Below are 72,089 nucleotides of genomic sequence, written 5' to 3'. Positions count from 1 at the left end.
AGGACACACTTAGGGGCTTCCTGTGTACAGGAGGCAGTTCGTGCCTAGTAGACTGCAGGATTATTGAGGGTAATGCTCTCTTATTCTTCTCTGAGTCCCCAGGGCCCACTAGTATAATGCCTATTACATACTGAAATTAAACACACACACACACACACACACACACACAAATTTAAATTCTGAATTCCAATGGACTGCTACTCTGCTGTGACCCACTGACCTAACAAGCCTGCACAAGTCTACACACCATAGAGACCCACCACTTGTACCTAAGCTCATGAAATTACTTATTTGTCAATGCAAGGCCCCAAACATGGTGCTTTATCCCACTTAGACATCTTTATGCTTCTTTTACTACAGAAGTAAGTCATCTTCTTCCTTCAAGACTCAGACCAAATGCACTTTCCTGTAAAGCTTCTCTGACCCCCACCATAGGCCAGATCACAGGAGTAAATCTCTCCTTGCTGTAGGCTGCCCTTCACTGCCTTCAATTATTGTAAAGTGAGACAGTACTTGTACGGTAAGTAGCTAGTCATAGGAGGGATTTTAACACTGAAGTGCTTAAGAAAAAAGAACAAAACTATTCTGGTTTGGCATTATTTGACTAAGCTATTTCAGTGAAGTGCCACTTCCATGTTCAAACAGGAAATCTTAGTGCCCAGGGATCCCTTTGTTTAAGAGGTAAAATTAAGAGGTTAACTCTAGCATGAGAGGCAAGAAGAGTGTTAGAATGTTATAGAACCACTTTTTAATATCTTGCATCTTCCATGTGTAATGTAACTATAAGCCAAACATGGAAAAACTATAGCAGGGAAGACCAATTAGCAAATATGGTCTTCCCAAAGACCAAAATTAGCAATAACTAAAATTAGCAATAACTTCTAATTCTATTTAAAATGTATATGGGATGCCTGGAAGACTCAGTTGGTTAAGCTTCTGAATTTGGCTCAGGTCATGATTTCATGCATGAAATCATTTCAGCATCAGGTTCTGTGCTGTCCTAATAGCTTGGAGCCTGGCATCTGCTTCAGATTCTGTGTCTTCCTCTCTCTCTGCCCTGCCTTGGCTCATGCTCTGTGTGTGTCTCTCTCTCTCAAAAAATACATAAATATTAAAAAGTAAATTTTAAATGTATATTATTCTGCTTAAACAATTATTTGGGTGAATTAATGTCTCACCTTCAATATTATCAATAGCGCAGTAATAGTGTGTTTTTATTTATCAAGTACAATTTCACATGGACTAGATTAGTTATTTTGGATTGAGTTTTGGTTTTAGTTTTCATGCATACAAACCATGATGTAACCAAAACCAATTTTAACAGAAGTAATTTTATATTTTGAAGATACTGAATTGTTTTTATTAATCATTATGTATAATTAGTGCTCTGGCTCTGATCAGATTTTAGCACATATAAATATTGGAGAACTCTGACTTATAGTGTGAACTCAAGATTTATAAGTTTAAAATAGTATTTCTTGGTCTCCACTTTCAAATGGCTAAAAAAAATCACTTACTGAATTAGCTTTGGGAATACAAGCATTAAAATAAATACAATTACTAATATTCTTCCTTGGAATTTTTTCTGATTTTTTAAACACAGAAATCTCTGCATAATATATTCATGTAGATACAAAGCAGTCTATATATTTCTTATCCATGGACTGGACCTCCCTCCCAAACCATGACTGAGCTCTCCAAATGATAAATCAAAACTGATCAAATAAAAAACATTCATGAAAATCACTTGAAAATTAAAAAGTGCTATAAGCATGTAAGGTATTGTTATTATTCAACTGCACGAGACCAAACTATCTGGGGGAAGATTAACCATCTGAAGATCTGTCATCCAGGTTTGTTTGTTTGTTTTTCATAGTTCCAAGCCCACCAGTGGCTTATTACATTGCTTTTGTTAGTATCGATATATAGTCAACTATAGGAAGAAAAGCAAACAAATCTAAAATATTTTTCTAAGTATTAGAGGCAAATCCTTATGGATACTTCCAAAGAAGTAATCAAATTACCTTAAAATATTATTATAGCAGGTAATGTGTGCTCTATTTCATTTTCAGTCCTGGTCTGCTCTTTGCTTTTTATTTTGCTTTTTCATCTGATATACTGTATACTGGAAACAAGTTTCCCACTGTTCTCATTTTCTAGAAACCATATATATTAACTGGATCTCTGGTTTTGCTTATTAAATTTTCTTATGTGACATGGAAACTTAGCTTCACCTTTTCTAACAATGAAAAAGAACAGCCAAGTATCCAAGAAGAAAGCTTGGTCTCTCTCATTATACATGTTAAACACAAACTTCAACAGTCCAGGCCAGATGAAGGCAGGCCAACACATGTCCTTTCTGTGTGAAGGCACGACAGGACGCTGAGCTAGCCCAGAGCGACGAGATCCACCAACAACACTCAGGACCAAAGGATGGTGATCTGGCTCTCCTGTGGCCCATGAGATGGGAGTTACTACAATATTTGTCTAGTAAGGAACTGCATTTTCATTTTCACTTTCTACTTTATTTAACCATGTCTATTCCTGCCAAGAACCAAATGTTTGGGTCCTGCAGATATAATAAAAAACACAAAGGTCTGAAATTCCTATTGATGAACTATTTTCTGTCAGAGGAGAAAGAAGGAAGACTGGGTTTATATTTGGCATGTTGAAAGCTGCTCTAATTCATCTTCCAAACTGAACAAGACAGTGACCTTTTACATGATCTCACACACTGGAGTGTCAAAATGCTTTCACCGACAAGGCTTCACTCACCTTTCTTGGGAGGCTGCCCACAATTGCATTGTTCTCATTTGGAAGAAGTATCTCTTTTTCCACTTTCCTGATGTGTAGTCAAAATGTTTTTCTTTCTATACTTAGACTTATTCATTATAGTTTTATTCCTTTGTACGATGTTAAATAATTCTCTTTGCTATTTGAATCTTTCAAAGATGAGTAGGTGGTTATTATGTTCCCTCCCCTCTTTGTCCTTTTACCAAGGGATGCATATTTTATACCCTTTATTTTCCCTCATAAGATTCTTTTATTTTGTAAATTATTTCAATTGCTCTTCTCTGAATCCTTCTCCTCCAAGATTGTTTTCTAATCTGAAGTGATTAGATGTCCTAATATTAGTTAACTGTTCTGAAATCTTAACGTTTATTAACCCCTTTAATCCTCACAACAGCTCAATGAGGCCAAGTCTGGCATTTTAGCAATTTTACTGATGAGCATGGAAAGGTTAAGTAATTTGCCTAAGATTATTTATCTAGTAAGTAGCAGAACTAGGCTTGGAATTCAGGCCTTCTCGTTCTAGATAACCACTTTACCACATTGTCTCTCAGTAACAGCTAGTCTTTATTTAACCACTTTACCACATTGTCTCTCAGTAACAGCTAGTCTTTTAGATTAAACTTGGACTTTTATTTCCTTTATTCGCAATATGAGCATATTTATGGAAAACAAAAGTTATATCAGTTGGGAGGCAGTATATTTAAATGCTGCAACAATACAATTCAGTATATATTCCATTTTCTCATAACTATTTAATCCTACGTCAAAATATAAATCCGAATATAAGCCTGTCTTTGTCCAACTATCATTTCATGGGCTCTTGGAGCTATTTTGACCCCAAAAATTGCCTTTTACAAGTATTCCCAGGGAGGGTTATGTCTTAGCTATTATCAGCTAATATTGTATATGTATCTTATCACGATTAAAAGACTAAGTGAAAATGTGAATAAGTATCTTGGTGACAACACAAATTGGACATATATATATTTTGCTTGTCTGAAAGTGGACACTTGTACTTTCTAATTGTCTATAATTAACATTTATATGTCATCAAAACCTATTTATTTTTTAAAAAGATTACTCTGGGGGCACCTGGGTGGCTCAGTCGGTTAAGCATCTGACTGCAGCTCAGGTCATGATCTCGCGGTCTGTGGGTTTGAGCCCAGCATCGGGCTCTGTGCTGACAGCCAGCTAAGAGCCTGTAGCCTGTTTCAGATTCTGTGTCTCTCTCTCTGCCCCTCCCCAGCTCATGCTCTGTCTCTCTCTGTCTCAAAAATAAATAAACATTAAAAAAAATTTTTTTAAAGATTACTCTCAATTGTAGAGTATGTTCTGGGTTATACAGTATCTGCAACCTTTCCTCACATAAAAAATTATATATTCAATCATTCACTCACCACATATCTATGGGGTACCTATGATAGTGCTGGGATTAAAACAGGTGCAATATATTAAAGGGGAGAGGGATGTCAAATAGATATTCTGCCATGGACCATATAGTAATGGAGATAAAACAAGAACTGAAAACAAATTACACTGATTAAACCACTCAAGATAGAACATATTCCCTAACAGAGATGGCAAATTATACTTTTCATCTTAAATTAAACCTGAGTAAACATACATACTTATAATAGAGCAGTAAAAAGAGCAACCTACATCTAATGGTGTACTGAAAAAGTTAACAATAAAAATCTCTTAGTTAACATGACTAATGAATAATACGACTAGCCTAGTATCTTATTATAGCAAATATTAACACACATTTGTAGAAGGAGCAATAATGTACACAATACAGCTCTACTTGTGCAAAAGTCTGTTGCTTCTTTGATTTACAAAACGGGTCTGAACGTATCATCCATGAGCTGACCTTCCCTTGGTATCATGGGAAATTATATAACAATAAGAGTAACAATAATAGTGCAAATAATTATCATATTCTTCCATTATGAAACATTCTCTTTCAAATAAACCCACACTCTAAATTCTAGACCTACAGTAATACTTCCCCAACCTTACTCTAGAAACATCAAACAAAAACAAAACAAAGAAACAGTATGTCCAGATGGAGGAAAGGAAAAGTCCACTCATTGCTTCCCCTCCCCTCCCTCACCCCCCAACCCCCTCCCTCCCCTCCCTCCCCACCCCCACCCCCCCACCCCTCCATCCCCCCCACCCCCCCACCCCCGTCCTGGCTTCAGGTCTTCATCTTCGCTCTTGTCTGGCACTGGGTGCTGCTCTGGTCAGGGCCCTAGACAGCTGGCTACCTCCCTATCTGAAGTAGCAGCTGGTAGAACCCCTGCTCTCCTCTCTCCTGAATCTACCACAGGTGTCCATATCTAATGTTGCCTCTTGACGAATTCAGCTGATGGCTTCATCCAAGTAACACATTCAGTGGCATCTGGATGTCTAGATGGGTACCCTCTGTAACCTCTTAGCAGAGGTCACCCTAAAACCACTTTCCCCTTCTGCCTTCCTGTTTCTCTTACCTGAGTCCTAGTCATACAAATCAACAGAATTGAATTTGAAGTTTTACCAACACAAACACTGAAAACAAAGCAGAAGTAATGGCCTCATGCCTTCTTTGGAAGACTTAAAAACCACTCAGTTGGCCCCCATTGCCTTCTCAATTTATGAGCTCTATTCCAGTGTGCTAGGAGTTTGAACATTTGGGAATCAGTTTACTTTAACTTTGGGTCTTTGTTATATTTCTTAGTATTTATTCCTTTATGTAAGGCCCATTCAGCTACTTAACCAAACTTTTTAAATAAAGAAATAAACATTCTGTCTTTTCTTTATGAAGTACAGAATGACTGGCTGCACTGAAATATTAGCTTTATTTTCTCCCTGGTCAGATTTATGTTACAGTGTATAAATTAAAAAGGAGAGAGGAGAAACATACTGAGACAGAGCTAACTTTATAACCACTGCAGGCTTGCCCTTTTCCTCATCCCCAATTTCAAAAAAGGTAATATAAAGCATCATGCTGACATGTTAGCCACAGTCAGGAAGAGCATGAGCTCAACTGTGTATGCAAAAACTTCGTTGTTTTTCTTTGATTCATCCGATAGCATCACACTGGGTCAGTTTCTTGTTTATGCTATCTTTATTGTTTCTGGTCTTAGAACAATAAACAGCCCTAAGTGGTTTCAATTACAGCAGCAAAACTGTGCAAAGGAACTTTGTCTTTGTTTCATGTTGAATAGGGGGCTTTTATGATTTTATAAATGGTGATGTTCAGGAATCTTGCCAACACTGTTCTATAAACAGTGAAGAATCACATTTGCCAGCTTTAGGCCTTTAATCTCTCAAATATTCTTCCCCTGATATGGATAAAGTATTTTTAACCTTGTTCCATGGAGATGAATAGGAATGATCAAATTATCTGTGGATTCAATAATTTGCATAAACAAAGTATCAGAATGTTTTTGCTGGTCATGTATTCACAAGCTGATACTTGATTTTTTTTTTTTTTGGATGTCTTCTTTAATTGCAGGAAAATATTAGCTATCACTCATTTGTGTAACGAATATAACACAGAACTGTATCAGAATGGATAAAGTAAAGGATAAATATGTAGTAACAAACAGTGATCCCATCCTTCCTGATCTCAGTGACTTCACCGAATCAAACTTTATATAAACTAACGTGAGTCAGGGAGCAATCCCACCTCATGTTTCCACAATCCTGGAACAGGACTCCCGTGGGCAGAGGGAATTCTGGAGACTCTTGTGCCAACAATTAAATCCTCCAGAACTATTAACATAGGCCCTCCATCCACAAAGGGCCCACGAAATTCAACTTTCCATTTGCTTCAGAGAAGTGACACAGTACAACACTGATTTCATTTACAGAACCTGAAGTTTCAATCTTATAGAATGATCTGGCAGAAGAAGTCACCTGTTAGTGCATACATTAGTCAGCTAGGACTGCTGTAACAAAATTACACAGATCAGGTGGCTTAAACAACCATAAATTTATTTCTCATTGTTTTGATACTAGACTCATGGAAGTTTGAAATTAAGGCGTCAGCAGGTTTGGTTTCTCCTGAAGCCTCTCTCCTTTTCCTGATGCCTCCATGTGGTCTTTTCTCTGTGTGTAGGCATAACTACTGTCTCTTTCTCTTCTAATTAGGAAACCAGTCATATTGGATAATAGCTCCAGCTACTGGCCTCATTTTAACTTAATCACCTCTTTTTAAAGGCCCAATCTCCAAATACAGTCAAATAGATTACGGCCTACCCATCTGACCTCACTTCACTTAAAGTACCTCTTGAAAGGTCCTATATCCAAATGCAGTTATATTCAAAGGTACTGGGAGCTGAGACTTCAACATTTGAATTTGTGGAGGACAAAATTCAGCCCAAAACAGTGACTATCACTACAGTCCTCTTACAGTGTCTTAGCAGTTCAGATTTACAACTTGAAAATAATTTGCAAGCAAAAGTAAGAAGGAACAACACTGTGAAACCTACATGAAGTATAGGGGCCAAGGGCAGGCTTCCCTAGATGGACCACTTTGGCATGAAGATTATTTTGTCTTAAAAGCAATCAAGGGGCAGCTGGGTGGCTCATTCAGTTGAGCATCTAACTCTTGATTTCAGCTCAGGTCATGATCTCAAGGTCATGGGATCAAGCCCCTTGACAGGCTCTGTGCTGGGCCTAGAGCCTGCTTGAGATTCTCTCTCCCTCTTCCTTTGGCACTCCCACATTCACGGTTAAATAAATAAATAAATAAATAAATAGCGATCAAAACCCAGAAGATTCCCGGAAAGCTCTTTATCTCCCTGACAACTGCCTAAAAAAGTTTTAATGTTTATTTATTTTCAGAGATTAGGAGAGAGCACAAACCCATGGTGGAGGAACAGAGCAAGAAGGGGAATGAATCCCAAGCAGGCTCTGCGCTGTCAGCACAGAGACCAACGCAGGGCTAGATATCGCAGATCATGAGGGCATGACCTGAGCTGATACCAAGAGGTAGACACTTAACCAACTGAGCTACCCTGGTGCTCCCCCCAAAAAATTAGATAGAAGACCTGTTCCAGGGAGGGAGCTATAACCATAGATAATTACATTATACTATAGTATAGTAGAAAAGGAAGTATAGTAGAAAGTATAGTAGGTATAGTAGAAAGGGAGGAGCCTATGTAGGGTCTGTCTGATCAAAATCCTCTCTTTGCCCCATTATTTCTGAGTGGCCCAGTAAACATTTGTTTACCAAACATTTACTGTTTCTCATCTTCCTATAAACTGCATTTCTTTCCTTTGAAGTCCTAGATCTTTGCCCCACTCCTTGTTAGTTCAGAATGACATACATACCTCATTTTGTCCTACTGTCTTTGGAATTTCCATATCTGTGTAGATTCTCCATGTGTATGAAATTAAATTTGATTTTCTTCATGTCAATTTTATTCTTAGTCTGGCTAGAAGGACCTTGAAGGAGACAGGTATATTTGTTCCCCAACAGTGGCATTTAAAGAGTCTTAAGTATGAAAACATTTTGTAACTATAGAAAGGAAATCTTCTTTAATTCATGCTTATTTTAAAATTTTAATAGATAGCTTTGAATAGAAAATTTAGAACATTGCCTATATTGCTTCAATTAAGCGTTTCAAGTTTTTTCAGAATATGCTGTCTGATTATCATTAAATTTAAAAGACAGGGAAATTCCAAGTAAAAACTATCTGATATTAAAAATTAGCATGTACTTCTCATCAAACTAAAGAAATTATGTCAGTAAAATTATTTGTCTTTAGAGATTTGTAGCTTATTCTTCATTCGACCTTTCATTAAGCATCCTGACTCAACAGAATTAGGAAAAACTATATTTACATTCATATGTGAAGCATTTTCAAAATGTGTTTCTGTGCAATGAACCTATGTTACACTTTTAACTCTAGGCACATAACTATTTACCATTTTTTGTACCCTTGCTCTAATCAGTGAACTTCACTGAGCTTCAATTTCATTATGTGCATAAAAGAAGATAATAAGACAGACTTTACACCTTTAACAGAGAATAATATTTGAAAGTGGGTAGTAAAGAGGCAATAATATAAAATGTGATGAAAGCCAACCTCAGAAGATAAAGATCCCTAAAATATAAGAGTTGAGTTTTATGAGAGGTTGGCAGGAATGGTGAACCATCAACAGAAACGTTATTTTTTGCAGTATACATTTACATTTTTCTCTACTGTAGATGTATAAACAAATTCAATCATTCAATTCAGATTCCTTTCAGTGGATCCTTTATTAAATCATACAACTATATTTCAATGAATATGAATCATAGAGGTCACCTAATACAGGGATAGTGCTGATCATATTAAAATTAATCAATTTAAAATACATAGGACACATGTGAAGATTGCATAACTTAATTTATTTTTATAAACTGAACAGATGTTTCTGCAAATAAAGCAATATTGCCAAAAGAGTCTAAAAGGAATGTTAAATGCAGTTTAAGAAATAGGAAATGTGGGAAGATACTATAGTACAATGCAAGATTAAAGGATTTTTAAAAATGACCATTTACAAACTGCATAAATTATGTACATACAGAGTTTGTGCAATGGTTTACATTGTATTAATGCAATTGCCTTTTTAAAATAATTATATCATTGATATTAACAAATGAGCTATAAAACATGGTGCTCCAATTCTTCACACTTTTAGCAGCAAACTTAGTATTTTCTTCAGCAAATCCTTCCTTTCTATGAAAATATTGAGTGACAATTGCTTACCTTATGCAACTCAAATGACATTCATTTCCAACCTATGTCAACTAATTACAAGAAACATTTCTTCCTGAGGCACCTGGGTGGCTGAGTTGATTAAGGGTCAGACTTTGGCTCAGGTCATGATCTTCTGGTTAGTATCTTCGAGCCCCATGTCGGACTCTGTGCTGACCGCTTAGAGCCTGGACACTGCTTCTGATTCTGTGTCTCCCTCTCTCTCTGCCCCTCACCAACCTCCCTCAAAATTAAACGTTAAAAAAAAATTTTTAAGAAACATTTATTCCTTGTACCTGACCATCACTCTGATTCTTTTTTCATTTCTGAAATCTACAACTTAGAATCTCCCTATCCTGCCATCATGTCCATCCCAATGAATCTCCTGTCCTTTGTCCTCACAGGTTCTATTGACCCCTCCACCCTTGGGGCTCCTAGTCACTCTGTCTGCACTGCTTTCTCTCCTACTCTGCCCCTATAACAAGTTTCTCACCAGCATCTTAAAAGCCCATATATCACCTACCAACTTTACTCAGCCCCTAATATTTAGAATATTTCACATCTTACTTTCCCACTTCAACAGATAGGCTACTAAAGCAGTACCAAATAATGACTCATTTTGCCTCAAGTTCTTGCATTCTGAACACCTCCAAATACTGAACGCCTTTTAATTTATCTTTTATCAAGATTAAATATTAGTTTACTAATAAGAATTCCTTTTCTGGAGAAAATACAGAAAAATAAACAAACGTGAGTAAAAATGATCCCAATCCCACTATCCAGAGTGAATTATTATTAACATTTAATTAAAGTCCTTCCATCTCTCACCCTCTACTTTTTTCCTTGTTTTACTGAAGTATAGTGGACATACTGTGATATACTAGTTTCAGGGTTATAGTGATTTCAATAATTCTATACATAAAGTTGTGCTCACCATGGTTAAGTGTTGTTGCCACCTTTCACCATACAATGTTATTACAATATTATTGACTATATTCTCCATGCTGTACTTTTAATCCCTGTGACTTATTTATTATTGGAAGATTCTACCTCTTAATATCCATACCCATTCTGTCAATACCCCCACAGCTCTCTCTTCTGGCAACCAGGAGGTTTTTTTTTTTCCCCTGTATGTATGATTCTCACTCTCCACCTTTTAAAAAATATTTCGGAAAGAATAAATCTATCAATCTTTCCATTAAATTTGAATTTGTTTTCATGCATATAAAAAACCACCTACCCTCAAGAGCTATTAAAATATCCATTTTTTATTTCCTTCATTTTTATAATTTTGTTTTTACACTTTAATCCTGGGTCATTTATAGTTTGAGGGATGTAGAGGAAGGAAAAAATAGACTTCATTATTTTTACAAGGTTAGCCTGGTTTTTAAGAATTGTAAAATGTTAACTATTTGATAGGATTGGTTCAACATTATACATTGAAAAATCCATCGTTCCTCCTGCCAATTCTTAATATCTTCCTTATCATAAGCTAACTTGTTATATCTACTCAACTCTATTTCTAGACTATATATTTTAATCCATGTATCAGTCAGCCTGGTTGTGTTGCAAATCTATGTTTTAATCACTGTGACCTTAGAATGTGTCTTCATATTTAATCAAACACATTTTCCCTCATTATTCTTCTTTGCAAACCACTTTTAAAATTGCCATTATTTGTTATTTAACTATACTGCTTTAGTTTTAATTAATTAAAATTAGTTTTAATTTTATTAATGCCTTGGACTTACAGCATTGATGGTTGTTTCCCTCTTCCTTCAAACCCTCTACCATTTAACGACTCTTCTCACTCTCAGCATATTCAATCACCTCAGCATCATTGAAGATATGGAAGCTGTTCACCCTGAAATTCTTCACTTTCCCAGGCTCCCCCTGAGAAAATCCTTACCTTGTCTCTTTCTCCTCTTCTGTAAGAAGGAAGAGTACTTCCTTCTTTCTAAACCTAACTTCACCACAGCATCCTTGGTTTGATTTCTTCCATCTCTGGAAAATCCGGCCCCATCTGAAATCTTTCCTCAGTCCTTTTTATTATTATTATTATTATTATTATTATTATTATTTTAAATTTTACCTTTCTTTCAACTCCTAAATTTAGCTAAAACTTTAGTACCTTTGCCCTTTTTGGTATCCTTCTCTCTAATGGCTTCGTTGACCCAAAACTCTTCTCTTGCTTCCCTTATATTTCATTTGTAACCTTCTCCCATTTCATTTCTAATACTTCTCATATATCTATATATTCCAGGATGTTCTATCCTTTGAGCTTTTCCGTTTCATTTCTACATCAACTCCTTTACAGTCTCAATTATCCCCACCACTGAAACCATGGCATTTCTTCATGACCAGTATCAAATTAATCCCAGTATCAAAGAGCCACAGATTATAAAACCTATAAGTAATCTCTTCCACAATCCATTTCATAATAGCTTCACAAATGAACAAACCAAGAAAAGATGTATCCAAGTTTGATTATTCCATAATCAGAAATAAAGTTGAGTTTTTGACTCTAAGTCTCTCTTGTATCCTACTCTTCAGGTACACAAGTTTAATCCCTTACAGAAGAATCTCTACCTGTGATTCCCTTTGGTCTGCAAACTCATCAAACTGCTTTGCCTGTAGAACTCAAGTCCAAAACTTCTAAACACAGTGTTCAGTGTTTTCTGAACTCACTACTCTTCACCTTTGCACACTTGCTCCTGTTAGGCCCTTTTATACATGATGCATTCCAAAAAAAACCATCTACTCCGGAATAGTCTATTCGTACTCTGTTCCTAAATTAAGACTTGTTTTATTTTACTTCCACCTTTCAGTTCACATCACTCATCTCACTTGAAACACACTTTTCTCTCACTATTCCCTCCAACTCCACTTAACAAATCCCTACTCATTACCTAAAATGCCAATGCAAGTAATAACTATATCATGATATCCAATCTGGTAACATTCCCATTCTGTCATCCAGAATACATCATTTTCCTGCATTAAGATCCAATATTCTATTATATCTCTCTCATGGCATTTGACTTGTATTGCAGTTATTCGTGTACTGCTCTATTTCACTAGTAGATTATAAACTCCATGAGGACAAGTATTTCTCTTTGTATCATGCACATCTACTTGGTCATAGTTTATAATCAAATATGTTAACATTAAGTAACAGACTAAAATGAATTCCATACTTTCATCAACTGTGTTCTGTAATTTTTTGAAGGATTTAGTGAAGTTGATCTTATTTCATATAATTCCATTAGACGAGAATAGTAACAAAGAATCTTCAGACCCTTCTGTAGATATTCAGCCTATATACTAAGATCAAAATTCTCCTGTTAGGGGCGTCTGGGTGGCTCAGTCAGTTAAGCATCTGACTTTGGCTCAAGTCGTGATCTCATGGTTCGTGGGTTCGAGTCCTGCGTCAGGCTCTGTGCTGACAGCCAGCTCAGAGCCTGGAGCCTGTCTTCAGATTCTGTGTCTCCCTCTCTCTCTGACCCTCCCCTGCTCACGTTGTCTCTCTCAGAAATAAATAAGAAACATTAAAAAGAAAAGTCTCCTGTTAGTATTATAACACTAGGATTTATTAAGGATAATCCATCCACTGAGGGGAAATCTTTTAATTACAAAATTATCAAGAAAAGAGGTGTTTTAGCTTCCTATTACTGCTCCAACATATTACCACAAATTCATTGGCTTAAAAAAAACACACACACATAAATATATTATCTTACAGTTCTAGAGGTCAGAAGTCGAACATCAGTTTCATTATCTAAAATCAAGGTATCATCAGGGCTGTTTCCTTCTAGAGACTCTAGGAGAGAATTAACTTCATCCTTTCCAGCTTCTAGAGGCAACCACACTCTTTGGAGCATGTCTCCGTCCTTCATTTTCAAAGTCAGCAGTGGAGTGTTTTCCCTCTTCTCTGACCTATTTCCATCTTTTCTTCTCTTGCTCTCTCTCTCTGATCCTGCTACCTCCCTTTTATAAGGGTCCTATGGTTGCAATGATCCTACTCAGATAATCCCAGGATAATCTCTCCTATGACAAGACTCTTTGAGTATTACAAAGTCCTAAAATAACATATTCATAGGTTCTAGAGATCAGAACATGGGCATCTGTGAGAGAACTATTATTCAGCCTACTGTAAGAGGTTAATCCAAAGAATATTAAAATCTAAAATCTGAGAATACAAAAAGCTTAATCACAACTAATAGTTCTCTAGGTGATGGAAAAACTCTAAACAGGAAGTAAAAACCTAAATATGCTAATTATTAAAACAAAAACAAATCTAAGAAGAGGGGGAGGTGCTGGTGGAGAAATATTTCTAGACAAGCTCCATCTAGCATTTCCCATTGATTCTGCTTTCTTCTTTGACCAATAAATCAACCAAGATGAGAACCACTGGACATGGTAACAAAATAGACAGCGCTGAGCAGAAAAGAAACAGAAGGCATGGACACATACATCATGAAAAATGTTTGAAGACACAGCCAATCCAAAGTGGGGAAATTCTATCACTGCTATCATCTGAATATCCATGGCCCCCAAAAACTCACTTTGGGAGTTGAAATCCTAACATCTAAGGTGATAGTATTGGGAGGTGAGGCCTTATCAGGTCATGAGGGTAGACCCCTCAAGGACAGAATGGGTGCCCTTATTATAAGAGGCCAGAGAAAGCTCCTTTGCCCCCTCCACCACATGAGTACACAGCCCTAAAAAAAAAAAAGGCCATCTATGAGCCAGGAAGTAAACTATCACCAAACACTGAATCTGCCAGCACCATGATCTTGGACTTCCAAGCCTTCAAAATTACAAGAAATAAATGTTTGCTGTTTTGAGGCTCCTGGCTGGCTCAGTTTGTAGATCATGCAACTCGTGATCTTGAGGTCATGAGTTTGAGCCCCATGTTGGGCATAGAGATTACTCAATTCAAAAAAACATTTTTTTAATGTTTGCTGTTTATAACCTACCCAGTCTATGGCATTTTGTTATAGCAGCCCAAACAGACTAAGCCAATCACCAAACAATAACAATAATAATTAGTAATAGTAATAACAGCTACCTAGGTAATTATTACTTAAGTCCCTTTGTCATTTGTAAATAGTGTTCATGATACCCCTGAGTAGAGAATTCTGGTGGATCCAAGGTGTGTGGGAGATCAATTAGGGTTTAATGAGAATCCAAAGTAGTGTGTTACCTTTATGACGAAGTGGAAATGTCAACAATTACAGGAGGCCATGGTATCCCTTCAAAGTAGAACTTATTTCAAATAAAGAAGACAATAGTGTTCTCAGACACAGAAATAGCAAAGGAACCTCATAATATCCTTTCTTCCTATTACTTCCCTGTGTTAACCAACCACTTAAGCTGACGGTGATTACATAGAAGGAGAAGACAGTCAATCCACAGGACCTTTTCCTTTCAATCCTTTCTTATCAGTAAGTGAAGGTAGAGAGTATTGGTAGAATGTGTGCATATCAAAAAGTGATAAAGAGGGTGCCTAGGTGGCTCAGTCAGTTAATCATCTGACTTCAGCTCAGGTCATGATTTCACAGTTCACAAGTTCGAGCCCCACATCAGGCTCTAGGCTGACAGCTCAGAGCCTGGAGACTGCTTCAGATTCTGTGTCTGTGTCTCTCTCTGCCCCTCCCCATTCATGCTCACTCTCTCTTGCTCTCTCTCTCAAAAATAAATAAAAATATTTTAAAAAGTGATAAAGAAACAGCTAAGTTAGTTTGGGTAGAGTTTCCACTGTTGTGGTAGGAATAAAACATGCATGCACGTATGAGCTACAAAATATGAACTGTATAATTCTGATGATCCTCCTTAAGAGTTAAATGCTCTTAAATTTGCAACAAAAGTGGTATTGCATGAGATAAAGATGAATAGTAAAATTCATACTAATGATTTAAAATTTTAGTTTTTCTTTACTTAGAATGACATTAAATAGCAGATAAAACTCATCATGGTAAGTCAGAGAGAAACCATGAAAGAAAGGAAAAAACTTTATATGTTAGTACCATTAGCAGGGCTTTTTTTTTCAGCTTTTTGAACACAGGGCCTCACATTTTCATTTTGCACTGGACCCCACAAATTATGTACGGCCCTGAACACCTATGAGCCGCTGGTTTGAGCACAAAATAATTGATCCAGAATTGGGCTACATGAAGATAAAAACCTTGAAGGAATTCAATCACATTTCTGCTGTCTTCTGAACATGGCTTAATTCTAATCATTCACTGTTTCCTGTAATAAGTGAATTATGCAAGTCTCAAAGCTTTCTTTGTTCTACCATAAAACTCTAGGTAATCTGCCTCTTTCCATACATAAAAAAATATGTCTTCTATTCCTCATGTTACCTGGACTCTGTAACCTCTGGCTCCATGTTACCAAGCTACAGATTATCCTCCCACATTAAAATAAGAGGCTGGCGCATGTGGCATGCTGAACCCTGTGCGCAAGTGTCTGAATAAATCTTTTGTGGCCTTAATTACAGGTAAGACCATGTTAAATTTAACTCCAACAGATGTTCCCTAGGAAAATGTGATAGCTCAATCATTTTAATGGAAATGTGGAAATTCAAACGTTTCCTTGGTGGAAACTGTAAACTCCTGAAAGCTGACCACAGTTGTAAGGTTGCAGTGTTTTCGTGGAGCTATTTTTTAAAGTATGGATGGTGGGAGGGACAATATGTGGACTTACTTCTGAGAGCAAAGCTGTGTTGCTTTAGACTTGAATTTAATGGTTAAAACTGTCTTTTCCTAGAGCCCAGGAGATCTCTGGAGCTGCATCAGGGCCTGCAGAAAGCACAGGGTCAAGAAAGTCAGCTGAATAGGACTCCAAACCTCCTTCCTATACCACTGCTTTCCTACACCACTTCAGCTCCATGTAATAAACTAGACTTTCATGTAAGCTTTTGTTTGAAGAAATCATTCTGAGGCTTAAAGGGAAAAACAGCAAATAACAAAACTCTCCCCCCATCACTTCACAAAATAATCTGAACTTTTTAAAACAAAAGGAACCAAAGATTAAAAAAAAAAATATGAAGCATTCTGTAAGTAAAAAATATCTTATATTAGCTATTACTTTTTATGAGATCACCACTTATAGACCATTTTAAATTATACATTTTATACTCCTTTATTCTTAAATGGAGACTCTTATCATAATATTAGAATCCTGGGAATGAAATGTAACATCCTGATGCACCAGGAAACACTGTACATTGTAGGCCATCTGCTTCTTACCCTAAAAGGACCCCGCCAAAAGCGTTAACGGTAATATTAAGTTAGTGTCTCTATTCTACTTTTTCCGTCTGTCTAGTGGAATAGCATCATACCTACCTTTAATTTATTAGAAATTTACTACATATTTAGATTACTAATTGAAAACTACATTGCTTTAGCATTTGAGAGAGAGAAATAATTTGCAAAGCCCTGCAATTCCAATCCAAACATCCCACTTAATTACCCTGTGCCCCAGGTATTAGATGCAGTCAAATCATGTAGGTTCTATGGAATACATGTAGGAATTAACTTTAAGGAGTCCCTAACTACTGACAAAGCAGTTTGGAAATTAAATTTATGTTCTGTTTAACATACGCACTTCTTAAGGCAGTTGCTGGTCTCTTTTACTACAGCCTTGCAGAGCTCTTGGCCATCAGCCAGTCACAGGCACCCATCCTTCAGGGATGCAGACCGTTCAAGATTAAAGCTCCTGCTTTCCAACTGCTGACACACCACAGCGGAGCTTTCTAACCAGCCAGATATTATAAATCCAACTGATGTCAATAAACCAAAAGTGTTTCACACCCCTTTTTTCTTCTACTTCTTGGGGAAATAGTCCATATTTTTAAAGTCTAAACCCTAGAATGACCATACATTCCGTCCCGCATCACAGGACACTGACAGTCTAAACTCTGATTTGGAGGCATTCCCACTGTGTGCTTTGGGACATTTTGATCAGTGTTACCCAAATCACTGTCAACTAAGAAAAAAAAAATCACTAATCCATTAAACAACATTTTTAAAAGATCATAATCTGGGGGTCAAATTCAACCTGCATAAGCACTGGATACTTCATACCTTATTACCTATCATCCTCTGGTATTCTTGAATAAAAATCTGAATTTCCATATTTCTTTACATCAAAGATATTCAAATTTTCACTTCTCGCTTTTTTTATACTTTTATATTGCAAAAGTCATATGTTCTTTTAAGATTTTAGTTAAAAAAGTGAATTAGAAGTAGAAAATGGAATCTACCTAACACACAGAGATATTTCTGTAAATGTTTAAGTGTCTTTCCCTCTGGTAAATTTTCCCAATACATAGTTATATAAATAATTGTTTTCTTAAAAATAAATAAGTTGAAACACTTAAAAATGCTTAAGATGGTAAATTGTATGGTTTTGTTTGGCAGGTTTTTTGGTACCACAATTAAAACTTTCTAAAAATGTACTAGCCTCCTAGTATATACTCTCTATATAAACTGTTACCACAACAACATTGTGAAGATTTTTCTACATTGTTAAGTATTCTTTCACAGAATCATTTTAATGAATAAATAATATCATATCACAATATAAAACAAACTCACGACTGATTAAACTGTCTCTTGTACAAGACTACCATGATTCACCTCTTAGCTCCATACTTTCAAACATCTTGTCTGCTTGGGTTGAATTTCTAAACAATTTGTGGATCAAAAACTAAGGAAAAAATTAAAGCTTTTGACTTTTTCGTAGAAGTTCCTTGGTAAATTATATTATTGTTCCAAATTACACTCCTCCCTTCCATGAACAGGATTATTCATCAATTGCCATGTGATTTCTAACATCTTTTGCGGAAACAGTTTTTATTTTTGTTCCATTGCCACTGAGCATAGATATATGCCTTGCTTTGGCCAAGTGCATCTAATAAAGTGTGACCTACACTACATTCAAGTAGAAACCTTGAAAGCCATTATGTTTTTGTCACGCTCTTTTGCCCTTTTCCTCTGACGTGAGAACTGCATGTCCCAGATGAGGGCTGTTCCATCAGCTTGGATTCCAGAATGCAAAGGAGCCATGTGGATAGCAGCTAGCAGCCTACTGCAGTGACATCGGTAGCCATAGCCACAATCACAGCCAACAGGAATAGAATAAAGCCTACCACAAAGTAAGACATATAACATTGGTAAGAAATGTATCTTTCTAAGCTACTGAGATTTGATGGGGGCAGGGCAGGATGGGAGAGTGTTGCTTGTGACTAATACACAGTAGCAAATGCTGACTGTGATAGATTACACAAATCGCTACATTTATTCACATTTACCCTGTATCCACACTGTTGTGTCACTCAAAATAGACCTCAAAATTTGATTTTGGTACCAAGACTAATGATTCCACACAAACACCAACAGGGTAGGTAAAAATGCATCACTTAGATAATGAGACTTTTATGGAAGAGCAGAGCACGTCTCTCATGCTGGTTCAAACATGGCTTGAAAGAACAGGGGAGGACTCAAGCTTGGAATGTGTTATGATGGCTGAGAGGTGGTACTAGGAAGAAAAAACAGACAAATACCACTGCCCTATGGGAAGCATGCACTCTTAGGAAAACAAAAATAACCAATAGAAATAAGTATATCCTATGTTAGATTGTAATAAAAGTCAAGAATAAATATAAAGTAGAAAACAGGAGTATGAAATACGGAAAGGGGACTTAAAATGTTAGAAAGATAAGGAAAGGCCTTTCTAAAAGGTGACATTAGAGCAGAAACCCAAAGGAAGAATTTGCTTTATATAAGAAAAGACAATTGCAGGCAGGAGTGGGGAACAGCAACTGTTAACAGGCTCTGAGGCATAAGTGTGACAGGCATGTTTAAGCAAAAGCAAGAACGTCAATGTGGGAAGAGTGAGCAAAATGGAGAGAGGATGTAAGAGGTGACATCAGTGAGGAAACAACGGTCAGATCATAGGAAATACGTCTTGGCTTTTATTCTAAGTGAGGTGAGAGGCTACTGGAAGAGTTTAAGCAATGGACAGATTGGATCTGATCTGTATTTAACAGAATCACACCAGCTACTTTGTTGCAAATAAGCTGTAGAGGAGTGAATGCAAACTAAGGGAAGCCTGAGGATACAATTACAAGCCAACCAAGAAAGAGATGGGATGGGGGCGGGGGCCGTGGTGAGTTGAGTGTCCGACTTCAGCTCATGTCTTGATCTCCCAGTTCGTGAGTGTAAGCCCTGCATCAGGCATGGAAAGCATGGCGATGTGAAAGTAGTAAAAAGCAGTTGGGTTCTAGACATATTTTTAAATGTAAAAAAAACAAAAAAACAAAAAAACTGATGTCAAAGAAATGAGGGTGGGAGGAAGTAGAACTAAAGAAATATCCTTGATTAGGGAAGAGGAGGTGAGAGTCAGAGGATGGGCTAGCCACAGCTAGCTGCACTCACATCCACATAACAGGAGAGAAGGTAGGGGTGTGCATTGTGACAGGGGGTAGATGCACCTGTGAAAATCTTTTTTGAATTGCTTGATTTTCTCAGTGAAACTGACAGCAAATTCATCAACTGGGATTAAAGGTGAAGAAAGACATGCTGGAAGTTCGAGGAGAGAAAAAATGAAACAGGTGCTCAGCAGTGGTAGAAAGTGACCTGAAAAGAAAATGTACAATGACGGGGAAAGTCTGCCAGGCGAGGCAGCAAGACCACTTCAGGTTAGTGATCATGACGTAGAGGGATCCCAGTACATCTGAGAGATGTTCTAGGTGCCCTGCACCATATCACCTTGGCTTACTTATAATTCAGCTGCAGTTGTGGTGAACAATTCTCCACACTCTCAAAGAACTCCACCTCAAGCCCCTACTGAGCCACTCAGTCTCCTACAACTGTTTCACTAATTCATGGAATTTGCTCAACTGTAGCATGAGGTATCCCAGAAGGATGGGAAAGTTAACACCACTGGTTATGGGCTGAATTGTGTTCACCGTAAATTCATATATGAAGTCCTAACCCCCAGAACCTCAAAATGTGACTATATTTGGAAACAGGATCTTTACAGACATCATTAAGGTAAAATAAGTTCAGGGGCACCTGGTGGCTCAGTCGGTTAAACATCTGACTTTGGCTCAGGTGACGATCTCACGGTTTGTGAGATCAGGCCCCATATCGGTTTCTTCACTGACAGCACAGACCCTGCTTTGGATCCTCTGTCTCCCTCTCTCTCTGCCCCTCCTCCTCCCCTCAAAAATAAGCATTTAAAAAAATAAAATAAGTTCATTAGAATGGGCCCAAATCCAGTGTAACTGGTCTCTTTATAAGAAGAGGTGATTTGGATACAAACATGTGCAAATGGAAGATGATGTGAGGACACAGAGAGAAGACAGCTTTCCACAATCCAAGGAGAGAGACCTGAAATAGATCCTTCCCTCACAGTCCTCAGAAGAAATGAATGCTGCCAACACCTCTTGATCTCACCTTTCTAGCCTCCAAAACTGTGAAAAAATACATTTTTCTTGGTTAAGCCATTCAGTCCGGGTTACACTGTTATAATCAGACATAGCAAAGTAATACACCATCTGGTGACAATTCTTCCCTAACCAGAAAAATATTCCATATAATCTACATTTCTTTGGTGGAAAGATTCTAAAGAATCTTCTATTATGTGGAGTCCTGGAGTGATAACCTGTTCAATAATGCACATTTTATTGATTTTTACCCTTTCCCTGGCTTTCTCCTCACTCTATTGATCCAGCTTCTTGGGATTACCTCCTAAAAATAAACCTGCACCCAAGTTTTCATCTTGAGCTCTTTTTTCAGGGGAAACAAAGCTAGCACACCATATTGTATGCTTTTCTTCACTCCCATTTCTTCTTCAATCACTTTCTTCTCTTGACTTTTCTGACACTACACATCTGGTTTTCCTCTTACCTCACATGCCACACCTTCCCAGTCCTCCTTCTCTTCTACTCAACCTCTTAATATGGAAGTGACCACTTGGATCCCCTTGACCAGTCTTGGATCTCTCTTCATACTCTCCTTAGGTCATCAAAAAGTCAATGCCAGTCTCCATCATATTCGTTCTTCTAGCAGAATTTGATGCAATTAGTCTCTCTCTCCTCCTTGACATATTTCTTCACAAAGCTTCCAAAAGACCTACTCTTCTGATTTTCCTACTAGACCACTCCTACTTATCATATTTCTCAGTGCTTATTCTCTCACTTTCTCTTTCCCTCAATCTCCTAAAATTGGAGAGCACAAGACCTAGGTTCCTGGACCTATTCCCTTTTCTTTCTACTCTCATGCCCTCAGTGACTGCATTCAGTCTCATATCTTTAAAAACCATCTACGTACTAGCAACTTACATATTTATTCTTCCCAAACTCTAAACTCATATATTCAACTACCTACTGGACATTTCTATTTGGATGTTGTGGCGGTGTTACCATGTACCAATTTGGCTAGACTACACTATATTTCCCAGGATTCCTTTTCTAGATATTTTTCATTATGCTGGATCTCAAGACAGTTTCTTATGAAATCTTGGGAGCGCCAAAGTAAAGCAGCAGCCATTTTCTAATTCCCACCTGTTTTTATGTATCTGCTGGTTCTCCATGTGGGCATGAGGCAGAGGTCAGACTTTTAATGACTCCACTTGCTCCTGAAGTATCTTTTAGCTTTTTAGATCCCAGGGCCACGTGTCTATGTTTACCTCTCTGACAAAGGGCTTTGGCTTCTTCAGGAGGCCATGCCATCAAGGCCAAAGGCACCATAAACTGACTTTGCTTATATATTCCAGTATATGCTATTCTTTGTACTCTTCAACTTTTCATCCTTCTGCCTGCCCTGTGGACTTCAAGCTTCAGTGTAGGACACAAAAACAAGAGCCATACAGAGGCTATTTAAACAGCACCTACAATTGTGTAATGTCAAGATAACAAGTCCCCTCATATATTTCTATCTCTATATATACTAGATCTATATCCAGTATAAAGAGATAAATGAAGGAATCTGTATACCTTTATCTTATATATCTCTAGCTTATGTATCTACCTTTGATACATATCCAGAAATAAAGTAGAATATATCTCACTTACTGAATATATATTCACTGTATATATACAGAGAGAAATGAAAATCCCTTCGTGTATCTCATTACTGGACATCTATCTAGTACATACAGAGACAGTGATATATAAAGGGATTTGTCAGATAAATTTGAATATATATTAATATATATAAATATGTGAATATACACACACACACGGTTTCTCCTTCTCTGCTTGAACCCTAATGATACAGGTGTCTAACAGTCATCTCCAAGTCAACAAGTCCAAAACTAAACTCCAGACTCCACTCTCACTCTCCACAAAACTTGCTCAACCTGCAACCTTTCCCATCTTGGTTGACAGCAACCCTATTCTTCTTCAACCCTATTCAGGACTAATCCTTGAAGGCATCATTAATTCCTACCTTTTCTCAGACCTCACACAGCCAAACAATTGGAAATGTTCCCACATCAATCTTCATATACATCTAGAAACTTAGAGGAATTGATAAAATTAGATGACCCATCTATAATGAGTCTAAGAAATGAATATCAATGGCTTCTAGTAATGCAAAGACAAATCATCAGAATTATGTGCCTCCTATATATCACTATACCACCTCTGAAGGAGTCTTGACAGGAAATCAAACCTGAATCAAAATAAGGCTGTAGACATAACTAAAAGTTTTCAGAAATTGTAGGAGACACAGGAACAGATTATGTGACCCAAAAGGAATACAATTAACATTATCTAGAATATGATAAACTCCAAAGGACAAGTGATTCAGTATCTTCAAAAAATAAACTCTAAGGGAAAAATAAAGTGACAGAGCAAGGAACCCTAGAGATTAACAGAAGATTTAAGGGGCACAGTAATGTATATATCCAGAAATACAATGTGTAGATCTCATCTGAATACGGATTCAAACACCAATTTAAAAATTATAAGTGGAGAAATGTGCACACTGAGTGGATATTTCATATTTATAATATTTAAAGTGTGATAATTATATTGTGATTGGATTTTTAAATAGTCTGTATCTTCTATGGATACATACACTGAAATAAATACAGAGTAAGTAACATTATACCTGGTGATTATTTCAAAATAATCCAATAATCCAATAGAGGTAGAAGGCTGATTTCAGATGAGATTAGGCTGACCATGAGTGGAGTACTCTGAAGGTGGGTGATGCAGATTCATTCTACTGCCCTCTTTACTTTTGTGTTTAACATTTCCCATAATAAAAAGCTTTTTAACACTATTAAAATTTACTACCATGATAACTAAAAAAGGCAGTGAAAAGAAACTGTTACAGAGATGGTAGGAAAGAACTGATGTAAAGTACTAAAAAGTACTTTTGTTGACATTATTCTAATAGAAAAACAATACATTCTGAGAAATAGAACAATAAAGTAGAGCAACTGCTTCTTGCTAAAACTTTGTTTGAATTTCTTTTAGGGATAGTTTTTTTATTTAAAAAGAAAATGTTAGGACAAGCAATTATAATGCCTTTTCATTAGTTTAGGAAGAAAACTATTTTCAGATTCAGAATCCAGGCAAAATTCAATTCATAAATTTCTGAAAGCATGCTAGACTTTCCTCTTTCTTTTCTAATTTCATACCACATGAGTCCATGCTATTTTTAAAGAAACACAATTTGCCAAGTGGAAAATGTTTTTATGTGCTATAAAAGATAAAGAGATGTTTATTGTTTTTTCCAGGAGTGTTTTACACATTAACCTGTTTTGCTTTCTGAATAGTACTCACATGTGCCTTGCTCATATCTTTTGACTTGTTTTGCTCTGTTGAAGGAAAAAGCATGCTTGTGGAGAACTTCAAAGCCACTGAAATCCTCCAAAGATGTGATTTTTATAATCAGCCCATGGCCAATGCTAGCTATTTCCAGACATCAGAGTTCTGGACAAGCTTCTGCAAAGCAGACAACTGGCTTGTCGCTGTAGCCGCTGCCAACTGTCATCCTGCTGGTTTGAAACTCAAGATCCTGCACTGGGATGAAGGCAGAGCTTTTCTTGGCAGGTGAAAAATTGTTAAGTACAGGACATAGTGTCAAATGTAATATGTCAGAGGCCATCTTAGAACAAGGTCACCCTGACCCTAAATGAATACCACAAAAACCCACTGGAGATCTGGACTTCGAGCCAAAAGGAAAGCGGACCACAATTTCCAAAATTTTGCTCATCCTACAGGTTTGGGCCCAAAAAGTAGAATCAAAATTCTCCTCATTCCTCACCATCCTCCTTGCCCAGGCATCAGTTTTCAATGTAGTCATAAAGCAACAATCAAATAGATAAATGAGTATGCTTTCCATTCATGGAAGACCAATGCAGTTTACCAAAGATTACAAATGTTTTTCTGTTCAACTCGTATCACAATCATGTAAATTAGTGATACTAACAAACCACATTTCCCATGTCATCTCAGGGACCTATGAGGAGGATACACATTGAAGAAAGAGGAAAATTCTTCCTCAGCCTGAGCCCTTTCAAGCCTTTATGCCTAGGACACGTAAGGCAGCTTTCAAATACAGTGAAGACCTATCCATCTGTCTTTCTGAAATTCTCTATCTCCACTAATGTTACCTAAACCAGAAAAGTGTAGAACTTCAAACTCTTCTCTAATCACTAATTCTCCTGATTGAGCCTCAGCGAGGAAGCTGCCCACCTGTCAAGGGCACCCCATGCCCACACAGTATTTCGGCAGTATCTGGAGGATCCCTATTTTGTGGTCACGCAGTAATTATTCTCAGGAAAGTACCAGCTACCCCATGAACCAGCACACCAGAAAACTGCTGTTTACCTATTTCCCCGATAAAATCCAGACAATAAATCTGGTTCCTTTTATATTTTTAATAGAGGAAATGTGTTAGTGATAAGAAATAATAATATTTTTTGTCAAAAGGAGTCTAATACATAGTATTCAACAGTTTCAGGATGGCTTGTCAAAGCAAATAATTGCAGGGGCACCTGGGTGGCTCAATCAGGTAAGCATCTGACTTCGGCTCAGGTCATGATCTCTCAGTTCGTGAGTTCACACCCTGTGTTGGGCTCTGTGCTGACAGCTCAGAGCCTGGAGCCTGCTTCAGATTCTGTGTATCCCTCTGTTTCTCCCTTGATAATGCACCCTTTCTCTCTCTCTCTCTCTCTCTCTCTCTCTCTCTCTAAAAAAAAAATAATAAACATTAAGAAAAAGAAAAAAGAAATAATTGCAAACCTTTAACTTAATAATATGATACTATATAGGAAAAATAGCTCATAAAATGTAATATGGTTCCTAGCTTATGAGAATGATATCTGGGGGGTACCAGGAGGGCTCGGTCCATTGAGCAACCAACTCTTCATTTTGGCTCAGGTCATGATCCTAGGGATCAAACCCTACAATGGACTCTGCACTGAAGGTGGAGCCTGCTTGGGATTCCCTCTCCCCTCTCTTTCTCTGTCTCTGTCTCTCTGTCTCTCTCTTCCACTGCCCGCTCCCCTACTTGTGTTCACTTTCTTCTCTCTGTGTGTCTCTATCTCAAAAAAAAAAAAAAAAAAAAAAAAAGTGCTACCTGAAAACATTTAAGCCAGTATTTGTAACCAAATAAACAGGCAGTTCAGTCATGGCATCAATGCTGCTGGAAAGGGATTAAAAACGGACACTTTCTTTCAGGGTGCCTGTGTGGCTCAGCGTCCAACTCTTGGCTTCAGCTCAGGTCATGAACTCATAGTTCATGGGGTCAAGCCCCATGTCAGTGCAGAGCTGGCTTCAGATTCTCTCTCTCCCTCTCTCTCAATAAATAAATAATATGAGCCCCTCCCCTGTTCATGCGCATGCTTGCTCTCTCTCTCTCACTCTCTCAATAAATAAATAAACATTTCTTTTAAAAACCTGACTTTTTTTCAGTTCCCAGGTCCACATGTAACACAGATTTGTGGGGCTTTGTAGTAGCCCCACAACTGTCCCTAATCACAGGGACAATTCATATTTTCCTCCCTTCACGATTAAGAGTAATCGTTTACATAATGAACAGTTAGTAAAGATAACACAAAGAAACTCTGTGAAAGTATGGTTAAAAAATTAAATTGGATAGGCCTATTTTAAGAGGTTTAAAATATTATTTAGAAGAGAAAAAGACACTACTCATTATCCCTAATCCATCTGCTCTTTCTCATTTTCATGCTTTCTCCTGAAGCTGGTACTCATCAAATTTTGACTTAAAATGCTGACAACATTTCATGGTTCTACTGAAATTTAGCTTCCTCCCAGATCACTCTACCAGAACACTCTCCCTTTAACATTATTCTCATACTTATGAACTGAACCAGCAGTTACTGTATATTCTAATCACCCTCACTGGAAAAAAAAACGCATTAAAAGAATTGACAGACATGTCCTATGCATCCTTGAAAAAAAAAAAAAGATTCAATGTTATTGCAATTCTCATAATAAGTACTAAAGCAACTATTTAAATTATCTGATCTACCTAATAAAGGAAAATACATATAAGTGAATACATATTCTGGATGATGACATAGATTATAATAAAGATTAAAAGACTTCCTTAACGGGGTGCCTGGATGGCTCAGTTGGTTGGGCATCCGACTTCAGCTCAGGTCACTATCTCCCAGTTCATGGGTTCAAGCCCGGCATCAGGCTCTGTGCAGACAGCTAAGAGCCTGGAGCCTGCTTCTGATTCTGTGTCTCCCTCTCTCTCTGCCCCTCGCCCACTGACACTCTGTCTCACACTCTCTCTCTCTGTGTTTTAAAAATAAACATTTAAAAAATTTTTTAAAAGACTTCCTTAAGGATTTAAGCAATTCTAAATGCATGGTAGCAAATAATTTTTCTAGTGCTCAAATGAACTTACAACTGTGTTTGAGGTAGGTCATGAATTAGGAATTTTATTATGGAGAAGCTGCTACCTTTGCAAAGGCAGCCAAGTTAGAATACCAGCCAAAATACTATCTTGAGTTTTTGGTGATATGAAACTTTCCCATTCAATTTCACACTCTGATATTATTTGTTGCATATTATAACATCACCATTCCACTGAAGAAATTTTGACAAATTGCTACATATAAATTTACATTCTGTTGTTATTAAAATACAGAAGGAATATTGGGCAAAGCTTCATGTGGCTTTCATCCCAAGTGGGTTTTAAGAGGTGGACAGACAAAAAAGGTATAACTAAGTCAGAACTCAGAGAAACTATAGTATGAGTTCCCTTTTAACTCTTTGGTCCTTAGACTGGAGAATGAGCTGAGCCCCAGACTTACCAATAATATTTATTCCACCTATACACAGCGTAGTTTGTATGCTCAGAATTTTTTCATGACTATAATTACCATTATGAAAATCGTATTATTATTTATATAAATAGGCAAAGAAATCACACTCAGAGCACTAGAGTGTATGTTCCACCTAGATCTGCTGGATGAACCTTAAGTCATATATCTCCTCTTCATCAATTCTTTCAAGTGAAAAACTGATATAATGATTCCTGGCTACTTCACAGGATTGGTGTAAACATCAAATGAAACAATGAATATTCATGTTCTTCATAAAGTATAAAATGCTTACCCAATATGAAGCATTATTTTAGAATTGTGTGTGCTGAATGAGAAAGTAAAGCCTGAGGTCTCCAGCTAATTGTCTTTAAAATCTGAAACACATGTTATAATAATTATCCTTTTGTATCTCTCTCTCTCTCTCTCTTTTTTAATTCTTGAGTGATAGATGCTACAGATCTGAAAATCATTATGCTGGAATATTTCCAGCCCTCCCAGCCACAAAAAAGTGTCTACCAAGCAAGGTGGTACATTGCCTCAGCTCCTTAATGGTATTAATAGAAGCAGAGTTTTAAAATATTGTATGAATATTTAAAAAGTTCTGCCATTTCTAATTGGTTCATGGATATTTAAGAAAAATCTTGAGTTTATTTTTTTTTATATTTTATCTTATTTTTGAGAGAGAGATAGAGACAGCATGAGCAGGGGAGGATCAGAGAGAGAGGGAGGCACAGAATCCGAAGCAGCCTCCAGGCTCTGAGCTAGCTGTCAGCACAGAGCCCGATGCAGGGCTCAAACCCACGAACCATGAAATCATGACCTGAGCCGAAGTCGGACGCTCAGTCAACTGAGCCACCCAGGCACCCCTCTTGAGTTTATTTTGAAGCAACTCAGAATGGTGTGATTTTACTCAAACCCTCTATGTAATTTCACCTCAATGCTAGAATCAACTGATGTACCAAGTTATAGCAAGTATGTTAATTGGCAATAAAGAAGTGCAAGCATTATATAGGAATTCTCTTCATCATTCTACACACAGTATTCTCAGAAGGAAAAATCAACAACTGAACTATTTGTTAGTGAAATTACACCAGCTTCTAAATCCAATGTGAGGCACACACACCCCAGAAGATATGCAAGAGAAGCCATGAGTTATGTGAAGAATATATTAGAACTTCTAATATTTATCCAAAGGTCAGTAATCAAGCTTTATTAATATTTAATATTTAGATTTACAAGGTACATGTTATTAATTTCTAAATGTATTTCTATTGCAGGATGAATATTTGCTCAAATACTTCTTTTTGAGAGAGATACAAACCAAAAATTTTGGAAAACAGATTTAAACAATATGGGAAATTTTACATTAGGTTACATTCCCCTTAGAAGACACACTACTAGCAGCTTCTCAGGATAACAAGAAGATAACAAGAGTCCAAAGAACAAAGTTTTTTTAACAAAAACCACAGTTGCTTCCACAACTCTTTGACAGTTTTATGGAAAAAAATATGACTTCTTAGTTTAGTCAATGTTGTCCAGGACAACAGAGTAATGGTCTCTCTTGGTCTACTGCAAGCTAACTGATTTTGGAACTCTACTTCTATTTTTTTCTGTTTGGGACGGTTCTTTACACTGCATTCTTCCCTTACTAAAGCTCCAAACAATGCCAGATTATTACATTTTTGATTACTGACAAACATTTCATATTACACTATAAATTTACATAGATTCACAAATCCATTACTGTGGACAAATGATGAAGTTAATATTTTTTTCTTTAGGGATCCATCAATAAGTTGCACTAAAGTAAGTGCTTTCCAAGTATGAATGACAACGGTCAATCTGTTTACTTCCTTGATGTTATGAAGATCACGATCATGGCTAAAGCTTATGTCATGGATACCGAAGAACCCCATCTTACATTCTCACAACTCACCCTTTCACTCCAGCCATTCCTATACAATCAGCTGCAAGCATTTATAACCTGACAGCCAATGATTCAGCTACCTCTTCTTGTCTCTTTCATTTCTGTCCCTGGGGCATTACTGATGCCACCTCATGGGATTCCTTTAGGAACTCACTAAGCCATCTGACACATACACAAAGCTGAGGTGTGAAGGAGCTAACACTCAAGGGCAATCCTTGACCAATGGGGAAAGAAGGAAACCACTAGATAAATACTCCCTGACACTCCCTCTGTCATGTCTCAGCTGAATAGGTTTAAGGTTCATCTGACACAGCTCCTCAAAGGTCTCCAGGAGGACTGAGCTCCAGCTGCCCACAGAGGTGATTAGATCTGTGAAGCATACTTGGATAGACTTTCTCTCTTCCCTGGTTTTACTATTTCCAGTCCTTAGGATTGTTTCCTGGGATCACATTCCAAAATAAACTGACTATATGCAAGCTTTCACATTGCGCTCTGCTTTAGGAGGCACTACAGCTAAAACAGCCTGGAAGGGTTGACTAAAAATTATAGGATAAGCAGATGGAAGAAAATTGAGATGGGAGGCCCATTATGATTTCAGAGATGTAAAAAGATCAGACCCATCACCACTGTGTCACACAATAGTGCCAGGCAATAAATTTTACAGAGAAATACCTCTAACATTTAATGCATCCATTTCCAATAATGCACATCTCATACTAATAGTATATAAGTGAATAATTTTTAAATACCAAACATTTTTAGGAAAGGTGGGGCATCCTTTTAAATACTCCCATTAAAGATAAAGATGTGGGGTGTACACACACACACACACACACACACAATGGAGTATTGCCCATGAAAACAGATGAGATCTTGCCATTAGCAACAACATGGATGGATCTAAATGATATTATGCTAAGTGAAATAAGTCATAAGAGACGTATAAATACCATATGGTTTCACTTATATGTGGAATCTAAAAGACAAAATAAGTGAATAAACAAACAAAAAGCAGAAACCCACAAATACAGAGAACAAACTGATAGTTGCCAGAAGGAAAGGAGATAGAGGGACAGACAAAGCGGGTGAAGAGGAGTGGGAGATATAGGTTTCCAGTTATGGAATAATCCTAAGTCATGGGGATAAAAGGTACAGCACAGAGATACAGTCAATGGTATTATAATAGTGTTGCATGATGACAGATGGTAGATGCACTTGTGGTGAGTACAGCATAATGCATAGAGTTGTCAAATCCTTATGTTGTGCCTCTGAAACTAATGTAACATTGTATGTCAACTATGTTTCAATTAAGTAAATAAATATTTCCATTAAAAAATCAACACTTAAAACACTTACAAAAAGCTCAACTGCATAAAATAGTGCTATTCAAAATATATTATAAAACTCATAAAAATTCACAGAGCACCACAGGTCATTGCATCTCATAATAAGACTAGTGTGATGACTCTCTACTTTCACATTTGTGTGTGTGTGTTTGTATGTGTATCTCTCCCAGACAAAATGGCCTTATTACTCCAATCTCCTCTAAACCCTCCAAGGGCCAAAACTGAGAAATGAGGAGTGAATGATGAGATGGATGTGGACATTCAAATGGCAGTTGGAAGGCAAGTTATCCATTCTGACATCAAGGAGAAGCTGATTTCCATCAATTCTTCATTCCCACTATTCACCTTAAATAAAGCTACCTCAAGTACTATCTAGTTACTATCTAGATTTTACAACTATTATCTGTTATTACTATTATTACAAATACTAATAATAATCTTTTACATAGACTATTGATATTCTTACAGTAACTTTTACTAAAAACCTCTTTGGAAAACATCTCTATATTTATGTCTCTAATTTAAAATATAAATAAAAATTTAAGAAAGTGCATCTTTAAGACAAGCCCCCAGATACCTCTTCTTCCTGATGGATAATACCTGATTACTGTTGCCATACAGAAGTACCAGAGCCAAAAAGTAGGGCAACAACCTACAACCTCAATGAGACATGATGGTAGATTGAAATACAGCAATTTGATAACAATGAAGTTAAAAGATTTGAAAGAGATTCAGGAAATTCCAGAAATAAAACTGCTAGAACTTGGTGACTGGTTAGATGTGAGGTATGACAAATAATCTAACACATACTATTAGACATTGGTTTTATGTTCCCTTCAAATCCATTTCCAACAATAGCTGCTAGGGAACAGCTTGGTGTAGGTGATGGGCAATTTTAATTAACATTAAACAGCTTGAGATGAAGACAACTAAGGTGATTCAGAGAGAAGAAGAGAACCTGGGAAAGAACAGAAATGACAATCATTCAATCTTGGGTAGAAGATTAAAGACAGAAAAGGCACTAGCACCCTGATAAAATATTACTAAGAAAAGTACAGTCAACTTATGTCTAAATGGAATAAATATTGCTTCTCTTGGACCAAACCCACATTACACTAGTTTCACTGTTTTTTCATGTAACCCACTGGTTTTTAATGAGGAGTGAATCCCCCCCAAGGGCATTTGGCAATGTATGGAAACATTTTGATTGTCATAAACTGGAGGCATGTCCCCAGATCTTGGACCCAGAGGCCAGGGGTGTTGGTAAACGCCCTCTATACCAAGGAATTATCCAGCACAAAACATCAATAGTGTCAAGGCTGAGAAATTCTGAAACCCACTGACATCAGAAATACCAAATTTTACACAGAGGCACTGTTTTATGTTGTGGGAGTCACTAAGAAAATTCAGTCACGGGCCCTGTCCATGAAAACTAAATTCATTACCTTTCAATATAAGAGAAGCTATTAAATTAACAGCTCAAATAATAACAGAAGATATACCATAAATCAGTATGTCTATGATTGTGAAATAAATGATACCAATGGTAAGTGCTCTGAGCAGTTTATAGATTTTTATAGACTGGAGAGCAAAAATTGGCCTAAGAAAAACCATAGATATTTTGTGAACGAGGCAAGATCCAAGGTGTTCTCAGAGGAAATAAGTTAGGATTTACCTCCTCACAGAACCGTTAAGTCATGTGACAGGTGGAACAGCATACACCAATGCTTTATTTTGGGAAATTCAAAAGTGTTCCAGAGAACAAAAGGTATATACTCCATTGCTTAACCAGAAAAACTAATATGGCTGGTAAGCAGTTTAAGGCCAGGTTGTGAATAGTCTCAGTTGACCCTTGAACAACATGGGTCTAAACTGCATAGGTCCACTTACAAGTGGATTTTTAGTTTACAGTACCACAAATGTATTTTCTTTTCCTTGTGATTTTCTTAATAACACTTCCTCTTCTCTAGCTTACTTTCTTGTGTGAGAATAAAGTATAAAATACATATAACACACAAAACATGTCCATCAGTTGCTATCAGTAAGCCTTCTAGTCAACAGTAGCTAAGTTTTGGGGGAGTCAAAATTTTTATGTGGATTTTCAACTGCAGGGGGGTTGCTGCTCCTAACCTCCATGTTGTTAAGGGTCAAGTGCATTTTGTTTAATTGACTAAATCTGTATCTTAGGAAATGCAATTGAGTGACCGTATAAAGAATTAACTACCAGAGGCACCATGGGCAGAGAGAACTCAGGAAGGATAAACATGTTTGAGATATGACACAATAGATTTTGGCACCTGAATGGTGGCTCTGAGAAAGAAGACAGATAATAAAGGCAACCTGAGAAGTGAGAATGGACAGGACCATCCGGATGTTTTAAGAGCAAAGAAGGGTATGTCATCGAAAGCAATTTGTTTTGTTAAAAGGAGAATTAAAAGCTGACTTAAGCCAATTTGGTCTTTCATCCATTGTGATTCTTTTTTAAATAATGCTAAATTCTGGTAATTAGAAGTAGGTGATGGCTGTATATGATGATCACGACAATGACGATGACAATGACGACGATGATGATGATTTTATCAGCTACTTCCTAAGGATCATAGAGAATTCTCTTGGCCTCATTTGGCTTTTATACCCTGGGCAGCAACAGCCTGTATAAACTCTGTCCAGTTTCCTGTAGGTGCCTTCTGACAGCACCTTGTCTCAGGTCTGTAGTGTAGGTCTCCTCCCTCCTTGTCCAAGGGCTTCAGTTGGTGGGATCCCACTGAAATCTGCTGTTGCCCTCATTCATACCATGTGGCAGTATATGGTGGTTAACAACTCTATCAGGGCACACATTAACCAATCAAGAATGGAAGACCGTAATATATGCTCTCTATCTCCTCCCCTGCCTATAGAGAATCCCAAGACATAGCTTATACTGCTTCCCAGGTAGTCTTGCAGGATCAAGAAACCAATCTCCTGGAGCCGTAGTCACCTTGATAAGATATCCTCGACTGCCTTTCTTCTTTCTGCTTCTTTTCCTTGTCACTCTTGCCTGTATCTCAGGGGTCACACACCCTAATTGAGTGCTTGCTCTTAACCTTTAGTTTCAGGTCTGCTTTATGAAGAACCAAAATAAAAGCGATGATGATGATGATGATGATGATGATGATGATGATGCCAATGACAACACTGACAACGGTGATAAAGAAAATAATAACTAGTATACTTGATATTTGCTAAATGTCCATCAACATTACAAGCACTTTCATCCTTACTACAGTCCTGTAAGGTTGGTATTATTATTCTCATTTTTACAGATGAAGAAACTAAGGCAAAGAGAGGTTCCTGCATTTCCTCTTCAGTAAGTTCTGGTGACAGTGACTCGTTAATGAGGCTACAGATGCTTATGCATTGACATTTTCCCTCTCCAAATAAGATAAGATAAAAACACGGGGGAAATAGGTGGCTACATTAAGTAGACACTTCTAGCCTATTTTGGTAACAGATGTAACACTGATTCAGTGAATACATTACAAAGTAGACTTTGAAATTACCCAATTAATTATCATCCAATGAATTCTAGCAGTGGAATAATTTATTTATGACTATCTACTTTTTTTGAGACATAATCACCAATACCAGATTGATTTCTAAAATCTTAGAAATAATGGCAAAGCTGGGGACATAACAGCAAGCACTTTGTTGGGTGACAAAGTCACATATTCAGGGTGTACATTAGCTATCCTTACAGTCTTCAGTATTATGAGTATCTGAAAGATGCATCTCCAAATCATAAAATGGAAAATAAAAAAGTGAATAAATATGCATTAAATATTGTTTGCATCTCTTCTTCGGGTACTTAACTTTGTGCGTATGCCACATACAGCTCTCCCTTCTATTTCTAGAAGTCTAGAAACAGACTTCTGTAATTGGTGCTTTTTACTGATTTAACGAATTCTGGGCACCAAAATATAGGTTCCAATAACAAGTAGGGTCCTCCTAGATATTTACAGTGTAATAATACTCAGAGGCATTCTTTAAGACAGAGTTAATCAAGATAAAATAATCTGTGGGGCACCTGAGTGACTTAGTCAGTTAAGCATCCAACTCGGCTCAGGTAATGATCTCATGGTTCGTGGGTTCAAGCACAGTGTCAGGCTCTGTGCTGACAGCTCGGAGCCTGAAGTCTGCTTTAGATTCTGTGTCTCATCTCTCTCTCTGCCCCTCCCCCGCTCATGCTCTGTCTCTCAAAAATAAATAAATGTTTAAAAAAATGTTTTTAAAGATAAAATAATTTGTTAAGAATCATTGGATATTTGGAATAAAATACTGGATACTGGATATCTTGGACTAAAAATGTTATCATTTATGAAGTAGGAAATAAAAACATTATTGTAATTTAACATACTATATTCTGTATGTGTGTTGTTTTTCACAGCTAAACTCAGGTTCCATTCAGGAAACAGGTGAAACACTTGCCAAGAATAGTTAAGTATGATGCTTCTATCCTGCTCTTGTTCAGATCTGTCTTCTTCATCTACTAGTCTTCCTTGGTGTGCCACACTGCTTGCCATTTCCACTGTAATGATCACTTTCTGGGATCAGCTTCCAATTCAAATGACATAACATTTTGAATTTCTCTAATTATGAATGCCTAGAGCTTACATTTTTTATAGTTTTCATCAATATTAAACTCTTAAAATTTCCTATCCCTGAAGTGTGTTTGTGCAATTACAAAGAAATGACACCTTTCCCTTGCAACACTTTCCCATTTATAACACTCCTTTGGGCCTCTGAAGGGCACCATCATTCTGATCGCCTACATTTGCCAAGTTGCATACTCTGTACCATGGTTCAGACTGAGTTTTAGAAGTAGATAAAACTGAATTTGAAAGTACAGTTGGGAATAACAGAATTTGAAGATAACTAGAAATAGCTGGTAGACTTGAGTACGTGAGCATTTTAAATACTGATGGCAGAGGAGTGCCTGGGTGGCTCAGTTGGTTAAATGTCTGACTCTTGATTTCAGCTCAAGTCACAATCTCACAATTTATGAGAATGAGCCCCATGTCAGGCTATGTGCTGGCAGCTCGGCACCTGCTTGGAATCCTCTCTCTTTCTGCCCCTGCCCTGCTCATGCACGCATGTGTCTCTCTCTTTCTCTCTCAAAATAAATAAAAATAAAAGCTTTAAAAAAATAAAATACTGATGGCAGAAAACAACAGAAACAAAAATTTTAAATAAACTGAAAAAGTGTTTACAATATTACAAAAGACAAGGGGAAAGTAAAGGTCTCTTGCAAACTAATCAGGGAATAATAAACCTATAATCAGCTAAATAATAATTAAACCAACAATGAGATGTCAAACCTAAAAAACTGTCAAATGCTTGAAATAATCTCCATTATTAATAAGGCTAGTAAGAAATGGAGACTTGGGGCAGCTGGGTGACTCAGTTAAGTGCCACACTCTTAATATCAGCTCAAGCTATAACCTTACAGTTGTGGGATCAAGCCCTACATCAGGCTCTATGCTGAGCATAGAGCATATGCTTGAGATTCTCTCTCCCTCTCTCTCTGTCCCTCCACCACTCACATTTTCTCTCCCTCTCAAAATAAATAAGTAAACTTTAAAAGAAAAAAAAAGAAATGGAGACTTGCACTTGAGCATGGAGCCTGGTTAAGATTCCCTCTCTCCCTCTGCCCTTGCTCATTCTCTCTCTCTAAAATACGAAAAAAGAAAAGAAAAGAAAAATGGATACTCATATACTATTCTTGGCAGTACCCACTGGGACATCCTTTTTCAGAAGCATTTTTCCATTACAAGTATTTGTAAAGCACATCTTGTGACTCAGAAATTCAATTTTTAAAACATATTCTAAGGAAATAATTAATTGCATGACAGTTTATACACTGATGTCCCTTACAATTCTACTTATAATCACAAAAACAATAGAATCAAGATAAATAATGGTTCTTTTATGCAAGAAAATACTATACAGTCATTAAAATAAATATATAGCTATATTTTAATTGCTATGAAAAATTCCAACATATATCACAACATTTTTAAATGTAGTCTACAGGTGAGCCTGTGTGGCACAGTTGGTTAAGGGTTCAACTCTTGATATTGGCTCAGATCATGATCTCACAATTCTAGTTCAAGCCCCACAGGCTATGTGCTGACGGGGTGGAGCCTGCTTCGGATTCTCTCTCTCCTCCCCCACTTGTACTCACTCTCTCTCTCCAAGTAAATAAACTTAAAAAACAGAACAAATGTAGTCTACAAAGCAATATTTATTATAATACAATCTTATTTTAGAATAAATGATGTATGCATACTGTTTTAAAATACAAAAGTATATGTGACAAAGTACCAAAATATTAAAGGTGCTTATACCTAGATAATGAAATTTTGATTGGCTTTTCTTTTCGTTTATCTGTGTTTTTAAATTTTCTACTGTAATCCTTGGTAACTCATGAAATGTATTAGTACAAAAATATAATTAAACTATTGCAAGAAATTCCTATAGAAGAAAAATATTCTGTATGCCAACTGAATTATTTGGAGAAGTAAATATTAATTCTTTTGACTAACTCCTACTCTCACTACTACAGCTAATAAATTACAATGCCCTCTTGCTGCTTTTTTCTTTTAAGTTTATTTATTATGGGAGTGAGAGAGGGACAGCAAGACTGGGGGAGTAATCAGGAAGAGATGGGGAGAGAGAGAGAGAATCCCAATCAGTCTCCATACTGTCAGCACAGAGCCCAATGCAGGGCTCAAACTCAGGAACCATGAGATCATGACCCGAGCCAAAATCAAGAGTTGGATGCTCAACTGACTGAGTCACCCAGGTGCCCCACGCTCTTGCTGCTTTTAAAATATGGATGTAATTTCAATAGAAGTAGACCCTCTCATAAATACTATACTTGGAAAGCTTCCAGCTTAAAACAACATCCAGTTTACAAACCTTGGTGCAACATGTCTAAATTTCCCAGATTTATATTTGCAAATACCCTGAAAAATGCAAAAACATAATGCTACAAAAATTTGGTCCGTAAAAATTTACTTGTTTAGGGAGCTAGAATGAAAAACTGAAATAGTAGCTCTCCCTGCCGTATATCCCTGGAAATATGTCTTTTGTTCCACCAAGGTTCAACCAAGTATCATGGAAAGCAGCACAGTGCAATGGCAAAAAGTAAGTACTCTCAAGTGAGGCAGTGCTTGTAAGGTTAGACCAAGTACATTTGAAGTTGACATCCTGGTTTATGGCAACTTGCTGAAAACACCAGTTATACAATTTTCTAGAGAAGGATGAAAAGGAGAGAAAAAAAATTCATAAGATCTTGAATATTTTCTACAGAAACAAAGGGCAATTGTTGTCTTGCTAATCAAAAAGTTAAAAGTCAAATATACATCTTTAAGGATTAAAGGAAAAGAGCACAGATATGAGTGGCCTTAGGAATTTAAAACTGAAGGAACAATATAGATAATTATGAGGTGGCTTCCTTTTTGGCAGTTAATTTGGATACATTAATCATAATCAACTCTCTTTAATCAGAAATTGGGATTTCCTGAGGACTTTTCATTAATTGCGAACCAGAGTGGTTGGCAAATTATTCCTCACTGTAGATCAGAGTACTCCTTTGTGGGTTATGTTCATATCCCACAGAATTAAGTTCAAATAGAATTTTTACTGAATTTTGCTATCATATTACCACACATTCCCCATTATTTCATTATGGCTAATAGGAGACATATGTATCCTTAAAATGGTATACCGTGAAATGACTGAGCTAATGAGTAAAAGTGAGTCTCGACAGGTACAGCTGGGAGAGGGTAGGTGAATGGTTTAAGGGCTGATGTTTTATTCCGCATGGAAGCAGTTAAGCCAACTCCATGTTCTGCTCTATTTTATACTGGCTTCTAATGACACTGAATCAAATTACAGTTCTTTATAAGATTTAATGTTTAGCTTTTCTAATTTTACTTTTATAACGAAATTGAAGTAGGGCCGCATGCAGTTGTTTGGATAAAATTGAAAGTACCAAACAGCTATGTTCTTTAAACTAAACAGCAGCTTTTTTTTTTTTGTTTAACTTTAATAAGGGGTCCGATAGTCTGATGTGAAAATTTTCTACCTCTTTTGTTGGAATCTGACCAAAACCTTTGAAACTGCAAGTGAAATTATTTATCGTAAATGGAGGATTCCCAGCAAGAAAAGTTTAATCATAATGCAATTATTTGAATGAGTGTTTTTGTGCTTGATTACATATATACATTTGGGGGCAATTACCAATCCTTTTGATATTGACATTTAGTAATTCATGTCCTTTCAGTTGAAAGGCAGTTTCACCGGTGTGGTGGTTTCCCAAATCACTCTTCACCTTCACCATGAACTTCTTGAGAACCTTGTATGAGGGGCAGCCTCCTTCAGGGAAAAGCATTACATGGGAGTCAGTGACCAAGTCTCTTTCAGGCTCTAAAGCTGCTAAGCATACACCGTTGTCCAAGTTCTTGAAGCTCTCCAGGCCACTCCTTTCTTCAACCATAAGATTAACTAACAACAATAATTATTAATTATGTTATTATTATGATTATGAAAATAACAGTACCTAACATTTACAGAGTGCTTGTCATTTGTTAGAGAATGTTGTATGATCTCATTTAGTCATCAGAAGAACTCTATATACAGTAAGAATTGTTTTCCCATTTTACTGATGAGGGTACAAAGAGAGCTTGAAACTTGTTCAAATTCTCATAGCTAATAAATGGCTAAGTTCTAAAGTTAAAATGGGAATTGGAGTGCTTTGGTGGCTCAGTTGATTAAGCTTCTGACTTTAGCTCAAGTCATGCTCTTACAGGCTGTGAGCTCAAGCCCCGTATTGGGCTCTGGGCTCACAGCTCAGAACCTGGAGCCACCTTTGGATTCTGTCTCCCTCTCTTTTTCTCTCTGCCCATCCCTTTCTCTCTCTCAATCTCAATCTCTCTCTCTCTCTCTCAAAAATAAACATTTAAAATTTTTTTAAAATAGGAATCATCTGCTGAATTATAGTTCTAGATAAAAGACGCTTTTAGGGGCACCTGGGTGACTCAGTCGGTTAAGCATCCTACTTCAGCTCAGGTCATGATCTCATGGTTCGTGGGTTCGAGCCCCACGTCGGGCTCTGTGCTGACAGCTAGCTCAGAGCCTGGAGGCTGTTTCGGATTCTGTGTCTCCCCCTCTCTCTGACCCTCCCCTGCTCACGTTCTCTCTCTCTCTCTCTCTGTCTCTCTCTCAGAAATAAAACGTTAAAAAAATTTAAAAAAAAAAAAAGCATCATATAGGGACACTCTCTACCTCTCTCTCTACCTCTCTCCCATTCACACTCTGTCTCTCTCTCTCTCAAAAATAAACATTAAAAATTTTTTTAATTAAAAAAAGTATATGACAACTTTACCTATGAAACAAACATTACCCATAGATCTAAAAAATGTTCTCTGCTGGTATAACTTTATAATGATATCTAACATAGTTACTTATAAACTATTTTTAAAGCTACTATTTGGAAGGAGGACTACCTATAGTTTATATATAAAATACCAGCAGTAATGTTACTTTTTAATATTCAATTGATCATTTTCCTCCCTTAAGTCATGTCTACAATTACCATCTATCTCTGCCTCATTTGACTATGCATTTTAAATGTTTGGCTGAAATGTAATTTCATTATTTTTAAAGTCAAAAACAATGAGACTTTACTCATATTAATTTTAGTGGAGCATGTATTCTATAATGCTTAGCCAGAATAACAAAGTTCACGTCACTCCTAGTTATTAGCAGTCTATAAATCCCTCAAAATGAAAATCCATTGCAAAGCCAATTTTAGGGTTTGGGTCTCTTGGCAAATAGCATTGTCTCACTTACTAAACTTATGGTTAAAATGAACTGCTTTTATAGTTGTCTTCACACCATGTTGGAGGTTTACCCCTATCCCTTTGCTCACATTCAGTTTGGGCCTGCAATATTTTTTCCTCCTTGGTAAACTCTTACATATCCCTTCTTTTATTCTTTAAAACTCATCTTTGTGTCACCTCCTTCCAGGACATCTTCCTCATGCCCCACTAACACCCACACACTCCCAGAAAAAAAATGGAGTAGGTACTCTTTCATTGAGATCTCCATTACTACAGGTACTGCACTGTAGTACAATTCTCTGTTTATGTGTTTTCCCTATAAAATGGCATATTATTTGTTTCAAGCAGCTTTTGTATATAGAAAAACCACCACAAATACTCAAAAGTATACAACAGTAACCATGTTTCTCATAGATCTATGGGTCACCTGGTAGTTGGCTGATGGAGCCTCACTCTACTGGCCAGTTCTGCTTCGAGCCATGGATTCAGCTGAGCTTGAATCCTTCCTTAGGTCTGTGTGTGTATTACTTCCGAGGCCCAGTTTCTACTCATAATCATGGAAGAGAAATAAGTCAAGCCCCACTACATGAGCATATTCTGTGCAATACTTTCTTCCTTTTACCAAAAGCAAGTTATATAGACAAAGTCAAATTCAGAGGACCAGGGAAATACATCCTACCCCTATAAGCCCCAAACAAGGCTTTGAATGCATAGAATCAATTTAAGGGAGTGAAAAGCTATGGTCAGTAAGTCAAATACCATGCAATAAAAACCATCTCATATCCATATGTATATACAATGTCGGGAATTGTAACTTAACCACAGAGGGTATTCAAGATGTATCTGGTGAATGAATGTCTCTGACACTACTAATCATGTCCCTACACTCATCCACTTTATAAAGCATACTCCAAATCACTGCCAAAGATTTCAAAGAGCTTATGATGAAGTGTTCACTTCAATTTACTGAGGCATGAGACATTCAACAGCTACCAAACAGAAATACAAATATATAGACATTCATACAGTGAACACCCAGGTTATAATTTGGGCAAAGGAGTATATCGTAGTAGCCTTACAAATGGAACTCATTAATTTGTGTTTGTGGTATATTGTATCCCAAAATGGCTACAACTGCTCCTTTCCCATGTGCTCTCATCAAGGAGTGGAGTCTATTTCTACTCTCTTTCAATCTAGGATACCTCCATGATTTGCTTGACCAGGAGAATACGGTGCAAGTGACTCTGTGCAACGAGGAGCGTTAAGTCTTAAGAGGTCTTGCAACTTTTGCTTTCGTTCCTTCAGAATTCACCTTTCAAGTAAAGAAACTCACACAAAACAACTAAAGAGGAGAGATGAGAGACGTAAAGAGGCAAGACACCTGGAAGAGAATCGAGATGCCCTATCAACATTCAGCACCAAGGTCCGAGATATGTAAGTGAGGCCCCAGATGAACTACCCTAGCCAACACCAAGTGATCCAGAGACAAGCCATCCCCACTGGGTTCTGCCTGAATTTCTGATCCACACAATCATAAATAATAAAACATGTGTTGTTTTAAGCCACTAAGTTTTAAGATGGTTTATTGCTCGGCAACGTATAACGAAAAGAGTACTCCAAACTGGTCTTGAAAGAAAAAGAAAACTGGTGATGTATCCTCTGAAACAGACCGACTGGAATCATTTTACAAATGACTATTACAAAACTGCTTCATCTAAATTAATGTACATTTTATATTAACATATAGAAAAAGCACAGTTTTCAGACAAAAAGAAAGCAGACCTCCTACTATTCCTTGTCTAAACTTGAATGTACGGATATAAATATTATTCAATTTAACTTTGTTAGAAAAATCAGCAAGATGTCAGAGCATTTTAAACATGAATAAGTGTGATACAAATGATATGCTTGAGTATATTACAATTTTAAATGTTTCAGCTTTTATCTAAATAATCTTTGTACCATGAAAAAAAAATCTCCAGTTTCTGTAAACATTTAAAAACTAAACACTTAAGCTCATGTAAAAATAGTAATGAGTAAGTAAATTTGAAAGACTTAATTCCTAGCCAACTCAACTGGCTATTTTTTTTTTAATGATCCATTGATAAATATGAACTTAAACTGAACTTCTGAAAGGTATGATTTCAAATCAAGCAGAGGAGGTGACATTTTTTAGGAATACTTTTTCTTCATCTAATGAGATGAAAATGCACTCTTGTGGATGCCAAACTTCTTTAAGGCTTATGTAATGAATATAAAAGTAAACACATTTCAAATTTGAATTCAATTCCACCTGAATATATTACAGGGCAAGTATGTCACATCCAATATTGAGGGAAATATACGGCTTCTTAGGAAATGTAAACATTTCTACTTTAGCAAGTCTAATCTGATTTATCATCATCAGTGAGAGAGAGAGAGAGAAAGAGAAAGAAAGAGACAGAGAGAGAGGGACAGAGGGAGGGAGGGAGGATGGAAGGAAGGAAGGAAGGAAGGAAGGGCTTGTCAAGATTCCAAAACCATTAAAAGTGACAGAAAAAAATGCTATTAATTTTGCATTTTGACTACAGAATTAACAACAGGAAAAATTGTAATTAAGGTTATACTCATTGTTACATGATATTTTCTAATGCTTTATTGCCATGAGGAATGTGTGCTCCTGGCAATATGTTACAGTCTCTCTAGACTGTGATGCTTCTTCCTCAGGAAAAATGCCACTGTTCCTGATTACTATGGAGGGACTGAGTGGGGCCATGGAAAAAAAGAGGCATAACATAGAGTCACTCTGTATTTAGTATTCATTTAAAAATGATTCTGTGATTGGGGTGCCTGGGTGGCTCAGTCAATTAAGCATCCGATCTCACGGTTTGTGGGTTTGAGCCCCAAGTCGGGCTCTGTACTGACAGCTAGCTCAGAGCCTGGACCCTGCTTCAGATTCTGTGTCTCCCTCTCTCTCTGACGCTTCTCTGCTCCTGCTCTCTCTCTCTATTTCTCAGAAGTAAATAAAACATTAAAAAACTTTTTTTAAAAAAATGATTCTGTGATAGCCCACTAAGCCTGCTTTTTGTATTACATGTCGTCTTTTGCTTTCTCCCTGTGGGTACTATGCACAGTTCAAAGTTTTGCTCAGAAATCTCTATTCTTCTTTGGATATTGTGTGCAAACTAGCTCATGTGTAACTTGTTTTCCCACAAGCCACAGTTATAGCATATTATTTGACCACATTATTGAATATCACTGCATCCTTGAACTATTGTTTTGGGTTGTGATTGTTCTCCTTCAGCTCACCATTTAAGAACCATGAGACTTTATCAGATCAGGCCCATTTCAGTCAAGAAGTACATAAGTTGTGTGCCATGATAAATTTTCATTCAAGATCCTGTCCCGTCATTGCTGCTGAGATAATTAATACAGTTGATGATCTTGAATATGTTGCTTACCCTCCCTAGGCTTTAGATCTCTCATCTGCTATTAAAGTTTTAATTTTTACTATCTGGTTCGCCCCACTTCTGCACACCTGGTGGATCCTACATTCATTGCCCCTTGATATGAAGTGTGGCCAGATGACTGGCTTTGGCCAGCAAAATATAAATTAAAGTGGCATGCAATGCTTTGAAGCACAAATTTTAAGTGTCAGCATGCAATATGCCACATTTCCTTCCTTACTTGGCAATCATGAAAGCATATATTGAAATCGTGCCTCTGTCAGACTGTAACTCTAAGTAACTAGAAAGAGCAGAGCCTTTGGTCAATAAGAATGAATGTACAGCATTTATTTTAAGCCACTGAAATTTGTTTGCAATGCAATATAATCTAGCCTATGGTGGTTTTACTCACAGTGAGTACAACTTTCACAATACTATTTAGAAAAAGTTTTCACAGAAGGATCCTCTGATCTTCTGTATTTTGGATATGCGTAATGACATTAACAAAAAGAAGTAATTCTGAGAAAAAGAAAAGAGTGCTTTTGCAACTTGGACCCCAATCAGGAAGATATTTTCCCAATCAAATGTTCAAAACACCTCTCCCAAGTGTAGTGCAGCAAAGAATGCAACACATAAAAAGACCATACTGGCCAGAACAAAGAAAAAGAGTGCCATGTGAGCAGAAAGAATTTAAAAATATATACACTAGAAGCAAGAATCGTAGCAAACTAAGAAGGCAATCATCTCTAACAATTCAAAAAAGTGATAAAGGGTGCACTTTGAGTATGTCCATGAGTACAGACTGAAAATTAGAGCCTAGGTAAAAAAAAACTGTAACATCACAATATAGAAGGGAGTATAACAAAACCAGTTCAGAAGGCTGAAGTACACCAAGAGAAGAAAAAGATACTCAAACAAGACCAGAATCAAATTTAGAAAACATCTCTTAAATTACCAATTTTATCAGAACCCTAAGATATATTAATTATAGTTGCTGTTTATAATTAGGCTTCATTCCATCATATAATACAGGATTTCTTTTGCCATCTGCAAAAAGTGTTAAATTAAAATGAGCCTGGATGGCTCAGTCAGCTAAGCATCCAGCTCTTGATTATGGTTTAGGTCATTATCTCATAGGATCAAGACCCACATTGTGACTCTCCCCTCCCCCCCCCACCTCCCTTCCCCTCTCTCTCTCTCTCTCTCTCAAAAATAAATATATAAACTTTTTTTAAGTCACAAAGAAACCTGTAGCTACTATAAGTACTATCAGATACCTACTTTGAATAGGATCTATATACCTTCTAATGGTTAAGTCAAGGTTTTAGTGTCCAGAGTAAGCAAACCATAAAAACACTACCAGGTACATAGTACTGCTCTATCCAGTCTTATTTCTGTCTGTACAGTACATGTCATGAAATCAAAGGCCTCTAAAACATTTGTCGATAAAGAGTGAGATAAATATAGATCTCACTATGACCTATTCCTGAAACAAACTATATTAAGAGTCTTACCTCACACATCTATATTTACAATTGTTGTAGCTTGGTCTAGTGTCTAATGCCATGTTGGTTACTACTTTCTGTCTGCTAGCCATAAAGCTCTGTATTCACCTGACATATCAGCCTTGTAATTATAAAACCAGTAACATATTATGACACAGAACTCCCATGATCTCCACCGAAGAAATAAATGTTGAACCCTGTTACGTAGAGCGTTAAAAATCAAGGTCTCCCAGTACTTGTCTAGAAAAGTGTCATTATTCCTTTTTATTCATGATAATTGCTACTCCTTACTAAGTGTGTTACTGTGTCCATGTTCAAATGGCTAGAAAATGACAAGACTGAAATTTAAGGACTTTTAAACAAAAAAGACTGTTCTTTTCTTTATTCTACACTGTGTCTATTTAATTAAACAAGGGCCATAAAAAAACTGTCTTCCAATATTAACAAAAGATTTGTCTCTTATATCCCCTCCCTTATACTTACCCAATTCTAACTGTTGCAGTAGATTTTCTTTTTGTTTCCTTGGTTTTAGGCCTCTTTTCAGCCAGTGACTTGTCTAACCTCTGGAGTCTCAAAGATGGGTCTCTGGTTTTAATGATTTTAGAAATCTAATGAACATTTTCACTAACTGATAAAGCTAAAATGCAGCCTTCCTTCACTCTTTTCCGAGTGTGTGTAATTGTTAGAAGCATCCACTTTCATTTTCATAAAACCATGAAATAACTGGAGTCTTTGAGAGTTGGGGGACCAGGTGGGGAAATTCATCAATATTGGTTGAATTTTTAGGATTCCAGGGCTCCTGTAAACCATTAAGAATGTGTGGTAGAGAAAATATAAGTAGAGGGTATGATGTGAAGTTCCACTTATGGGTAAAGTTCTATGAATTCTGACTTCTAATATATAACTGAGTATAAATACCCATAAAGGGGAGAAATTGGGTGCTTTTCAGTGTAGTTTTCCAAGGCTAAGAAGAAAATTATATAGATATACTGTATGTATAAAAAAATCATGAGAGAGAAAAGTAATAACTTTCAAATAGGATTAATATGAATTATATCTGTGAGGGGAAATGACTAATAAATTTTATGCCTCACTGAAACGTGCACTCCCTTATTTTACTATGGATGTCTAGTCTATGAGTTTCTCTCAAGATTCTCAGAACACATTTTCAACAATCTCTCAAGTCTCTTGGGTATTCTTTAACTGAAAGCATACAGTGGGGACAGAGAAAGAACAAGTACATGGAGTTTCAAGGGTTACAGAATGATGCATGCTCTCTCAAGTGTCTACTTTTATAGTTGTCAATGGGATTTGGAGGTATGAAATCTCATAAACACCTTTTGAGTGTCCCAGTTTAAGCCATTTTATAAAGGAACTGGTTTCAAGCTTCATAGTTATAGGATACATTGAAAAGCTTGCTCAAGATAGAAGAAAATAATCAGAAGAGGGAGAATTCTAAGGACTATGCCCATTGTGGAAGAGCTGATAAACTGAATATTTTTAGTTTAGAGAAGATACATGAAGCACTGCCAGGCAGCAGGGGCAGCAAAACTTCATTTGTATTATTCCAGGAGATTAGACCAGAATCAACATGTAGAAAATATAAGGATCTGAATGAGAATGTGAAAACAGGGCTGTTGAACAATGGGAAAAAAACTCTCTCTTAGGTGGGGAATCACCCTTCACTTAGAGTATTTTAAAAAGTATATAACCAAGTGGCCCTTCACTTAGAGAATTTTTAAAAGTGGTGCATATCTCTCAAAATTTATAAAAACATTTTTGTTGAATCTGGACCAGGAACTGTGCTATGTTAGCATCATATGGATTGTGTCATTTAGTAGTAACAGTAACACCTTGAGATCAGAATTATGGTTAGGTCTATATTTTCCAGGTGAGGGAACCAAAGTTTAAAAATACTTCTATAATATTTATGACAATATTAACACAAAGAAGGCAGGAGTGGAACTACAATGGTTCAAAGGATCTGTATAATACTGAAATCAAGTTGGTATTAATATTAAACTAGAATATTTGAAATTAAGATATTAAGAATAATGTGTGGGGCAACTAATAACAAAATAATTCAAAAATACAATAAAAGAAGCAATAAGGAAATTAAAATACCAGAAAATGTCGATTTTTTAAAAATTAGGTAGTAATAGAGAAATGGAGGAACAAATAACAACCTAATATATAAAGAAAACAAATATCAACATGGTAGACATAAATCCAACTTTATCAGTAATGACACCAAATGCAAATGCAATACACATCCCAATCAAAAGACAGAGACTGGCAAATAAATAAAAAGAAAAATTATTCAACTATATATTTCTACAAGAAACACATTTTAAATTCAAAGACACAAATAAATCAAAAGTAAAGGATGAAAAAAGTTATAACATGCAAATAGTAAACAAAAATAGAGTTGGAGTGACTATATTATGAGACAAAATGCAGGGTGCCAGGGTGGCTCAGTTGGTTAAGCCTCTGACTCTTGGTTTTGGCTCAGGTCATGATCTCACAGTTTCATGAGTTTGAGCCCCACATTGGGCTCTGCACTGACAATGAGAAACCTGTTTGGGATTCTCTGTCTCCCTCCTTCTCTCTGTCCCTGCTTCACTCGTGTTTTCTCTGTATCTCTCAAAATAAATAAATTTGAAAAAAATATATAAGACAAATGTTTAAGAGAAAAAGTGAAACCAGAGACCAGAAAGGACATATTATAATGATAAAGAAAGCAATTCTTTGGAAAGACATACAATTATAAACATATATGCACTTAACAAAAAAGCTCCAAAATGCATGAAGCAAAAAAATGACAATATTGAATGGAGAAATGAACACTTCAACAAAACAGTATCCAGTATCCCACTTTCAATAATGAATAGAACAACCAGGCAGAGTATTAGGAAGAAAACAGAAATCTGAACAACACTATAAAACAATTAGATATAGGGACGCCTGGGTGGCTTAGTCGGTTAAGCGTCCGACTTTCGCTTAGTTCACGATCTCGCGGTTCATGGGTTCGAGCCCCGCATCGGGCTCTGTGCTGACTGCCAGCTCAGAGCCTGGAGCCTATTTCAGAGTCTGTGTCTCCCTCTCTCTGACCCTCCCCTGCTCACGCTGTCTCTCTCTCCTAGAAATAAATTTAAAAATAAATAAAATAAAACAATTAGATATAAGAAATCTATAGAATACTACCCAACGATAGCAGAATACTCAATTTACTCAAGTATACCTGGAACATTTCCACAACAGACCACATGTTAGATCATAATCAAGCCTTAATAAATTTAAAATAATTTAAATCATACAAAGTATACTCCTCAACTATGATGGAATACAGTTAGAAATCAGTAACAGGAGAAAATTTGGGAAATTTGCAAATATGTAAAATTAAACAACTTCCTAAAAAATAGGACAAAAAAGAAATCATAGAACTTAGAAAATCCTTTGAAGTGAATGAAAATAATAAACAAAATATCATTAATATTTGCGGATGTGGCTAACAAAGTGCTTAAAGGAAAAGTTGTGGATGTAGATGTCTATATTTAAAAAATGAAGTTCTCAAATCAATAATACAAGACTTTGACCTTAAGGTCAAAGCTTGAAGCTAGAAAAAGAAGAGCAAACTAAAACCAAAGCAAGTGGAAGGAAGGAAATAATAAAGGTTAGAACAGAAATAAATGAAATAGAAAATAGGAAAAATAGAAAAAAATCAACAAAAACAAATTTATTTGAAAATATCAAGCCTTTAGCTAAACTGAACTAGGAAAGCGAGAGATGAAAATTACTAAAATAAGGAATAAAAGAAGGGACATCTATTTTCAAACTTACAGAATTCTCTTAAAAAGAGATTAAAAAGGAATGCTACAAACAACATACACTAACAAACTGGATAAACTAAAGGAAATGAACAAATAACTGGAAAATTACAAACTACAAAAACTTACTCTAGAAAAAAACAGAAAATCATAACAGTCCTATAACAAGTAAAAAAGGCTGAATTAGTATTCAAAATAGTCCCACCCAGAAAAGCCAAGACTCCGATAACTTCAACTTGTTAAAGTGTTATAAGAATTAATACCAATCCTTCACAATTCTTTTAAATAACACAAGATAATGAACACTTCCCAGTACATTCTATTTTACTATCTACCATGATAGTAAAGCCAAACTTTAACAAAAGACAGCTACAGACCAATGACAATGATACTAAAACCAAAGAAATTGTTAACAGAAGACAACTACAGACCAATGACCTTTATGAATATAAATGAAAAATCCTCAACAAAACAGCAGCAAGCCAAACTGCGTAACATTAAAAAAAAAACAAAAGATTGTATCTCATGACTAAGTAGTACTTATCACAGGAGTGAAAACAAGTTCCACAAATGAAAATCAATGAATATGATATACCACATTAACATAATAAAGAACAAAAAAAGTACATGATCATCTTGATAGGTAAAGTACATGAAACAATTCAACACCTTTTCATGACAAAAACATAACAAATGTGAAACAGAAGGGAGCTTCCTTAACTGGATAAAGGCCATCTACAAAATGGCAACAGTTAACATCATACTTAATTGTAAAAGACTAAATGCTTTCTTTCTAAGATCAGGAACAAGATAAAGATGTCTACTCACACTTCTACATTGTACTAGAGGTCCTAGCTATGGCAATTAGGCAAGAAAAAGAAATAAAAATCATTCAGATTAAAATGGAAGAAGTAAAACAATCTATTCACAGGTAACATAATATTGTATTTAGAAAATCCTAAAAAATATCCACAAAAAAAAGTATAGCAAGGTTACAGGATACAAATTCAATATACAAAATCAGTTCTATTTCTACACACTAGCAATAATATCTGAAAAATATATTAAGAAAACAACTCTATTACAATAGAATCAAAAAATAAAATACTTAGGAATAGATCTAACAAGATAATGTAGAAGACTTGTACACGAGGGACGGCTCAGTCAGTTCAGTGTCTAACCCTTGATTTCAGGGTATGATCCCAGGGTCGTGGAATCAAGCCCCACTTTGGGCTCCACAGTGAGCATGGAGCCTGCTTAATATTCTCTTTCTCCCTCTGCTCTTCTCCCCCATTCACACTCTCTCACTAAAATGGAAAGGCATCATATATTGTTCATGGATTCAGACTTAATATTAAGATAGCTATACTTGCTGAGTTAATCTAGATTCAACACATGCATTATCTCAATGTCAGCTATCCTTTTTCCAAAAAGTTGGCAAGCTGATCTTAAAATTCAAATGGCTGCAAGGGACCCAGACTAGCCAAAACAATCTCTCAAAGGAAGGATAAAGTTGAAAGACTCACACTTATAAGTTCAAAACTTAACTATAAAGTTCCAGGAGATCAATGGAATAAAACTGTAAATCCAGACATACACTTTCCATTTGAGGGTCAATCAATTTTCACAAGGGTGTCAAAGCAATTCAACAGGTTAAAAAAAATCTTTTTAAAAAGAATTCTGAGGGGTGCCTGGGTGGCTTAGTCGGTTAAGCGTCCGACTTTCACTTAGGTCATGATCTCGCGGTTCGTGGGTTCGAGCCCCACATCGGGCTCTGTCCTGACTGCCAGCTCAGAGCCTGGAGCCTATTTCGGAGTCTGTGTCTCCCTCTCTCTCTGACCCTCCTCTGCTCACTCTGTCTCTCTCTCTCTCTCCTAGAAATAAATAAAAAAAATAAAAAAATAAAAAGAATTCTGAGCCAACTGGATATCTATATGCCTAAGAATGAAGTTAGACCCTTACTTCATACAATATACAAATGTTAATTTATAATGAATCACAGAATTGAATATAAAATCTAAAACAATAAAACTCTTGGAAATAAACCCAGAAGGGGTGCCTGGGTAGCTCAGTCAGTTATGCGTCCAACTCTTGACTTCAGCTCAGGTCATGCTCTCACAGTTCATGAGTTCAAGCTCCACATCAGGCTCTGCATTGCCAGAGTATCTCTCTCCCTCTCTCTGTGCACCCCCTTGCTCATTCTTTCCCTCTCTCCCTCTGTCTCTTCCTCTCTCTCTCTCTCAAATTAAATAAACTTTAGAAAAGAAATTAACATAAGGGTAAAATATCATGGCATTAGATTTGACGATGATTTCCTAGATGTGACATCAAAATCACAAACAACAAAAAATAGGTAAATTACACTTCATCAAAATTAAAACACTTTGTGTTTCAAAGTTCACAATCAAGAAAATGAAAAAACAAACTGAATGAAAGAAATACTTGCAAATCATGTATCTTATAAGGGACCTGTATTCAGAATGTTTAAAGAATTCTTATAAATTGGCAACAAAAAGATAATCAACCCAATTTAAAAACAGACTAAGTATTTCAAGATATTTCTGAACTTATACAAATAGCCAAATAAGCACAAGAAAAGATACCCAACATTATTAGTCATTAGAGAAATGCACATCAAAACCACAATGTGGTATCAACTCACACACACTAGGATGGCTATAATAAAAAAGACAAACAAGTATTAGCGAGGGTGTGGAATAATTAGAACTCTCATACAATGCTGGTAGAAGTTTTAATATTACACTGTCACTTTGGAAAATAGTTCAGAAATTCCTCAAAACTAAACATAAAGTTACCATTTGACCCAGCAGTTGCACACCTAAATATAAAACTCAGACAAATGAACTTGCACAGGAATGTCATAACAGCATTACAGGAATGAATAGGAATGTCACAGCAGCTATTCACAATGGCCACAAAGTAGAAACAATACCAAATGCCCACCAACTGATGAATGAATAAACTGTGTCATGTCCACATATGGAATATTATCCATAACAAAAAGGAATGAAATACTGATACATGCTACAACATGGATGACCTTGAAAAGTTAACACTACATTAAAGCAAGTCTGTGGAGTACGGGAAAATGGAGAGAAGCGCCAGTAGGTATGCGCTTTCTCTTTGCAGTGACGAAAATACTCTAAAATTAGATGGTGATGATGGCATCTCAACTCCATAAATATGCACTTTAAAGGGTGAACTTTACATGTGAATTATATCTCAATAAAGTTTTATTTTTAAAGTTTTTAATAAATAAATAAATAAAAGGCAGCTGGATTACCAAAAAAAATGCCCAAAGTCACCAACTAAATGACAAAGAAGCTGGGGAATACACTATTTTTAATCCAAGCCCATTTTAATAAACATTTTACTGTGCTATAGCCATCTCTAAGCAGTAAATTGGAAAAGATCACACATAAGACGTACTCTGTCTCTAAAATTCTTCAATTCTATGGTTTAGTGCAGAGAGGTTATATAGGTTTATATAATAACTAATACAGAACAAAGTGGGTACCAGAATAACAGACCCCAGTGACTTTAATGTAAAATCAGAATCAAGAGCTAACTCTCTGAACCTATAGTATGAGGATCATGCCTCCAGAACACATTGACAAGTAGTTCTCAGCTTAAAAGAAATACCTCCCCACTACCCCACACACACCCTGGGAAAGAATTAAATCCAGTATGTAGGACTGGCCATTATTGACCTAACTCCTCTATCCCTAACTTAGTCACCAGCACCCCACTTTTCAACACTTTGCATATTATTAGTCTTCACAAACAAATCTCTCTACTTCATCAATCACTTCTACAATCTGCACAAAAGTATCTCTATGATTCCAGAAAAACTGATTATGTTCAATAATCAAGTCAATCAAGAGATCAAGTATAAACTGAGTTGTCCAATTTATGTTTTCCTAATGCAAAATTTATAAAGCACGGATTTCTACAATTCCACAGAACAGAGAACAGAAATAAGAAAGCCTGGTAAAACAGAAAGAGCATTTAAATATTCACAGGCCTCTGCCAGCTATTTAATCTATTCAGGACACTGAGAGTACAGGTGTTTCAGTCTTAGAATAAAGCAAACACAGAATCAATGATTTTCAGAGTCTGAAGACAACTCAGAAATCAAACAAACCAACCTCCATGTTGTCCAGGCTAGAATAGTATAGCGCGAAGAAAAAAACACACGTGGTTAGCTCGCAGTGTGTAAAGTAGCTATAAATGTGGGACCTGAATGCATGGTTCTTTTTTTTTCTTAATTTTTTTAATGTTTTATTTATTTCTGACAGAGAGACAGTGTGAGCAAGGGAGGGTCAGAGAGAGAGGGAGATACAGTATCTGAAACAGGCTCCAGGCTCTGAGCTGTCAGCACAGAGCCTGATGCGGGGCTCAAACCCATGAACCGTGAGATCATGACCTGAAACGAAGTCGAACGCTTAACCTACTGAGCCACCCAGGTGCCCCAACATGGTTCTTGATTCATGGACCAGTTGTCCTTTTGCAGTTTTAGCTCCCATGTCTTCAGAGCAACTGCAAATTGTTTGAGAAACTTGTTCTTTTTTGACAATACAAAGTACACAGTCTAGTAGAGTCCAGGTGAGGAAGTTTACTCTTCTTGACCTTCTACATTGCTCAAATACAACCCCAGCACCACGGAATCTGTTTTCCTGTCAGTCTCAGACTGTTCCCTAAATTCAATACTATGAAGGTAGGCTAACTGTCTCAAAGACATGCCTCATTGGAAGACGAACACTGAGTAATGTCTTTTACCTTGGAACCAACAACTCAACATTGTGGATGATTGAAGAGAATGAGAATTTCTTCACCATTATTCCCTTGTAACATTTCTCTTCTGTTCCTCTTTGCTGTTTCTAAATTCCTTTCCATTTCTCCTTGCCTCATTTCCGTCTCTTTGCCAAAAAGTCCAAATACATAGCAGAGAGAGGAGAACCAAATCAGAGAGGTGAAGACTAAATATTCTATTCCCTTTGCTCTTGCCAAGACTCTCCCTATTCCCCGCATCCAACAAAGTATATGAACAAGCTTTTCGCTCACTGCCTGCTTTCCATTAGTTCAGTCCTCATTTATTTTAAACTCTTGGCACTTTGTGTACAGATACAGTCCTCTCGCAATTTTTCATAAAATAAAAATCCAGTAATGGAAGTGAGAAGCATTGACACTCTGATCACCTATTATAATAGTAATATTTTGTGTGTTTCTTTTTAATTTTAAACAAGCTGCAGTTTGGAAAAGCAACGTGTTTTGTTTATCATGTCAAGTTCTTATGAAAGTATTTGAGTTGGATTTCATCCAAAATCTATAATTCACCATGTAATGCATAATTTTGCTGTCATATGGCTGCAAATTTTGACACTTATTTTGCCAGAAAACACAGGTATGAATATGAAAAAGGCCCCCTCAGAGATTTATTGCTTAATATCCCACTAGTCCCCAGTCTTTCACTGTCAAAGCTCAGCCATCCATTATTTACCAAGCAGATTTTTTTTGCCCTTTGTTTCTACTCAGATTCACTCAAAATCACTCTTTGAAAGATCCATAGCCTAGTTTCAATTGTTAATTATTTCAAGTCCCTCAATATTAAATGTCATAAACTGTCCTGGATAAATATTTTCATAGCAAAACTTAAATATAGATGATTTTATAATTTCCTTAAAATGGTCATAGTTGTAGGTATTAATAGTAAAACTTTATTATTATTTCAATGTTATTATTATTTCAATTTCAATAAAAATCACTCCTTCTCTTCTGGCTTATCTGCCTCAAAATACTTTGCTTCAGGTATACGAGAGTCATTATTGAAACAAAAATGGCTACTTTTCTAACCTAACTACTATTAAAATTTAAAGAAGTCCAAAATTCAGCATTTTCTGGGTTAAATTAGTGCACTACTTCAGTATCTGCAATTCAAATAAGTCCTCTGAGAAATTGGCCTCCAAAACCAGTGACGTGCTGCTGAACTGAACAGATCTCCAAAATATCCTAACAGATTTCTTTCTTTCATTGTAGAATTGTTTCCATCTGGTGCTTAGATATTAAACCTGGAATATGTAAAGGCTCGCCCCTCTCACCCTGTTTGACTTCCAAATGCTGGCAAATAATTTGCATTGTCAATGAATTGAGGATTAAAATTTTGAACTTAACTGTGTAGTTATAAGATGCACAATTTAAAGTGATAGATCTTCAAAGTGATCAATTTTTATCTTTTAATTTGTCTTTCAAATTTGGACACTTTATGTGTTTGTTGTTTGTAAAATATTCTAACTCAAACCTACTTTGCTTGAAAAAACTAAAACTCTTTTTTTCCCAAGTTCAGAATGTTGAGATATGAATTTATGAAGGCCAGTTTTTCTGAGTATGCATATATTCATAACAGAATGGGAGCATCTAAACACATGTATTTATTTGTTTAGATAGATTAGTAGATAGATATTTAGATGTATACATGTAGAAGTTTCCAAGATCATGGATCCATGGACAATAATTTCTTCATGAGAATTTTAGGATTCTTCACAGTAATAATAAAATGTCTGACTTTTAAGACTGGCAACATTTTTCATAGCATCTTAATTAGAAAGCACAGTTACTTCTAAGAAATGTAATTGCTTCCAGACATATTTAAACCACTAGGGGGATGTTTATATGAAATGAGCAAGTCACAGGAGTGAATAAACCAGTTCTATGCACTGAATGTTGCAGTGTAAAAGCTGAGGAGCACATGTGGAGAGTTACAAGAGAACCATGTGCAAGACATAACCACTGTGTTCAATCTCTTTCTTCTTGCCGTTAGTCTTGCAATTTCTACCCATCCCTCTTTTACTAGCCATGGATCTTCTATGTCTTCCAGAGAACACAGTTATCCAGTTCTCTTGTCCAAATCTTCACACTTCAGGCCTGGCCTCCCTTCACTGTTCTTTTCTTTTTAATATCCCATCATAATACTTTCTTCACATTGTCTCTTACTTAATTGCTTCCTTCAATCTCTATCCCTTGAATTTGATCTGCTTGATCTCCTAGAATATTTTCTGATGCATTTCTCCATTTCACATTCATTTCACAGCTAGTTAAAAAATAAATAAATAACTGAGTTCTTGGGGCACCTGGGTAGCTCAGTTGGTTAAGCATCCAACTCTTGATTTCAGTTCAGGTAATGATCTCATGGTTTGTGAAATCAAGCTCTGCGTCAGGGCTCTGTGCTGACAGCATGGAGCCTGATTGGGATTCTCTGCCACTCCCCGGTCTGTCTCTCAAAAAAAATAAATAAATAAATTTTAAAATATTTTTAATGGATAAAGGACCTGAACGTGAGACAGGAAACTATCAACACCCTAGAGGAGAAAGCAGGAAACAACCTCCTTGACCTCCACCGCAGCAGCTTCTTACTTGACACATCCCCAAAAGCAAGGGAATCAAGAGCAAAAATAAATGATTGGGACCTCATCAAGATTAAAAGCTTCTGCACAGCCAAGGAAACAACCCAGAAAACTAATAGGCAACCAATGGAATGGGAAAAGATAGTTGCAAATGACATATCAGATAAAGGGTTAATATCCAGAATCTATAAGGAACTCACCAAACTACACGCCCGAAAAACAAACAACCCAGTGAAGAAATGGGCAGAAGATATGAACAGACACTTCTCCAAAGAGGACATCCAGATGGCCAACAGACACATGAAACGATGCTCAGCATCCCTCCTCATCAGGGAAATACAAATCAAAACCACACTGAGATACCACCTCACACCAGTCAGAGTGGCTAAAATGAGCAAATCAGAGAACTCTAGATGCTGGCGAGAATGTGGAGAAACGGGCACCTTCCTACACTGTTGGTGGGAATGTAAACTGGTACAGCCCCTCTGGAAAACAGTGTGGAGGTTCCTCAGGAAACTAACAATAGAACTCCCCTATGACCCAGCAATAGCACTGCTAGGAATTTACCCAAGGGATACAGAAATGCTGAGGCATAGGAGCACATGTACCCCAATGTTCATAGCGGCACTCTCAACAATAGCTAAAACATGGAAAGAGCCTAAGTGTCCATCAACAGATGAATGGATCAAGAAGATGTGGTTTATCTATACTATGGAATACTACATGGCAATGAGAAAGAATGAAATCTGGCCATGTGTAGCAACATGGATGGACCCTGAGGGTGTTATGCTGAGCGAAATAAGTCAGACAGAGAAGGACAAATATCATATGTTTGCAAGTATAGAAGGAACTTGACGGAGGAACAAGGGGGAGAAGAAGGGCGGAAATGGTGGGGATAAGGGAGAGAGGCAAACCATGAGAGACTCTTGAATGCTGATAAAAACTGAGGACTGATGGATGTGGGGGGGAGGGGGATGGGCATGGAGGAGGGCACTTGTGGGGATGAGCACTGAGTGTTATGTGGAAACTAATTTGACAATAAACTATTTGTAAAAAAATAATAAATAAAAATTTAAAAAATTTTAAAAAATTAAAAAAAATATTTTTAAAAAATAACTGAGTTCCTGCACAGCACATGAAACTACTTACCATTTCTATTCACTGTGCTGCCCCCATTTAACTGTAAAAAAAATTTTTTTTGAGGAGACTCACAGGAAAGGACAAAGTTGTATCAATATACAAATTTGGAAAGGACAGTTAAGAATGTTTTGCTGAGAAGTATATAATCACTTGACTGATTCTAACAAACATTTATGTGAATCTTTTAAAGCAATTTTGTTCAACTGAATCTCAGTTAGACTCAGCATCTTGGCCCAATAACCTCCAAACAAAAAGATTCACTAAAATGAGCAAGAATTTTCCATATAATTTCAAGATGCCATGCAATCAATTTCTATAGTTGCCTCCATGCAAAATATTATAGTATAAATTTGGAGCTAATATTAGAACTAATCTTCTAAAACAGGCATTCTAAAAAATATTATATAAGCTTTATTTTTTTTAAGTTTATTTATTCATAGAGAGAAAGAGAACAGGTGAGCAGAGGAGGAGCAGAAAGATAGGGAGAGAGAGAATCCTAAACAGACTCTGCATTGTCAGTGCAGAGCCCAATGCAGAGCTCAAACTCACCAATCGTGAGATCATGACCTGAACCAAAATCAAGAGTAGGATGCTCAGCTGACAGAGCCACCCAGGTGCTCCAATATTATATATGCTTTAAAATAAAATCTGAGAAATAGCCAAAACACCCATTGCAGTTGGCATCATATGAGTATTACAGAAAATCACAATGTGTTCTTCTGGCTATATACAACAAACAGAAAACATCTTTGATAAGAAGGAATTGGGGTGCCTGCATAGCTGAGTCAATTTCAGCTCAGGTCATGATCCCAGGGTTGTGGGATCAATCCCTGCATTGGGCCCCACACTCAGCATGGAGCTCACTTAAGATTCTCTCTCTCTCTCTCTCTCTCAGGGCGCCTGGGTGGCTCAGTCGGTTAAGCGTCCGACTTCGGCTCAGGTCATGATCTCACGGTTTGTGGGTTCAAGCCCTGCATCGGGCTCTGTGCTGACAGCTAGCTCAGAGCCTGGAGCCTGCTTCCGATTCTGTGTCTCCCTCTCTCTCTGACCCTCCCCTGCTCACGCTGCCTGTCTCTTTCTCAGAAATAAATAAAACATTAAAAAAATTTTTTTTAAAAAGATTCTCTCTCTCTCTCTCCCCCGCCCCGCTTGCACTCTCTCTCTAAAATAATAAAATAAAATGAATTCATGTAATAGTTTTTTGTCTTTTCATCTATTCAGAAAGCAGAAAGAGAATTAACTTCATCTGATGAAAACTTATATTTTCTTTCTTTTGTCTCCCTTTTCCCTTCCTCTCTCCCATCTGCCCTCCACTTCACCCTCCATCCCTCTAAGTTTTCTGCATTTGTATTATAGTGGCACAGATTCAGAGAAGGGGTGGAGTCTGGTATTTTGGGTGGTCTTAATAAACCTTTAGTCTTTGGCTAACCTCTCCTTAGACTGGAAAGTAGCCAAGAATTTCCAATATTAGGAAGAGTCACTTTGAAGAACTATACATGTATGCTGAAGTGCATGTCAATATATCTGCTCTGATTTAATAAGCAAAACTGAACAACAGGGCCTTGTCAGCCAAAGTAACAACTATTTCTCCCAAACTTAAAACACATCCTTGTGTAAGTTATGGTTCTTATTTGGTTACTGTGTTCATTTATTTCAGTGTATTGTTTGACATCTCCCACCAGCTGAGCCAGGAAACTCATGGCAGTGCCTCAAAAAGTAACTCCACCCCACATTTAGTTTTTAATTTGTTCTGATTCTTTACTCTTTTAAACTCACAAACTTTCATGGAATAAATGCCCGAAGAAGATAGCATTTGCTTTTCATTTCTAAGTAGTTATAGAAACCATATATAAAATCTCCCTTGCAGCTCCTCCTTTTTATTAGAAAATTATATTAGATTCATATGTGTTTTGAGAAGTCAGTTGTATATTTTAATTAAAGGGAGAAATAAAAAGTCCTTTCTCCTAAAGCAGGATTACAAAGAATGTAGAAATTATTCCTCCCAATTATGACTTAAATGATGTTTTAGTCCCTTGAATTAGGGCAAAGATTAGGGGGAACAATCGTCTGTACAGTGAGCATCTATTATCATGAACTTCGAAAGTGCCTATCTTTTTGGCGCTTGGCAACACATAGTAACAATATCCATAAGGGAGAAAAATCCAACATTATTTCAACAAAAGTAGTGAAACTGTTGCCAGACAACAAAATAGCAAATTCATCTAGGCTCATTGGTGCATGTCTGGACTTTCCAAATGAAGCCTTGCATCAAAGGAAACATTTGAGCATTTTTCTATAATATCAATAAAAATTAAACTACAATTGGTACAACTCTTAAGAGTTACAAATTTCCACTATTCTAATCTCTCTAATTCTTAAGAGCTATCTTGTTTTTTTGCTCCATTGCAGTTTGTCAGAAGAAAGAAAGGGGATCTTTAAAACGAAGAATTTGTAATACAACACTGGTTTCCTTTCTTAAGCGGTTGTCTCTACAAAGAGTGCCAAAACTTTGTAAACTTGATCATGCTGGTACTGGAAAATGTAAACAACACTACAAAATAATGATGAGAACATTTTATCCAGGTTAGTACAAATAGATAAGCCTGCTTTTAAACGAAAAATTCCATGGAGACTAATGTACAAAAGGAGGGAGCATTTCAAGCTCACACTAGAAAGGTCACTGGCAGAGACCAATTTCACAGTATTTAGCATATCTGTGCTGGAACAAAATAGGGCTAAGCTGATTGAGCAGGCATTTAGTCTACAAAAGAATTAAGTCCAGGTATTGCAGATTAATGTTTAAAGAACTACACTACTTACTTTCAACATTCTCCTTATGTATTTTGAGTTCTTGAATGAGTTCTAGAAGAACTCCATAATCTAAACCATCTTCATAATAATAATGCACAGGAAAGTCCCCAAATAATCAATCCTCTCTGTGCCTCTGTTCCAAAAGAATGTGAGAAATTAGGTTTCTCCAGAAAGTAAGAAACCTAATTTCAGTGATGATGACTTTTCCTCATTTTCCGTTGAAAAAGGGAAAAGAACTAACTTTGAATTTCAGGTTTTACAAGTCTACATTTTGAGAATATCTTTTTATCCTGAGAATATTTAGAAGTATGTTAATAGTTAAGTTACTAACGTTGATTCTGTTTCAATATGGTACACTGAGCATATGCATCTAATTACAATTCCATCTATTTTCTGGAACCCTACTAAAACTATAGTAAACTATGTTTTTAGTAACATGTTTTATGTTTTTATTTATTTTTTAAATAAAAACACTTTATTGAGCTATGATTGACATACAAAAAAGCTGCACATATTTAATGTATACTACTTTTAAGAGTTTGAAGATAAACATATGTCCTTGAAGTCATCACCATAATCAATCTTATAAACATATCGCATCCAAAAGTTTCCTCCCACCCTACTTATTTGTGTTTTTATGTTTGTGATAAGAAGGCTTAATATCAAGGAAATGCAAATCAAAACCATAATCAAACAACACCTCATACCCATTAGTATGGCTATTATCAAAATAACAAAAGATAGCAAGTGCTGATGAGGATGTGGTGAAAGGGAACTCTTGTACACTGCTGATGGTAATGTCAATTGGTCCAGCCTTATGAAAAACAGTATGGAGTTTCCTCAGAAAAATGAAAAAAACAGAATTACCATATGATCCATCTATCCTATTTCTAAGTATATTCTCAAAGGAAATAAAATCACTATCTTGAAGAGATAGTTACACTCTCATGTTTGTCACAGCATTACTCACAGTAGCTCTACTGAAGCAACCTATGTAGCTATTGATGGAGGAATGGATAAAGAAAATGTGATATGTTTACACAGTGTGATATTATTCTGCCTTAAAAGAGAAGGAAACCCTGCCATTTGTGACCACATAAAAGAACCTTAAGGACATTATGCTAAGTGAAATAAACCAGACAGAAATAGACAAATACCGCATGATCTCACTTATATGTGAAATCGAAAACAGCCAAACTCATAAAAGCAGAGAGTAAAATGGTAGTTATCGAGGGTTGGAGATGTAGGGGGAAATAGGGAAATGTTGGTCAAAGGGTACAAACTTTCAGCTATAAGATGAATAAGTTCTGGAGACCTAATGTATAGCATGGAGACTATAAATGGTGTAATGTATTGTATATTTGAAACTTGGTAAGATTTCTTATCCAAAAAAGGGAATAACTAAAAGAATGAACTGTTATTATAAATATATTCCATGTGTCCATAAGTTAAGACAAGGAAGACTTTTTTAAACCCAAATCAAACTTTAAAGATAAAAAATTATATGATGGATATGTTAATTAGCTTGATTACAGCAATTATTTCACAGTGTTTGTGTGTGTGTGTGTGTGTGTGTGTGTGTATCCAATCACAATGGATATCTTATACATGTATAGTTATTATATGTCAATAATACCTCAATAAAACTGAAAAACAATTACCAGGCACTGAAAAACTATGAAAATATGACTCACAATGAGAAAACAAATCAATATAAACTGAACCACAGCCATTGTTAGAACTAGAAAACAAGTCCATTAGAACTGTTATCATAGGGGTGGCTCAGTCATGATCAGCTCAGGTCATGATCTCATGGTTCATGAGTTCAAGCCCCACATTGGGCTCTATGCTGACAGCTCAGAGCCTGGAGCCCGCTTTGGATTCTGTGTGTCCCTCTCCTCTTCCCTTCCCCTGCTTGTATGCTCTCTCTCTCTCTTTCTCTCTCTCTCTCAAAAATAAATTAATAAATTTTAAAAAACAACTGTTATTATAAATATATTCCACATATTCAAAAGTTAAGACATGGAAGCCACCCAAATCATGGCTCAGTCGGTTAAGCATCCAACTTCGACCCAGGTCATGATCCCATAGTTCGTGGGTTCGAGCCCCAAGTCAGGCTCTGTGCTGACAGTGCAGAGCCTGTAGTCTGCTTGGGATTCTGTCTCCCCCAATCTCTCTGCCCCTCCCCCACTCATGCATGTTTCTCTCCTTCAAAAAAACACATTAAAAACAGTTTTAAAAAATTAAATTGAAAAACTCTAATATTTAACAACTAAGAAACGTAATTTTAAATAATCCACAGGTCAAAAAAAAAAGTAGAAAGAAAAAAGAATGCACTTGGAACAGAATGAAAATACAAGTAATTGTTATGAGTTAAATTGTTTTCTCCAAAAATTATATTCAAGTTCTAAACCCCCAGCATCTTTGAATGTGACCTTACTTGAGAATAGAGTCATTACAGGGGCACCTGGGTGGCTTAGTCGGTTAAGCGTCCGACTTTCGCTTAGGTCATGATCCCGCGGTTCGTGGGTTCAAGCCCCGCGTTGGGCTCTGTGCTGACTGCCAGCTCAGAGCCTGGAGCCTGTTTCAGTCTGTGACTCCCTCTCTCTCTGACCCTCCCCTGCTCACGCTGTCTCTCTCTCTCTCTCCTAGAAACAAATAAAAAAAAAGTTAAAAAAAAAAAAAAGAGAGAATAGAGTCATTACAGGTATAATTAGTTAACTCAAGACGAGGTAATACTGGATAAGATGGGCCCTAATCTAACACGACTAGAGCCCTTACAAGAAGAGAAAGACACACAAAGAAAAGACATCACAAAATGACAGGTGCAGACACCAGTATAATGTACCTGCAAGCCAAGGTACACCAAGGATTACTGCTACCATCAAAATCCAAGAAGGGGTAAGGAGGACTGTAACAAGAGTCCCAGAGGGAGCATGGTCTTGCTGACACCTTGATTCATGACATCTAGCCTCCAGGACTGTGAGGGAATAAAATTTTTCTTGTTTTAAGACATCCAGTTTATAACACTTTGGTATGGAAGCCCTATAAAACTAATATGACATATCAAAACGTGTGGGATGCCACTACAAAACAGTACCTAGGGAGAAAATTAAAGCACTCAATGCTTAATACTGGAAAATGAGAATCATCTCAAGTCAATGATACCGGCTTCCAAAGTAGAAAAAAGACATAATATAAATATCAGAGCCTAATGAAATCTGGCCATGTGTAGCAACATGGATGGACCTTGAGGGTGTTATGCTGAGCGAAATAAGTCAGGCAGAGAAGGACAAATACTATATGTTTGCACATATAGGAGATTTAGGAGGAACATAACGGAGGACCGTGGGGGAGAAGAAGGAGGGAAATAGTGGGGGAAAGGGAGAAAAGCAAACCATGAGAGACTCTTGAATGCTGAGAATAAACTGAGGACTGATGGGTGTGCTGAGGGGAGGGGGGAGATAGGCATGGAGGAGGGCACTTGTGGGGATGAGCACTGGGTGTTATATGGAAACCAACTTGACAATAAACTGCTTGTAAGAATAATAATAATAAATAAATCCAAACAGCATTCAAAAGCAAGAAAAAAAATATATCAGAACCTAAATTATCTAGAAATCAGAAATTTTTTTAGAAAAAACAATGGAACCAAAAACTGGTTCTTTAATCACATCGATAAAATTGACATATATCCTAACCAGTCTATTAGAAAAGAATAAAGGAGAGTAGACACTAGTTCTTCCAATATCAGGATTGAGGGAAGTAACATAAGTATAGATTCTGTGAATATTTAAAAGATAATAAAGGAACATTTTGAACATCTTTATGGCAATAAATTTGACAACTTAGAGGAAATGAACAAATTTCTTGAAAGTCACAACTTCTAATGCCTACACACATAAAAAGTTTTATCTATGAAAAATATTAATTGTAGTTAACTTTCCCACAAAACCAAAAGTTCCAGGAGCAAATAGTTTTACAGATCATTTCTCCCAAAATTCAAGGAAAAAATAATACCAATTCTACAAATATGCTCCTAAAAAGTTAAAAAGAAACAAATAATTCACAGACAATTCTATAATGCCAGATTCACCCTGATATCAACACCAGACAGGGACAGTGCGCTTTCCCACCCCCATGCCACCGCCACCTCTGCCATGCCTAGTGACATGCTCTTAGTGGCAGCTCACACCACGACCTGTCACCATGCGTGGCTGACTGGCTGGGGCTGGAACTGGGCAAGGTGGTCACTAAGAAGTTCAGCAACCAGAGACCAGAGTCAGGATCGGTGAAAGCGTGAAAGATGAAGGTGTCTATAACATCCAGAGTGGTGTGGAGAAATCAACAACAATCTGATGAAGTTCCTCATCATGATCAACACCTGCAAGGTCATGTCATCCGTCATCCAGAGTAACTGTCGTGATCCTGGGGTTTTCCATACTCTCAACAAGGTTAAAAGGACAAGAATCATGCTCCGAAGTCTATGAAGCTTGTGGCAAATATGCTCTCGGGTGCTGAGGCAGCACATCATCACCATGAACCCGCATGCCTCTCAGATCCACCGATTCAGTTACACTCCAGTTCAGTGACTGTACATGGAGCCTGTGGCCCTGCAGTGGATTCAGGAGAACATTGCCAAGTGGAGGAACTGTATTATCGGTTCACCTGACACCAGAGGAGCTGAAAGGGTCACATCAATTGCAGACAAGATCAATGTGGAAGTTGCCTTGAGTCACAAATAGAGAAAGAAAGCAAATGAAGTGGATTACTGAGTGGTTCTTGTGAGCCATGTGAAGGACCATGTGGCTATCCTCGTGGACGACATGGCTGACATGCGTGGCACCATCTGCTGTGCTGCCAACCAGCTACTCTCTGCAGGAGGCACCAAAATTGATGCTATCCTTACCCACAGGATCTTCTCTGGGCCAGCTAGTTCCAGAATAATGCTGCCTTCAAAAGCTTCAAAGCCGTTGTCACAAACACCATTCCATAAAGGGACAAAAGGAGACACTGTTTGAAGATTCAGGTTATTGATATCTTGATGATCTTGGCTGAGGCAATCCAAAGGACACACAACAGTGAATTTGTGTTTTACCTGTTCAGCCATATCCCGCTATAGATCCCAGATAGAAGGTGTGAAGCAAGCCCACTTTGGCCTCTGAACTGCCAGTGTTTATCTGACTTTTTAGTTTCAGGACTCAGCAATGATAGGATAATGCAAAAGCAGCCAATCTTTGTATACTCCAAGATCCAATGTTTCCCTCTCTTCAAGCTCAAGCCCATTTATTTTCAGTTTGGGGAGGGGAAGTGGTTATTTGATGTTTCTAAGTGAACTGTTATTGGTGATACATGTTTTGTCATCCTGACTTGTTTGGATAGGTGACCTTTTCTTTGTTGTATCAGTACTTTGGGGCCATAACTTTCAAGTATATAATTACATTGCAGAAGTTCATAGTTTGTATATTTTGAAGGTTCCAAAGGTGACCTCAGATTAAAGCTTACTGTGGAAATAATGATAATGCCAATGAACATCTGGTTAAAACCCCGTATACAGAATTATACTTAGTGAACCTTGGGATGTATAATACCCTAAATTTTGAATTTTATTTTATTTTTTTAGCAACCAGGTTTCAAATAAACCATTGTGGCTGTTGTGCTTATTTTGACCAAATTTTATATAGCTTAAGATGACCACTGTCATGTTTACTTTCTGATAAACATTAGACATATCAGACATAATGTAGTTCAGTATTTGTTTTACTGCAACTTCTGAAAAATATAACTATCACTTACCTGAAATGTCATGTTCTAAAATCTCAAAATTATGTTCAGCAGTAGATCTGATGGAGAAAGTGTTTAGAGATAGACGCCGCAGGCTCACTGGTCCATTCGCACTGTGCTCTGGCCATCCCAGGCAGACAGCTCTTTGAGTGGCTCCTTCTGTCCTGCCATCTTGTTTTACAGCCTATTTTTAGCTCTAGTCTTTACTTTGCCTTTTTTTCCAATAATTGCATGTTTTGGATTTCCACCTAAAGCCCTTCAAATTTACTAGTCTGATCATTATTTTGTTTAGGATATAATAAAACGGTGAATTTTTGTGAGTACCACCAAATTCATATTTAAACATTACTTCTTTAGTTTTGATTTCATATTCTTTTGCCTTTTGTAATCAGAAGTAGCAAGTCTCCTAGGCAACTGATTATTTTAAGTAAAACTGTTAGATGAAAAAATGTGGGCAAGAAAGGCCTATGAAAAAAGGACAAATCAGTAAGCACTAACTTTTGCTCCATTAAGATAATGTTCAAATGGTGGCCCAAGAGTAATTATGGAAGCGATGATTGCTTTCTCCACAAGATGGCCCTTGACAACACCCTCCACAGGGCGGTGCATCCTTGCCTGCAGCAGAAGGTGAGCACTGGCTCTCTGAGCTTGGTTGTATGCACACTCTTGTGAAAACAACTGAATTCTTTAGCCCCCAAAGAAGAGAATTTGTCTGAAGAGACAAAGCCTTAGAATAATAATCTCTCCCTTCTGCTGACTCTTAAAATTTGGAGAGGAAATTCTCTGATCTAAATTCTGCACATAGAAAAATCAAATCTTTAAGTCATCAACAAACTTGCATGTCAATATTTAAGGTTTGGCAATCTTTAAAACTTCACCACAGTAGAGGATGAAGTTTCATTTTGGTCATTGCAGAAACTAGCATTTTGCTATACCTTAAAATGGCTTTTGAGGGGAAAAAAAAAAAAGTATCATATAGCCTGGTAGAGTCAGATGCAATACAGATTGTCTATATCTAAGAGTTGACTTAAGATATATAAAAAGCCCACTTAGATGTAATTTTTAGTTATAATAAATGAGTAATATCTCTTTCTTCAAATTTCTATGCATAGACAAATGGAAATGTAGTTATGAACATACACTGGTAGACAGTCTTGGCATACATGTTCACACGACTGAAGGAAGCTTTTTTAAAAGTAATCATTGCACCTCAGATTGAATTTAAGATATATTGAGGTGCCTATGGCTCAGTAGGTTAAGCATCCAACGTCAGCTCAGGTCATGATCTTGCAGTCCATTGAGTTCAAGCCCCACATCAGGCTCTGTGCTGACAGCTCAGAACCTAGAGCCTGCTTCAGATTCTGTGTCTCCCTCTCTCTCTGCACCTCCCCCATTCATGCTCTGTCTCTCTCCCTCTCAAAAAGAAATAAACACTAAGAAAAATGTTTTTAAAAAAAAATCAAATCTAAGATATAGAGCTAGTTTTAAAATAATCTTCAGATAAAAAATTGAAAAATCTACACTGTCATTTTCTGAATTAAGAATTGATTGTTTCTATCATTTCATCTCACATTTTATTACTTTCAAGGATTTCTGATATATTAACTAATTAGACTAGACTTGGCCATACACAGTGGCACTGCAGACCTTAACTATCTGCTGGTTTCAGTTCAAGAAAGATGATTAAGGTGGCCCTAAGAGCAGCCCAGTCCTAGAACATGCATATCTCTTGCTGCTTATGTGGAAACATTTAAATGAAACAGCCAAATACATTAGTCCCATCCAAATCCGCTATATAGGGTTGGACTCATGTATATCCAGCCAAAAAGGGGGGCCAGAGAAATACAAATATACCAAAGTGCTCATTCTCCAACTTATACTAATCAACTTACAGATACTAGTATTAGAACTTTCCTTTTTAGATGTCAACTAGATTCAGAAATATATAATTTGCAGTGCTTGTATTGGTTTAGAATATAGGCTTTGGGGGCACCTGGATTAAGCATCCAAATTTGGTCAGGTCATAATCTCAGCATTCACAAGTCCAAGCCCCACATCAGGCTCTCTGCAGTCAGCACAGAGCCCACTTCAGATTCTCTCTCTCTCTGCCTCTTTCTTTCTCTCTCCTTCCCTCAAAAGTAAACATTTTTTAAAAAGAATATAGGTTTTTAAGATTGTCTAACACCATACTAAAACATTTCAATAAAATCATGGTACTTGTCCCAATGTTCATAGCAGCACTCTCCACAATAGCTAAAACATGGAAAGAGCCTAAGTGTCCATCAACAGATGAATGGATCAAGAAGATGTGGTTTATCTATACCATGGAATACTACATGGCAATGAGAAACAATGAAATCTGGCCATGTGTAGCAACATGGATGGACCTTGAGGGTGTTATGCTGAGCGAAATAAGTCAGGCAGAGAAGGACAAATACCATATGTTTGCACGTATAGGAGGATTAGGAGGAACTTGACGGAGGAACAAGGGGGAGAAGAAGGGCGGAAATGGTGGGGGAAAGGGAGAGAGGCAAACCATGAGAGACTCTTGAATGCTGACAAAAACTGAGGACTGATGGATGTGGGGGGGAGGGGAGGATGGGCATGGAGGAGGGCACTTTGGGGATGAGCACTGAGTGTTATGTAGAAACTAATTTGACAATAAACTATTTGTAAAAAAAAAAAAAAAAATCATGGTACTTGTTTCATTAAAAAAAGAAAAACAGACAAAGATATTACAAGAAAATAAAACTACCCAATATCCCTCATTAATTTGGACTTTAAAAATTCTAATCAAATTTTAGGGGGGGAAATCTGTCACTATATAAAAATGATAATAAATTATGATTAAGAAGGGTTCATCAAAGAAATGCAAGATTAGTTTAACATCTGAAAATAAATCAATGTCATATTAAACTAAAAAATATAAACTCAATACATGTAGAAAAAAATCATTTGAAGAGATCTAATTTCTACTTCTAATAAAAACTTGCAGAAAACAAATAATAAAAGGAAACTTTCTCAACCTGATAAAGAGAATCTATAAAAAATCCAAGCTAACATCACACTTAATTGTGGCAAACTGAATGCTCTACCCCAAATTAGGGACAAGATAAGGGCATCCACTCCCACCTCTTCTATTCAATATTGTACTAGAATTTCTAGCCATGGCAATTAGGCAAGAAAGACAAATAAAAGCTATTCAGATTAGAAAAGAGGAAGGAAAACTATCTTTATTCACAATGTAATTGTTCAGAAAATCCTTTGAAATAAAAGATGGTGATGTAGAAAGACCCTGAACTCATTCCTTCCCACGGACACACTGAATCCACAACTACAATTCCCTCTGAAAAAAGACCAGAAAACTGGCTCAACAGTTGCTTCACATCAAATGAGAAAAGGATGGTATCAAGGTAGATAGGAAAGGCTAAGACATGCCAAAAATTTACTGCCCCTGGCATGGTAAGCCACAATTGAGAGGGATCTCACAAATTGAGCTTCTCTCAGAGGAATGAAGGTTGGTAACCCATATCCAGCACTCCAATCCTAAAGACCTGTACCTGAGAGACAAGCTCCTAAAATAGCTGCCTTTGAAAACCAACAAGGCTCACATTCACAAAACCTGGGAGTCTTTATAAAACTGAGAGACTACTCTTGAAGCACGCATATACTCACTTGACTCAGGTCCCAGTACAAAGGCAGCAGTTTGGGAAGCACCCAGACTAGTCTGCTAACCTCCAAGCATCAACTGAAAGGGCAGAGACCTGTTGGGATTCTCTCCAAGGATGGGCACCATTTTTGCACTCTCCCTTTGCTGTAGCCAGTGGGCACATGCCATTCCCCTCTCCCCTTGCCTCACTAAAAGTGGTGGGTGTGCAATATCCCTGCACTTGCTCTCTGCCTTGCTAAAGCTGGCAGGTGCATTCCATACCTATTTTCCCTCTGCCATGATCCACAGGGCCAGTGTCTCCTAGCGGGAGACTTTTACAGACATTTAATGTCTTAGTATTTTTTACATCTTGTACCCCAGTTTTTACAGTTGCAGCCCAGGAGATGCCTCTTGAGCACCTGGCTATGGAGGCTAGAGATTTGCATTCCTGAGTCCCAAGGCACTATTACAAGCAGAGAGGCAGTTCTTGACAGAGTACCACCTCCAGGGCAGTGTACATGTCAAAAACTAAAACACCCGATCTTTCTGAGAAGGGGACCTATTTGCCTGCCCAGGGGCATTGGCCTGATGAGCAGGCTCCTGGTCTGGCATACTCCTAGAGGCCTACAGAGGTTCTCTAAGGGAACGGGGCCAATGGATGCAGGCCTCGTGCTCTCCCTCTGCCTCACGCCAGCTTGCCTATATCCCCAGGGACAAGTTTACACTCTTGTCTGGCACCTTGATTTTTGCGTTTGCTGCCAGGGAACACCTTTTCATCACCTGACTCTGAAGGCCAGCAGGACTCACATTTATGCATCCCACAAGACTAACCAACAGAGTAAGAGTTTTCATATAGCTGCCACCCTCAGGGCACACCAAGAAGCAGTAGACCAGGAGCTGAGCTCTCTACGAGAAAATACCTATAAACTTATCGCCATAGCTACAGCCTAAAAAGTAGGCTTTTAATTAAATACATATCTAAGACTCAACTGTAAACCTTTCAAGAGAGAAAACAGGCACTATCTTCACGCTCTCCCTCTACCACATTCCAGAACATCAATATCTCTTTGAAGGGAGCTCTTACTTGCGTCTGGTACCCCAGTTTTCATATTTTGTACCCCAGTATTTGCAGCTGCCACACAGAAATGCTCCTGGATCACCAAGACAGCTTGAGCCCCTGGGACCCATGGGACTATAACAATCGGAGAGATAGTTCTTGGCAAGCCACTACCCGTAGAGCACCGCACAGCCAGCAGACTAAAACACACTCCCAGACTTTCTCTGTAAGAGGCCTATTTATTTATCCTGGATCTTTAGCCTGAGAGTCAGGTTCAGGATTTCCTTGAGGCTACAGAGGTACTCTCAGGGAATGTAGATGAGAGGACATCATCTTTATACTCTCCTGCCTTGCTACAGCTCACTTGTACCTCCCAGAAAGGGGCTTATATATTCCTGTGGAGCCTAATTTTTGCAACAGCTGCAAACAGGACAGCGCCTACTTCCTAGTCTGGAA

General features: G+C 37.0%; 1 pseudogene; it reads left to right on the top strand.

The window, feature by feature from the left end:
* Positions 1 to 33,648: 33,648 nt before the first annotated feature.
* LOC120246290 lies at positions 33,649 to 66,626 on the top strand (annotated as a pseudogene).
* The last annotated feature ends 5,463 nt before the right edge of the window (positions 66,627 to 72,089 follow it).

Source organism: Hyaena hyaena, unplaced genomic scaffold, assembly GCF_003009895.1.
Source record: "Hyaena hyaena isolate Hyena2069 unplaced genomic scaffold, ASM300989v1 scaffold_461, whole genome shotgun sequence".
NCBI classification, from domain to species: domain Eukaryota; kingdom Metazoa; phylum Chordata; class Mammalia; order Carnivora; family Hyaenidae; genus Hyaena; species Hyaena hyaena.
Note: the sequence above shows the minus strand (reverse complement) of the source record. Positions and strands in the feature narration are given on the sequence as shown.